This window comes from Rhyacophila brunnea, unplaced genomic scaffold, assembly GCF_057557595.1.
Source record: "Rhyacophila brunnea isolate RB1 unplaced genomic scaffold, BYU_Rbru_1.0 scaffold_4, whole genome shotgun sequence".
Lineage (NCBI taxonomy): Eukaryota > Metazoa > Arthropoda > Insecta > Trichoptera > Rhyacophilidae > Rhyacophila > Rhyacophila brunnea.
The window spans coordinates 4,771,696-4,843,784 of NW_028233068.1; the positions used below are offsets into that span (position 1 = coordinate 4,771,696).

The window sequence follows — 72,089 nt, forward strand, 5'->3', positions numbered from 1 at the left end:
GCGGAGCACGACTATACTAGACGGCAGTCAGAATCAAAAAGCCATGTTGCTGCGTTCGCACCTTGCGACCTCCGTTGCGGCCGGAAATTCCATCAGCGACATCTCTTTTAATCGCGTACGCTCCATCGACGTGACCATAGATAACCGTCGGGGTTGCCAGAGGTATGAAAGTTAGCTATGTTCATTTTGAACATAACAATAAGTTGAAGGGTTTCGAAATAAACCAACGGCGCTTCAATAAGCTCGAGAAAAATCTTGAGTGTGTAATTTAACAAGATAATTAAGAGCTAGTCGAAGAATCTAGATTCTAGGTTATCACAAGTATTGTTTTACTTTTGTTACACCAAAGAAGTATAACTTCAATTACATACACCGATTTTTTAGTCAGTCGCGGTGTTAGGACTATATGAGTTAAATAATGTTGACAGGTGGCACTGCCACTTGGTAATTTTTTCTAGTTAAATACTAGGCTGGCAGTATTGAAGATCATCATTCGCTACTGTACGTGTAGATCGTCGGCTGAATGCAGAACTATTCTAACTCACATTTGAAATATTTTGCAGAAGAGTTTTTTGAAACAGCCTACTTCAGTTATTTGTTATTTAAATAGACAAGTATATATTTTCATCAATAATCCTACTAAAATATGATGCGTACATTTATCCATAAAAATAATAAATAATTTCAGTAAGTAGTTTCAAAAAACTCTCGCCTCAAAAATGTTATGTTATGTTAGAATAGTTCTGTATAACTATATACATATAACTCTAATATATATTATGTTACACCGAATGTGTGAAATTGCGTATTACACGAAATCGGCAATATTTTGCCTAATTCACGAATAAGACAACGGGCTTGCATTATTCATGAATTAGGCAATTTATCTGCCGAGTGCGTGAATTTGGCAGGGTATGGAATTCATAAACTGTCAACATTAGACAGTAGAAAAAGTAAATTTAATACGGATGGTTTTATTAGTTATAATTGGACCTAATATAATATTATTATTATTAGGTTATGTTAGGTTAGGTTTTTTAATTCTGAATTCAACTGAATGTCCATTTTGAGGTTAGCTAACAAGTGTCAACAAATTATCAAATCATACTATCACAAACAAACAATCGACCATTGCCTGAGACCCAAGCAGGAATCAAATCGCGAAAATACCTTTTAATAAAATTCTTCCGTTATCATATTATAGTTCTAGATTTTTTTGGGCATAGCAAATGGTTATGAACGTCATTGTAGTTATTGATTGGTATATTTTTATATAAGCAATGACGTTTGACACATTTGGTTGGTTTGATTAGTTGCAAAAAACACCACCGGAGCGCGACCATCTATTTTGACCAATGCATGAGCATTTGACACATTTGGTTTAGTTGCAAAAAACACCACGCTACTAACTAATTTTCCCAATGCATGAACTAGGCAGAAAAATTACTGCAGAATTCACGCACTTGGCAGATATTTTACCTAATTCAAGAATAAAGCAACGTGGTTGCATTGTTCATGAAATAGGCAAAATTATGCCGATTTTATATAATACACAATTTCACACATTCGGCGTAACACAAATATATATACATATATCTAACTATATACATATAATATTGTGTAGTATTAATAGCTTCTCATAAATGCTGTATTATTAATTGTTTATTTGTATTGCTTATTATCGACAAAAAAGCTTCACGTAGATAACTTCGATATGTCATTGCGTCGTCTGTATTGGTAGTTCGCCGAAGAAGTTTAAGATTCGATGATAAAAGCTCAAAATTTAAAATCAAGCACACCCCAATTCAAGACAAAGTGAGCATAAAAATTGAAAGCAATCATTCAATAATATTATAATAATTATCACTTTATCCTATAACTGAGTATTATAGTAACTATTATGTGTTTTAGATTGAAAATAGGTGGCTAAGTTGTGTTTTTTCGTTTATTAACATTATAGGTACATTAATTACTTTTTTTATTCAATGAATAATTCACAAGATTTAAGAATGTAACATACTAATTATTGAACATAAATAATTTTGAAAACACTTCTGAGAAAATATATTATAACCAATAGAATTTTTTTTTTGAAAAAAGTAATACACCTCGCCGGAATCGAAACTGCATCTCTCGGGTTTCGCGCCCACGCAACATATACCACTATTCTAAAGGTACTATACTTAATTACGACAGCCATATATATGTTACGCCGAATGTGCGAAATTGACTATTACATGAAATGGGCTAAATTTTGCCTAAATCATGAAAAATTCAAGCCCGTTGCCTTATTCATGAATTAGACAAAATATCTGGTGAGTGCATGAATTCCGCAGTAATTTTTCTGCCTTGTTCATGCATTGGACAAATTAGATAGTAGCGCTACGGTGGTATTTTTTGCAACTAAACTAAATGTGTGAAATGATCGTGGATTGGTCAAAATATACGTATATTATCTATGGTCAAAATAGGTGGTCGCGCTCCGGTGGTATTTTTTGCAACTAATCAAACTAACCAAATGAAATGTGTCAGATGTCATTGATTATAATATAAAAATAAACCAATCAATAACTAAAATGAAATTCATATCCATTTACTATGCGCAAAAAAACTAGAACTATAATATGATAACGGATGAATTTTATTAAAAGGTATTTTCGCGATTTGATTCGTGCTTGGGTATCGTACATGCAATGGTCGATTGTACGTTTTTGATAGTTTGTTGACACTTGTTAGCTAACCTCAAAATGGACATTCAGTTGAATAATTCAGAATTTCAAAACCTAACCTAACCTAACCCAACCCAACCTAACCTAATAATTTTATATTATGTCCAATTATAACTAATAAAATCATCCGTATTAAATTTACTTTTTCTGCTGTCATGTTGACAGTTTAAGAATTCCATGCCCTGGCGACTTCATGTACTCGGCAGAAAATTTACCTTATTCATGAATAAGGCAACAGGCTTGACTATTACATGAATTAGCCAAAATTTAGCCCATTTCATATAATAGTCAATTTCGCACATTTGGAGTAACATATATATATTATATACCGATAGCCAATAGTAGCTCGATTTAGAAAGTGCTTCAGAGAGTATGTACTATAAGAGCCATTAGTTAAAATTTATCCTAATTAAGTAAGGTACCTTTTGCATAGTGGTACATGTGCGTGGGCGCGAAACCCGAGAGATGCAGGTCCGATTCGTGCGGTCTCTTTTTTTTTTTTTTTGACCATGTCCGATTCTGATAGGATCATATGGGCCTCCACAGAGTGGAGAGTTGTATTGACAGATTTTGTTTTTTATGAGAAATGGATGTCAGCCACTTGCTCAACCTATAAGGTCCATACCCTGCAGTGGCGAAGGGTGACTTTTGGAAAGAGGTAGGCTGTGGACATCTGATAAAAAGAGCACACTTGTCAGGTATACTATAATAAGACTATAGAGAAATAAAAAGATAATACGGTAACATACTTATGAATACACTAATAAATGACAACGACACACTAATTCAATAAAACTTCAAAAACTCACTGACGACATAAAAATGAGCGATGTGTTTAAATTACGTATTTTTCGATACATTTATACCCATCAAAAATCATTAGATAAACTTTCTTTTTATTTTAAGAAACAATCTATACGTATTTATTAAGGGGGGACATGCTCATCGAAGGTCAAAATTGAGTTTTTATTGTATATTCAAACCATGATCCTGGACACTCCTTAAACGTTGTAGATGATCTATTTATATAATTTTGAAGCCTTATTATCCTTTATAGTTATTTTAAACATTTGATGACTGCATGAAGTATTTTTGTTACATAAAATAGTATTCTTTTAAACCTCTCGCTCTAATGTTTTAGAATATAGTCATATTTCGGTACATAACTGTGCAGTGGTGTTAAGATTTTTTACATTTATTAATTTTTAAACGCATTTATAAAACCATTAGTATAATTTATTACGAGATAATTTTTGTAAAATATTCACGATAAAAAATTATATTGATAATCTCTGTGATCCCAAATTTGACAAGAATTAGGCATTTTATATTCAAAAAATCGGCAAGATTAACACATTTCAAGATAATTCTAAAGATATTTATTATAAGCTATATTTTTGACCATTTAAGTGTAATAAACATCTTATGAATAATGATTGCTTTATAATAATTATTGACCTAAGAATAAGGTAGTGGTTTTTTGAAATACGCCATTTCTTTTGTCATTCCCTAGTGGTTAAGCTACAACATACGGCCGTAGCCATAAATTGACAAACTATAATTGAAGTAGGGAGTAAAATGATATTAACGCGCGTGTTTGAACATGTACCGTTTAAAAAAAAATTAAAAAAAAATCGGTTAGGTACATGTTCAAACACGCGCGTTAACATAATTTTACTCTCTACTTTAATTATAGTTTGTCAATTTATGGCTACGGCCGTATGTTGTAGCTTAACCACTAGGGAATGACAAAAGAAATGGCGTATTTCAAAAAAACACTACCTTCTTCTTAGGTCAATAATTATTATAAAGCAATCATTATTCATAAGATGTTTATCACACTTGAATGGTCAAAAATATAGCTTATAATAAATATCTTTAAAATTATCTTCAAATGTGTTAATCTTGCCGATTTTTTGAATAATAAAATGCCTAATTCTTGTCAAATTTGGGATCACAGAGATTATCAAAATAATTTTTTATCGTGAATATTTTACAAAAATTATCTCGTATTAAATTATACTAATGGTTTTATAAATGCGTTTAAAAATTAATAAATGTAAAAAATTTTAACACCACTGCACAGTTCTGTACCGAAATATGACTATATTCTAAAACATTAGAGCGAGAGGTTTAAAAGAATACTATTTTATGTAACAAAAATACTTCATGCAGTCATCAAATGTTTAAAATAACTATAAAGGATAATAAAGCTTCAAAATTATATAAATAGATTATCTACAACGTTTAAGGAGTGACCAGGATCATGGTTTGAAAATACAATAAAAACTCAATTTTGACCTTCGACGAGCATGTCCCCCCTTAATATTCGATTAAACGCCGTAGAAATTATTTTCTTAAATTATCTTAATTATTGATTTTGGACAAAGTGCGCAGTCATGACAAAAATATTATACGCGAATGTTTTAGGCTTTGCGAGAGAAGCTTACCTTATTTCATACAATTCGACAGACTTGCGAAGGTTACGAGACGTAAAGTCCATACGAAAAAAAATCTAATTAAATCTAATACATTCCTACATATACAACATCTCTCCTTGGCAAAATAAATTATTTTTATAGAACATAAAATAATGAAGTGATTAAGTATACAAATACCTATGTCAATATGCAATTAAAAAATATTTTTCTTTAGAAGCTAGGCTTTAAATAATCGCCTAGTATGGAGTCTTCGCCACTGATACCCTGACACACACACATTGAAAAACAATATGTGTACTTGCCAGACCCAGGATTCGAACCTGGGACCTACGGCTTTATAGTCCAACGCTTATGTTTTTTTTTGTTATAGGTAATATATTAAGTGTTTTCAAAATTATGTGTATTATACATTAACATAATTCAGTTTCTTTTATTTTGTTAACTGTCAATTCATGGTGGAACTGCATTGTATTGTTCTTTAATTTAATAAAACGCATTTTTTTATAGTACTTATTCCACTTTTAATCAATACATTAGGACCGGTTTCGTCCGCCTCAGAGGGACATTTTCAACTGAAACTGAATCTGAAAAAGTCCCTCTAAGGCGGACGAAGCCGGTCTTAATTTATTGATTAAAAGTGGAATAAGTACTACAAAAAAAATGCGATTTATTAAATTAAACAACAAACATAATTCAGGTTAGCTCCTTATCGAAAGATGTTGTTTAGCCCAATTTTATATATTTTTCTCTATTATATAATTATAATTGTAGTTTTGAAAGTTCAAGCAGATTCCAATAATTGACTAGAAACTTTTACATGTTATCGTCTTTATCATATTTAGTTGTGTGATAACAATGGTTTGTATATGGATTCATAATTAATGAAATTATTCGCAAAATATAGTAGGGCTAGAGTGCTTTTGGCCGCTTGAATAATCTGTACAAAAGTGACCTCACGTTGTGCCTAAAACGCAACGTGTGCAACCAGTGTGTAGGTCCCGTAATCACATATGCATACAAAACACGAAGCCTCAGTAAAACAAAGAATCTTAGTTTGTAGTTCTATGTTTGACAGAACAAGTAAAGGCAAATCGGCATAATTGAATATGGGAAAAAATAAGGTTTGGTACACCTACGATGTAATAAAATTTGCTAAAAACATCAAATATAAACTGGCTGGAGACATATCTCGAAAAATAGATAATTAATGGACAAATAAGAATCATTTAGTGATACCCAAGAGCTAGGATACGTTCGAAATGTATTCCTTGCGGCCGCTGGATTGACGAAATAGTTAAGTTCTTAAAAACGTAGGTGGACGTTTTTAATAGTTTCGTAAAATAATGTTTACGTAGCTTATTACGATTTGTATAATTTTTCGAGTTACTCTTCTAATTATGCAGTTTTTTTAATATAAATATTATTAATGTTGTTATGTCACACCTACGATGGCCGCGCGGCTTAAGCGTCGGCCTATAACGTCGTGGGTCTCAGGTTCGAATCCTGGGTCAGGCAAATACACATATTGTTTTTCAATTTGTGTTGAATCAGGGTATGGACCTAATAAGTTGAGCAAGTGGCTGACATCCATTTCTCGTAAAAAAAACAAAATCTGTTAATACAAACCTCTACTCTGTGGAAGCCAATAATATGATCCTATGAGGATCGGACATGGTCGAAAAAAAAATATAATAAAAATAAATCAACTAGAATAAAAAAAACATGCGTACTGATAACATGTACTATCATCATTATTAGCCTGAATCTATCCACTGCTGAATGAAGGCCTCTCCAAGCTGATTCCACTTCTCTCGGTCCTGTGCGTTGGTTTGCCAAGTATTTTCGCAGAATTTAACCATTTCACTGATCCAGCGGCCTCTAGATCTACCTCGTGGACGTTTTTACTTCTTTGGTACCACTGGAAGACGTGGTTTGTGCACGGCCGCCTTCCTGACGCTATAAATGTGTCAGAATGAAAATATTTTAGAGGCACACTTTCTTGTCCCAAAGCGTTGCTGCACGGGACTGATGTAGCAACCATGCACCTTAGTGCTAAAGAGTTTTAGAAAATAAAAAGAATCTTGACTTGCTCTGCCGTCATTTATCTGTCCCCTAGAAACTCTGCCGAAACAGAGGAGTCAGGAGTTGAAAGTGAATAATCTAAGGAGGTATCGAATTATTCCGTCCTCCATATGACGCAGTAATTTTTTCAAATGCTTCATGTGTCCAGCCCATTACCATTTGAGGTTTTTAGCTCTATTACATCGCAAACCCTTGTCTGTTTCCTTATCCAATCATTCCGCTTTGTATGCTTTGGCGTTATGCCCAGCATGCACCTCTCCATACCACGCTCTGCTACTCTATGTTTCTGGATCTCTCTTTTACTTAGGGTCCATCTTTCACACGCATATGACGTGATTACGGAAAGCACACACTGGTTGAACACTTTAGGCTTTATGCACAGTGGCAGGTCATTTCAGAAGACATTATTCAGGTGGCCAAAAGCTCTCCAGCCCAGCTTTACTCTGCGAGTTAAAGAAATGTTCAAACGTATTGAAATTATGCGTAGATAATATTTTTAGAAAAGGGATTTTTATAAGAAGGTCAAGTTTTGGTTGAAAACGATGATGATATACTTATATATGAAAATGTATGAGCGTTGGTGGATGCGTATTTCAATTGCCAAATGCCTTTCTGAAACGCAAAACCAAAGCATCATTCAAGATTCAAACCTGATACCTTCACCTCGACGAGAGGATGAGAGAAGGATCCAACTATAGCTATGGCGGCAAAAGGTCAGCGATAAACTGGATGAAAGAAAAAGCTTCATAGATAGGTAGGTACATACTATATAAAATCTTTAATTGATACTATTATATACATAATTTGGAAACATCTCATGCATATACACACTAGAAATAATTACAAGATAAAAAGAACTTTTTACATATAACGTTTTTAAATTTTCTGTTGAATTATTATGCTCAATATGCTCAAACTTGTACTTGATAATATGAAGTAAATACAAACAAACAAATATAGAATACTGAAATTTCATTTTGACATTTCATTTTGATATCCATAGTAACGCACGTATATATTAATAATTTAGTTGATATGACCACCCGCTTAGCAACCAATAATAGTCTTTTACTTTTTACGGATTTTTCTGAAATAACTTTCCATACAAAACAGAATTAACTGAAAATGAATTCAATTCTGCTTAAAGATGGCTAAAAGTATTAAAAGAATGCATTGGCATCGTGTTCTGATATATTCTAAAAGTTTCAAATGTCTAGCTAGTCGGGAAGTTAGTTAAAATCGATTGCAAGATTTGTACTGGACACACAACTACCGGACAAACAAGAATACGAGCTAATAAAAAAACGTTGTAAAAAATAAAATATAATATGTTGTAGAGAAAAAAATAGGACACTGCGACATTGGTTAGTAATTGAGGAATTAATTGATACTTACTTTAATTTAATATACTAAAGCCGATAGCCAACATTATAACTCAATTCGATAACCATTAGTTAAAATCGTTGTAATTCAATAAGATGCCCGTAGCTTAATTGGAAAAGCATACTGGCGCGAATCCAGCAGATACAGGCTCATTTCCCGACAGGAGTCGTACTTTTTCTTCTTCTGAAAAATGATTTTTTCTAGTTTATGTAATATATTATATGCATGAGATGTTTTTTAAATTATGTATATTCAGTACCTATATAGAATGTATATTGTGTAGAATAAGATATTGTGTCGTTTTCGTTGAGTAAAATAAATAGTTTATTATAATACTATTATAATAATATGCACATTTACCAGTGGCGAAGTAGGTTGTTAAGATTAGACATAAATATTGCACACTAAACTTTAGTTAGTTTTACTACAATGTGTAGATACTAGATAGAGTTTTAAAATTAAATTAAACCCTGCCTAATCCAAGCCAAAGTAGATATTAGTCGAAAAATATTCTTTTATCTATAAAATATTAAAGTTATTATTAGTTCAATTAAAACAAATAAATATGAGTGACAATGTTTATTTATGTCCGATCATACCAACCTACGTCCACCACTATGGCTGAAACTGAAACTGACATTTACACTTCTTATAAGTGTAAAATTCTACCATTATGAGTGAGCTCTATATCGCTTCTGTATCACTGACATACACTCGATACTGAATGATTATTCAACGTTAAGCTTGACTCGCGTGATACTGTGTAAATCTGTAGGTAACCAGATTGGGTTAATAGCTACTAATTAATTACTTAACTTATATCCATCCTAGAAAAAATAACAATGGCAAAACTCAGGTTTCTTGAAAAGACCTGAGGAAAACTTGAATTTCAAATCACGTCGGTAATAAGTTTCCAGCGGGCAGGTAGTAACGGTGGCGATATATAGATAGACGTAGATGCGGTGAGCTCTGAAGGGAGACTACCAAAGAATGTTTGGCAAGAAACTACACCTGTCAAACTTCGGCCCGCGGGAGAGAAGAAATCGATAAATCCGCGAAGCACTTTGTACCGGATTACATAACGGTGCTTAAAACCTTTAAAGTTAATTACCAATTAAGGAATTACGTAACGGAAAACAAGCTTTAGGATTTTAGAAAAGGTTATCTACGCATGATTTGTAAGAGCTGTTTGTTTGTACATAACCTTCGCTAAAATGATAAATTAAGTGTTTAATACCTATACCGCAATGTTAGTGGTTTGTGTAAGATTTTTAATTCACTCTACTGTTGTTGATAAAGTACAATAAAGTAAGTACTGAGAACATCTAGTTATGTTAACGTTAACTTTATACAATATTAAAAAATAAACTGCTGAATTAACTAAATATAATAACTGTGTTTCAAATTTACAATTCAATTCTTAATGAAATCTTTTGGAATAATTCATAAGTAGCCCATCTGTTCGCGGTTCTTTTGGCAAAATATAAATTATTATATTACGATTATTTTACAAAGCAAATTATATTAGTTATATTATGTACTTATATGTAGCATGTCCATCACTAGATTACCATAATACATTTTATATAGGTTAGTAAAAAGTCATTGTATAAAATATTATAACAAAAAAATGTTTTTTAAATCGTTTTTTACATTTTTATAAAATTAAGGACCGATTCAAGTGGACACCACCGTTTCTGACTGATATTAAATTGTGTGGATTATATTATTTTATAATTAATATATTATTCATTGCGACTACCTCCCTCATTCTTTAGTAATGTTAATTAATATAGTGATCTACGCGTTGCAGCGTTGACATCACAAGTCGGATAGGCGGCTCTCGTGGTGCAGTGCGTAAGGCGCTTGCCTTCCACCTGAGAGTTCCTGGGTTCGATTCCCGGTCAGGACACACAATATTTATGTGTTTTTCTCAAAGCCTGGGTGTCTGTGATTGTGTAAAATTACTAACAATAACAACCACCTTGTACGAAAAAGCAAGGACATGGTTATTAATAATTCTAAAAAAAAGAGGTGTCGGATGTAGCGCTGGACCGTGAGAAATTTCGCAACCTTTGACTAGCGTTGTGATTCGAGGCTGGATCGTGATATGGTGAAGTCAGTAAGTATTTTAATATTTTAACCTTTTATTATTTAAACTGGTATTTTGACTACATATTATAACACGAAGTCAGATTTATAATTCTCTTTCAACTGAGGAGGTATAGAGTTTCCTCAACTATGGTATTGAAAAATAATATAATGAATATACTTAATGCACATTCAATTTAAATTCTAATATATGAGAATTTGATACTTAAAACGTAATAGTTAAAAAACAAAATTCTTATTAGTTACAAAAACGTTACTGGTTTTTTACTTGTATCCATTTTTAATAAACATCTGTCCTGTTACTTTCTTTACTTAACTGGTCTGAGCGAATTTCCAACAATCATTATTAAAATTCAAACACAATTATCATATCACAGCTATACTTCAGCTGAGGCATGGTCTTAAGCGATCGTGACTACGCAACGCGCAAATTGTGCAAACGACTCGTGACATAAAATTGTCATAAAAATTCAACATGCGTCCATTTAATGTTACGTTTATTGTTATTTAAGTAATAATAATAATATATTCATTGACATGTTTTGTTTTTCGAGTAAATACGTAACGTTAGTCATCTTTACACGATTTAAAAATTAATTCCTCCGACGCCATCACAAAACAAATTGATGTGCTCACAGGTCCACTATCGCTCTCTGACTGGCAACGCAAGCGAAATTACGTCCCACCTATTGCTGAAAACTATTTGCCGTTTCACTGAAGTATGCTTTTAACTATTTCTTTTATTCACCGAATAATTCACATTTTAAGAATGTACCATTCTAAGATTCACAAAAGATTTTTTTCTATTGGCTATATTTTCTCATGAGTGTTTTCAGAATTATATATGTTCGGCAATTATCTACATTATATAATAAATTGAAGGAATTATATCTAGTGTAGAATACACATACTTTCCCTTATACTACCTATCCACATCTCTACATGAACGTCGGCGTATACCGCGGCGTGACAATTTAGAAAGGCTATTAAAAGTCAAAAGCAAAGTCGTGCTGGCGGCGTCTCAGGGAGAACTTCTTTAGTCGAGCACTAGAATATACAATAGTCTTAGTACAACTTTTATTGTTACCTAAGTAGAGCCTATGTAGATGATATGAAACCTTCCTTATCGCTGTACGAAATGCGGGCGAGCACACAGCGAAAAGGTTCACAACGGTTCACAGCTAGTTTGTCGTAAATCTATCATATGCCCAAGTTTGAGAAGCGATATTTGGAAACGTGAAAACGCGGATGTGTGCATGCATGCATATTCATACTTCCAATATCTTTAGATTCGGGGGCGGAGGCCACCACCCCTAAACCCGCGAGCTTTCCGAACCTCTAATGTTCTGCGATGCGCGATCAACCTTATGAGTTACGATATTTATTCATATTATCATATTAAATTTTCTTCACGCGACCCCTAAAGTGTAAATTTCTCGACTCGGGGTATCAGAATATCTTGATCAATTACTAAAACAAGCATAATGCAATAAATTAACATCGCAGCCAAAATTTTGTATAGCCGACCTTCTCATCTGTGAATTAAATATTTTACAGCAGGCAATATTTTTTATTTAGTTTAAAAAAATACATTCGGTGTTAGCTATGGAAGGAGTTTAACCTCTTGAGATATATGTAATTAAAGAAATATCGTTGCTGCTTTTTTTTTTAAAATTATAATAAACTTCCTGTATCTACAGTAAAGGCCTAATTTCACGTTAAAGTCGCTATGATTAAAATTATGACTGTTTTCTAAAAATATTAAAAAATCACAAACTTGTCCCTAAGTAAGTAATTTTAATACAATTAAACGGCATGTTATAAATTCAGTAGGTTAAAAGTGAAAAGAATTCTTTCCGTTTTTTTAAATTCATAACATTCATTCTCTAAAATGTTTAAATTCGACTAAATAGAAAAGTTATTTGTAATCTAATTAATAGAAAAAGTAGCTCATTATAATAAAACATAACTTATAATGTACCTAAAATCCTCTACTATAGTGTCATTATTTTATGTGAATTTTCAATGTTTAAATGATGGAGAGAAGACCATTTGTGGCGTTATCAACATAATTATGGTATTGGATTCTTATGAATATGTTTTAATATTAAACTAACACGGCTTGTTCTGTCATTTATACAGAATGGGCTGAAATTAATATTGTTTATTGAGTTATTAAGACTAATATTATTCTTTCTCTTAGATCTTGTCAAGTACTTAGATCTCATGCAGTGTCCCCAAGTATCTATGTTGCTCGTCATCTTCTTGTGACTTCCCGTTTTATGCCATAATACTGAAACTGGGTGGTACTTAGCAGCCTTCCAGATTAACGGAATTATATTAGCTTGAAGAAAATGTAGGTCAGATTTAAATTTCTTGGAGGCATCCGTAGGTAGTACGTAACGAAGCCACGTCAAACATCTTCACCTGAAATTTGACGAGAGGCCATACGGTTCGTTTCTAACGAAGGCATACATTTCAAATCTCCGCTCTAAGCATTTGTTCTCAAAGTTCAGCTTAAGTTTGCTATGTCTTAGGGTAACATTATCAGAATAACAACGTTGAGATATATTGTTATTCAACGAAGACCTTCAGTTGATCATGAATGAGGTTTATCGAACATAAAGGCATACTTTACATCAGTGGTGAAGGGTGGAGATATGTTGTTAAGATCCAACATAAATAGTACATATTAAACATTGTCAGTCAAACATATTTGTTTTCATTGAAATAAACCTACAATACGTAGATAGTGTTTGTTAGTTCTGAGAATTCAATTAAACTTTGCCTAATTCAATCCATAGTATATAATAGTAAAAAAATATTCGTTTATCGACAAAACATATAAAATTATGCTATTAAACTACACATAATTTTCGATATTAAATTTCATTGATAGAAGAATATTTTTTATCGATTATAGTTTGGTATAGGCTGGGCTTAGTTAATTTTTAAAAAAACTTACTAACACCCTCTGTAATAAAATGTATTCTTAATTAAACGAAAACAAATAAGTTTGACTGAAAAAATGTGCACTATTTTGTCGGATCGCCCATTGCATACCTAATCTATTACGGTTTAGTTTAGGCAGGGTTTAATTGATTTGTAAAAACTAACCAACACCATCTGTAAGGGTCTAGGACGATTTGGCACCGGACAACTGGACGCCACGGAATTCGAAAATAGATAGACGTTAGATACTTATAGGTACTTTAAAAAAAAATATTCAATATTATTATTTATACTTCAATGATTATATTATGATTTAATAGTTGGTAAGAATGTAAATATGCAGACGTAAACAATGATTTAATCATGCATATGTTTAAGTTCCAACGAAAAAAGAGTTTTTTATGTTATATAAAGCCGTAGGCATGGTAATTCTCAATCCGCGATAAAGAATACATTATGTTAAGAGTAAATTAGTAGATAGAAACTGATTAAAATACCTCGTCTACACGTGTCTACGACAGTGCGGCGTCCAATTGTCCGGAGGCCAGTCGTCCCATTCCCATCTGTAAATGGTTCAATAAAACAAATACGTATGACTAATAAAGTTAAATGTGCACTATTTATTACTTACAGCCTACCTTCACCCTTCGCTACTGCTACATAGTGGGGAATGGGACGATTTGACACCGCGAACTGTCCTCCGCCGATTGGCCTCCGGTTATTGGCCGCCGGTACAATCGGACGCCGACCCAATTGGCCTCCGGGACGATCGGACGCCGGTACAATCGGGCGCCGACCCAATTGGACACCGGCCCAACTGGCCGCCGGGAGATTGGACGCCGCACGGCTGAATTAAATGCGCAAAGGAAAAGACCTACGTAACGACTTCGTAGAAAAAGTAGACACGACACTTTAATAAATGCTTCTATCTACTTAGTGGTTGTACCTAATACATTTTGCGCTTAATATATTTTTATTATGATAGATAATAATTATTATTCATGCTTTATGCTGTTTATAAAAGAAAAGAATTCTTTTCTCGCCAGAACTTGAAGATGTGCATAATTAAGTAATTTTTGTGTATACCTACCTATTCATATTAAAAACAACAAATATTAATGATGAATTGGTTAGTTAAAATATTGTCTTTCGGCGTTTTCTCGATTTCATGTTATTATAATTGAACTTTATATTTATTCATCATCCGTAAATAAGTATTTTGAAGTTTATGAAATTACAAACAATATAAGTAGGTAAAATACTTGAAAGGTAGCTACATATTACATTATATATTATATTATTGTTTGAAATGTGTTGGTCAATCGATCTTTAATAATTAGGTACAATTTATATGAATCAAGGCGTTTATGTAATAAATAAAATAAGTCTATAATACTTAACAAACTATACCGTATTCAGTACCTACATGTATTCTGTACCTACATTATTATATATTATGTTGACAAAGCGAATTTGTATGTAGGTGCATAATATGCATTATTATCAATAGACTATCGTTTGAAATAGGTGTTAGGTATCTTCGGCTTAAAATTGCTTATTCCATTTTTATTACTAAACGTATTTTATAAAAAACGCGCTAACTCACATTAGATAAATTTCAAGAAAAGTTGACTCAAAAAATTCAGCACGGTGCATAGGTAAATGAATATTTTTTCATAGTGTGGTATATTTTTTTACATTATTTTTAAAATAACTGGAGTAGAGTGTACTAGATATTAATTTAAGTCGAAATGTTCATATGTTAAAAATTTCACCTTTAATTTAAAATGTGTACACATATTTTTGTTGAAAGATAAATAGTATGGCTAACATTAATACATTATTATAAACAATATTATGGACGCTAAACCAAGAGATGTTACGGAGACTTGAAGCTTTCGAGATGTGGCTGTATAGATGCATCCTCAAAATTTCTTGAACTGACAGGGTGACAAATGTTGAAATTCTCAATCGAATAGGAAAGGACCAAGAAGTTCTACGTAGTATTAAAACCAGAAAACTACAGTACCTCGGCTACATTATGAGAGGACAAAAGTACAGTATTCCCCAACTTATCATTCAAGAAAAGATCAATGGTAAGCGTAGCAGAGGACGGCGCCGCATTTCGTGGCTTAGTAATAAGTAGCAGTGTAAACTTAATAATTATATATCCTCTTTGACAACAAAAGTCAATACCACCTGACCAAGGCTACTAAAAACCATCCACACATTATATATATGGTGGATACAGAATAGTGACATGACTTGGGAAGATAATAAGAAAATAAATAATCTAGGAAAAAAAATTATATTGACTGGTGAAACATTTCACCAAGCATGGATTTATATTTTATGAGTTGTATTGTTTTGTGTAACTACGTCGAAATATATAATACCTATTATATTAATCACTAGGAAGCCGATGTTTGTAATAGGGAATTATTTTTAATTTATCTGTGGAAATACCTGGGTACGTGGGAAAGCCCCAGATATTTAAAAATAATCTGATCTAACTACCTCATTAGCTCGATCTGTGGGTCTATTCTATGCTTATCGACCGCTAAAGTGATAAAGTGAAAAATATTATCAAACTTAGGGTAGGTTTGTATCAAAATATTAGCACTTATTGTAACAATTACACGAAGCCGGTTTTTATTGTTGCAATAAGTGCTATATTTTAACAGCACCTATCTTGCTGCTGTTAAAATATCGCACTTATTGCAACAATAAAAACCGGCTTCGTGTAATTGTTACAATAAGTGCTAATATTTTGATACAAACCTACCCTAAGTTTGATACTATTTATCAATTTAGTGTTCGATAAGTATAGAATAGACCCACAGGGGTTAAAAAATGATTGGCCTTTGTCATGAGAATTATACAAAATATTATAATAGCGTTAAAAATATTTTTAATAGTACAAGAATTTCGAAAAATGTCTAACTCATCGGCTAACAGTCTAAGAGCCGGCTGTCCAGTGAATTCGTCCAAAAATATCAGCAAAATATAATATAAAACATTGAAGTGATCCTGAAATCGATAATTCAATACCTACTTTGATTTAAAATACAAAAGCCGATTGCCAATAAGTAACGCAATTTAGAAAGTGCTTCAGAGAGAATTATAAAAGCATTAGCTCACTTCGATACATGTAGATAGGACTCGTATAGCTTAGTGGCCAGAGCACGCATCTGGGCGAGAATCCTGTTGGATGTCGTATTTTTTTAGTTAGGTTAAATAATACTGGGTAATTATTGAGTTTGGAAGAAAAAAATCATTAAATCGACATTGACTGATTTTACTGAAGATTACTGAAGATTTAGACAATAGATGCCCTATTATGCTGTGTATTCGTATGAATACACCATGCATTTAAGGGTTAAGTCCTACTCGATCCAAGATTTTTAGTTATTGCTAGGTATATTTTTCCAATTCTGTATTTACAGTGGTACTTTCTTACAACTGATTTATAGTCTGTATTGATTTAAAAGGGATATGATGTCATAGATAGTTAATAAATAAAATTGACTTCCTTATTTGTGCAATAACTTGATTACTTATTAAGTATATCATTGTGGTATTAAAATTGTATATTTGTAATTAGCTTCAAAGGAAAACAACCATTTATTGTTATCCAATTAATTTATTTTAAATAATATTGCTAATGTAAAAATGAAGGTAGTCTAAATCTATACATGCAATTGTTACGTCAACTAAATTAAAAAATACATTAAAATTGCATCTAAGTTATTATATTATGTTCTTTTAGAACCAAACCGGCTTTGAAAACACAATTCATTATTCGTAAAAAAATGTATAAGACAACTTCCATCATTCACTATGTGCAGGCATATTATATCTCAACTTGTATTATGTACCTATTTTTCTATTATTAAAATTATTTTGTGTCATACGCTTTTTCCTATAGTGTGGTTCTGTTGTTAGTAATATTACGAGTACATAGGACAGATAATATTATTTCTTTGATTCTGCAATAAACTTAAGTCGATAATTCTGAGATTTGAACTTTAGTTTTGTTTGATTCATTTGTTATTCAAGATTAATCTTTGTACTTTATCTCTTTATAATATTATTACTATCGATCGAAGGTACATATCAAGGGAGTCGTTTTTGCGACCCTAGTTTCACCTTTCGGCATCTTCAAGCACTATGCGCACTCACCAATGGTAAACACACACTGACAACGAATGCAGTCAATTTTAACTTATATAACAAATTCATACAATAAAGTAGGTAAAAACTTTATCACCTACCTATTAAGTCAATGATCACAATAAAAAATATAACAATAAATAATAATAAAAAATTAACAAATAAATTATGATTAGTTGAAGTATTTGAAGTGAAGTGGAAAAAAGTAGCATGTAAGAATAATATCGAATATTTGTTTCACAAGATTGATATCATTGATATAGGTATCTCATTAGTAACCTCCGTTAAATTCCCAATACGTTGCAATGTTCCCAGAATTGACAATTTTACACCTCTTGAGTGTAGTAAGTATTTTTATTGATTACATTTACTAATGATCTATTATTATGTTTTGACGATTAATACTCGTATCGAATGTATTATTAGTGAGAAGGTAGGGTTTTTTTACAAACACTTCAACTATTCATAATTTGTTTGTGATATTTTTATTGTGAACTTATGGTAGGTGATAAAGTTTCACCTAATTTATTATATTACTTTATTATATAAGTTAGAATTATTAACTGTATTCATCGACAGTGTGTATTTATCTTTTGGTAAATGCACACAGTGCCCGAAGGTGCCGAAAGGCGAAAATCGGGTCTCAAAAAACGACTCAAATGGAAAAGTACAAAACTTCAATCCATTAAAATTTATTCGTTTAGTTTACTTACGTTCAAATATATAGGTATGTTGAATTTTTGAGAGGTTATTAAGAAAAGTAGTAAAATATTCGGTTAGGTAGAATATATTAAAAGTGTATTTACATTACAAGTTTTAGGTAGATAGGTAGGAAGGTACCTAATATTGTATTATTAGGTTCCTCCATTTATTCCTTTATTTTTATGGAAAGTAATAAATATTTTGTGTAGTTTTCGTATGTTATTTTGTTATGAGGTTTTTTGAGATGAATATGTACGTATATTATGTTATTAAAATATCATAAGTAGGATTATAAAATACCCATACGATGTGTATTTATGAACTGCATTTTGTTTTTATATTATTAAAATGTATTGTCTAAAATAGGTTGTCATTGAAAATAAATGTACTATTATAATTGTCGTTTTATTTATCAATTTTGCTTAGCACTGCATAATATTGTGTTTTATTTTATTTTATTATTTAATATAGGTACTGTCTTTTCATCAAGGCTTCACTGTGAGTTAATACCGTTAAATAAATTCATATGTAAGTATTATTATAAAAATATGACTTAGCAAATAGTGAATATTATTAATTACTATAAGGTTACTTTACATATTTATCCATCAACCTACTGAAATATTTACAGCAGATTATTTTCTTAAATATTTAAAGATATTTTTATTTACTCTAAAACACACTTTAAATGTATTGTTTTAATTTAAGAAAAGTCTGAAAGAATATTATTTTCATTCAAACTGGCTCAATTTAACTAATAAAACTAGAAACAGGCAAAAAAATAAAAAACACACGACGAAATAAATAACAATAGCTTTAGTGTTTTATGGTTGTATTTTAAATCTTATACATTTAATAAACTTAAAAAAAATACCATATACGAATACATATATTTTGGTTACTTACTGTTTTTATTTGGTGTTTTTCTTCGCTTTCTGTAAAGTTGAGTTTCGCATAACATATACTTAATTATCCCCTTTATAGGGACACCTACAGATTCGTAAATATAAATAAAAATACGTAAATTTAATAAATTGTGCACATCTTTAAAAGACAAGGAAAGAATTCCATTATTTTTATAAACATCATATATATACTATACTTAAATAAAAATGACTAAAACTTCCAATAAAGTTACAAATTCGCTTTGTCAACATAATATCTAATGTAATATGTATATACCTTTCAAGTAGTTTACCTACTTATATTGTTTGTAATTTCATAATCTTCAAAATACTTATTTACGGGTGATATACACATATAAAGTTCAATTATAATAACATGAAATCGAGAAAACGCCGAAAGACAATATTTTAACTAACCAATTCATCATTAATATTTGTTGTTTTTAATATGAATAGGTAGGTATACACAAAAATTACTTAATTATGCACATCTTCAAGTTCTGGCGAGAAAAGAATTCTTTTCTTTTATAAACAGCATAAAGCATGAATAATAATTATTATCTATCATAATAAAAATATATTAAGCGCAAAATGTATTAGGTACAACCACTAAGTAGATAGAAGCATTTATTAAAGTGTCGTGTCTACTTTTTCTACGAAGTCGTTACGTAGGTCTTTTCCTTTGCGCATTTTATTCAGCGGTGCGGCGTCCAATCTCCCGGCGGCCAGTTGGGCCGGTGTCAAATTGGGCCGGCGCCCGATTGTACCGGCGTCCGATCGTCCCGGAGGCCAATTGGGTCGGTGTCCGATTGTACCGGCGGCCAATAACCGGAGGCCAATCGGCGGAGGCCAGTTCGCGGTGCCAAATCGTCCTAGACCCTACGTAGTGAGAATGATTTATTAAGGTTATTTCTAAAATTACCATTAAAATTAGCTGGATATTTCAGCTGATATTAAAATTATTAAATTAATCATATGCACTGCAACATGACGTCATATAAATAAAATAATATTAGGATTAATTTTTGAATAATATTTACTTAGGCCAAGCTCGCACTCAGAATTTTCCATAAATTTATTGCTCCGAAGTTATTTTGGGAAATTTTAATATTTATTATTTAATGTTTGTTTGCTCCTGTTTGTGTATTTAAGACAAATTCAGAACGAAGTCAATAAAATGAAACGATGAAAATTCTTCTAAAACCTTAGAGGATTTTCATTTTATTTAAAAAAAAATACGGTATTTTACTCCTACTGAGTTTAGAACTTCAAGCAAATGAAGAAGTCCTATAATATATATTCATCTAAAATAAAGCTCCACCTATATATACTCTTCTCTTCCATCTTTTATTTACTGTTGTACCTATATTATGTGTTATTAATTTTATTGTTTTTGTGAAATAGTTAGAGAAGTCTTATAATAAATTTCCAACATTCAACCAAATTAATCTTAATTAACATTAATCTATAAAACACACTACTAAGGATTGGAATCCAGCGATTTTGCCAATTTTTTAAAATACGAAATTCCTGGATTGTAAATACTAGAATAATTCAGAATAAAACTTGTTTGATATTCGTTAAAAATAGTATATTTTGTTAACTAAAGAAGTGTAATTTAGAGAAAATAAATCAATTTTTTTTTTATCTATAAATTCATCTTTTATTTTTATTGAAATTAAAAAATCGGAAAAAATATACACGGGTAACCATGAAATTTCCGTGTATGAAAATTTATACGTATGCAGTTCGCCGTATCACACTTCACCTGTTGTATCGGATAAAATATTATATTGTCGTATATTAAAGACCGTACAACCTCTTTGGATCGTGGACCTACTGAGATAAAATTCAAATCTAAATAAAACACCGTTTTTGTCGGTTTACAGGAAGCCAGCGGCAAAGAAATTTTTAAAATAGCCGATACACTAGATTATTAATTGTTAGGTTAAGGTAGGTTACGTTAGGTTAAATTAGGCTAGGTTTTCATTCTTGAACTCATGACTTCACCAGGTAATGATATATTACTCCATTTACAGTCTTCGTACTTTTTTTTCGCATGGAGCACCCCAGATCTGCGGACTTTCAAATCCGCAGACCAGGCTCGTTGGATTTAAAACATGTTTGATATTTTACTCTCCGACTCTACGTAAATTCGATTTGACATTATTTCGCAATCATTTGGACCGAAATAATCTGGAAATAATTAATCTAAATATTTTTATTGTATAATTTTTTAATTTATACATTATAAAATCATTATTTATAAATTATTTTTTTATTTTTATTTATGAAATTCATAAAATAAAACGTAAAACTTGTGTTGTTTTCATTGCTATATTATTTTATGCAAGTCTACATATAAATAACACAAAATTGTAGGGTTATCGGAAGACATTACGATAATCGCAACTTTTTACTTTTGACAGATCGATTTTTTTATTCGTTCGTTGATCAGTAGCAGAGCATAGACAAATCGGACGATTTATTGTCCTCGGACTTTTGGCTCGCCAATGGAGCGCCGGCATTAAATACAAAAATAGATGGCAGTAATACTACCAAATATGTTATACTGGTATTATTACTGCCATCTGTTTTATGGTGTTAGAATTAGATAATTAAAAATTTTAATAATATAAATATGTATAATAAATTAAATCTCATTATACTTCCAAATTATGTATAAATAAATAAAATAATTTTGGCGGATCGACCAACAATCATTGACCGATAGATGACGATTGACACCCTTGTTTCATAGTATCACCTATCGAAATAAAATATAACTATATATCGCAATCGATAATGTACTCATCAAAAAACAGTTGACATAAACTGATATTAGCTGAACTTATCATTCATTATAATTAATTATTAGAATATAATGTGTAGTCAATATTAAACCATTCAATCAAGCAGTTCACAAAAAATCTCTCAATTGAATAATTGTTCCTCGCATATTGTGTTAGTCCGAAATATACATAAAACTACAAAAATAATAAAGCAATAGGTACTGTAGATCCACCACTATAGTTTGACATATAATACAATATTTTTATACTGTGATGACCTTAGCTCTAAATTCGAACACCGGACGATTTATGATGGTGTATATATATAATGTAATATATATATTGTTATTATTAATAACCATGTTTTCGTGTAAGGTGATTGTTAGTAATTTTGAATAATCACAAACACCCAGGCTTTGCAAAAATCACATAAATATATTGTTTCCTCTCCGGGAATCGAATCCACAGCTCCCGGATGGAAGAACAGCGATTTACGCACTGCACCACAAGAGCCGCCATCATGTAATATTCAAATAGACATAAAACATTAAACAACCACAAAAATTAGTTATGTGTTTAATCAAATATGTATCCATATAAAAAATAAATAAACTTTGCAGTTGGGCATTAAAGTATAATTTGAATAACGAACAACTTTACTTTTCACTTCGACTGTTTGGCAGTTTTATAATATATAGCGTTTTATTTATACTTTATTATTATTTTTTTACTTTCTTACATTGGCAATCATACCTTAAAGTCTTGTAAAGTCTGATAAAGTACACTCGAATGCGTGGTGGCCTCTGTTTTTGGTAACTGCTCTTGAGACATTCCCAGGCGTAAACAACTGCTAATGCTTTACATCCAAACGCATGGCCTCGTGACATATCTAATTAATACGGGTATATGTTTGTGTTGTCTATCAACTCTATCTCAGTAGCGAAGGGTGGAGGTAGGCTGTTAAGATCCGCCATAAATAGTGCGCACTAAACTTTGTCAGTTAAACGTATTTGTTTTCGTTGAACTAAGACTACAATGTGTAGATACTAGAAACTGTTTGTTATTTTTTATTAATTCATTCATTAAGTCAGTAATTATTTTATTAAATCATTAAGTCCTGTCAAAGCCAAATAATAATAGAAAAAAAATATTATTCTATCTATAAAATATCCAAATTTATGTACTATGATTTAATTGCATAATTTTAGATACTTGATAGATACACGAGTATTTTTTTACTATTATGTATTATGTCATGGTTTTAGCAGGTTAATTTAAAGGGTAATAAACAGGAGAATTTAAAAAAACTAACAAGCACCATCGCTAAATTATTGTAGTCTTATTTCAAATTTCAATGAAAACAAATACGTATGACTGACAAAGTTTAATGCGCACTATTTGTGGCGGAACTTAAGAGCCTACCTCCACCGTTCGCCACTGCTCTATCGGTATATGTGTTTTAATCGATCATCTTCTTTGGGAATAGTAAATCATTCACCCATCACCTGTATCCAACCCATTACAGTCAGAGCTTTCTTATATTGATTGTTTTGGAAAAAAAAATCATAAAATCATAATTCTAATAATTGTAAAGCGCTATTTTATTTTTACATTTTGCTCACATACATATTATATAATAATATATACAATGCAAATAATTATTAATAGAACATATTTATTCTTACATTATTTGTTGATAACATTACTCACAAAATATTTTGTTGTACCATTTAAAATAATAAACATGTTTTCCTTCTTTTTATTGGGATGCATGGAGACTTTAATAGAATTCATACATAATCATTGTTTCTTTAGTATATTTAAATATAATATAGGTAAGTATATGACCTATACATTAAAATATATTTTACATTTAAAAAATATAAGAATATTAAGTAATTTGCTGAAAAGCCGGTAACGTTTTTTTTATGATACTATGGCTATTTTACAATATTATACATTATGTTATTATCATCTACCGTTTGTTGTACGAAAAATACTTTCTCAAATCAATACTATCAGGGGGTGCATAGTATCTGCCTAAACCGATTCCTTGGGGATTTTTCCTAACATCGTTGGCGTCTTGTCGCAGGAAATGCGTCGGCGTAACGGCCCCGTCGCGAAGCGCGCTATTCACCACCGGCGCAACAGTGGTATAACGACGCTGCCCACTGTACACAGTTTCCGGTTTAACGCGATACCTCGCTACTTCCGGCGTATCCAGGTGATCGTAACCGTCAATGCCGGGCGCCGGGGTGCTTGCGGTTGAGTAATACCCCGAATTAGGACTGGCCGACGTCACATATCCACCACCTGTTGAGATTGAGTTATCGTCAATCGTGGCATATTTCGGTGTAGTACTGACGAATTTCACGGACTCTGCGTTGTAAAAATGTAAGTATTTTCTACTGACATCTTGCCCGGAATCTGTCGAAGTCCTGAAACCACTTTGAGGAGATTCACTTACAAGATGTCCACCATTATTCGGCTGCACGTAAACAATAGAAGTTGGAGTTACAACATAATTTAAAACACCTTGTTCATTATCGCCATGGTATACCAGTTGTTTATATAACAAATTTGAAGGCGTTGGAGAAGCAGTTTGTAAATATCCAGGCTTACTTGTAATTAAAACCTCTTTCACATCATTTGTTACCAAGCGATGACTTGGAACTATATTTCTATCAGAAGTCTTCACATTATCATCGTAGAAATAATCAACGTCTTGGTAATCTTTTTCTTCTCTGCTCGGTACCACAATTCGTCCTAATTTATTCTGCTGTTGATGTTGCAGGACGAAAGTAGCTGCACTGCTTCCAGGGTTAAGTCCTACTGGACTACTTCTGTAAGGATTGTAATCTGGTATTGTACTGATGTAGCCTTGGGTGGGAAGTGTAGGTCTTGGAGGAGGACCCGAAGATTGTTGTTCATCGTTTTCTGGGTCGTTTTCGTATCGGACATTTGCATTGTAGCCTCCGTTATCAGCAGTATATGATACAATCTGAACTCTGCCATCTGGTAATTTTACTCTGTATTCCCCGTTTGTTCCTGAGCCGCTTTTTCGTTGTGAGTGGGAGAAATCGTCTCCAGTATGATGGTCTTTGACTGAGTATGAGAATGCGTAATGTTTAGCTTCCTGAAATTAAAAAAAATATATATCAAATAAACACCTAAATAACACTGTAAATTTTAAATTCTTTAAAATATTTTACAAATTTTGGTATCAATTGACGAAGCGAGCAAAATTATATAATAACATCGTTTCGATAGATTGTATGACGTGTCCGGAAATTTGTACGTATGCACTTCACCGTGAAATGTTGTATCGGAAATATAAGGTCGTATATTAAAGACCGTCTAACCTCTTTAAGTCGTATAGTACTGAGATAAAATTCATGTCTAAATAAAACACGATTCTTGTCAGTTTACATTTACAAGAAGCCAGCGGCAAACATATTTTGAAAATAGTCGATATACTAGATTATTTGTTAGGTTAGGTTAGGTTAGGTTTTCATGAATTTTGCCAAATTCGGCTATGAAAATAGAGATGGCCGTATAGTATATGGTCATCTTTTTCAGATAAAAAAGCTCACGGCGAACTGTACTACGGTGAAATGTAATACGTACAATTTACATGTACCTAGCCGTTAATATTAAATTCTTTAAAATGTTGTACTAATTTTGGAATCAATTGACGAAGCGAACAAAATTACTAATTAAAAAAATATATAATAATATCATGGTTTCTATATGTTGTATAATCGATTCCAAAGATCGATTTCCCCCCCGAGAATCGGACATCCCTAATGGCAATTTATTATAGTATATTGTATTGTGTTCACAGCCTTCTGTATGCGTGTTGCGTAAAAAAACTTTTTTGTGCTTTTAACGTTTTCGTAAATTATTAAGTGAGATTAAGTTTTGAATGTCAAAGCTCTCGCCTTTCTACCGACGTTTTTAAAAGGTTTAGAATGAATAGATTCAATAGAAAAATCAATACGTCTCACAAAAACCATACAAGTTTGAATAATCGTTTCGAAACTTTCAACTTGATAAGAAATAAAACGAAAGCTTCGAAAGAATTTAGTTTTCACCGAAAGTACCAATATCATATTTTTTGTATGGTTACCTACTTTATTATTAAAGTAAAAAACATCGTCTTAAACTTTTAGGTGATTTTTTGGAGAGAAGTTCTCAACCTTTATAATAAAGTATTTACCTGGGACCTGCTAAATAAAATAAGTAATCTTACAAATAATATAGAGTGATAAAGATTTGAAAAGATTTATTGACCCATTAATGATAAGTCTGGATAACTAGATAAATTAATATACTAACATTGTTTCAAAAATATTTTAAATTCACTATCACTACTATCGTCCTTAACATAATGTGAATCATTCCCGCCACTACGTAAACCCACACATTCCAACTACCTACATACTGAACTCTTCTCTTCGTGCTTAACCTTCCCTTTATCATGCTAATATATTACGTCCGTTCCGGTGATGTCACGTTGGGTTACCATACAAAATCGACAATATCACAGTAGTTAAAAATAATAGAAATGCCTATTTTGGCAACATAAATAAGTCTAATGACGGTTCATCATCAATATTTGCTATTTGTTTTTAAATTATTATTAAAATGACCATTTTGATTAAAGCTTACATAACCATACGAGTATTTCTATACATTAAGCGATTCATCCTACAAAACTTTATAATACTAATCTTGATTTCACAACATATTTTCATATCTCTTTCTCACAACTGATTTTTATTATACTACCTACATAATATTTTATATTGCATTAAATTGTAGTTTAAAAGTTCTTTCGCAGATTATAGTAAGATTAGTTGTAATATATTGTATGTTTAATAAGAAAAAATGATTTTTCTAAAAAATATAAGTTGTTTAACATAAAATCTTTTTAATTTATATCAAACCGAGTTTCATTATGACTTCGAAGATCGATTTGATAAAACTAAAAAGAATTTAAGTTATACAGATCTAATTTATTCAAAAAGCACCATGGATCTTTTATTATTACAACGTTTTTCTTATCTCGTATTCTTATTTGTCCGATGGTTGTTTGTCCGGTACACATCTTGCAATCGATTTTTAACTAACTTCCCGACTAGTTAGACATTTGAAACGTTTAGAATATATCAGAACACGATGCCAATGCATTTTTTTAATACTTTTAGCCATCTTTAAGTAGAATTGATTTCATCCAATCATAAAATCAAATGACATTTCAGTATTATTTCTATCAAGTACAAATTTTTTTGATCGTTTAAGCTAGTCGAGTCAAGTTTATATGATTCAACAGAAAATTTGAAAACGTTGTATATAAAAAGTTCTTTTTATCTTGTTATTATTAAAAATATAAACTCCATCAAATGGAGGTCCATATTACGCTTCGATTATGATTCGATTTTAATTTTGCTTCATTTAGTGAATTTTTCTTGTCTTTATTCATTTAAGACTTAAGTAAATACTGACAAAGATATTAAAGATTTAATGCTCGTAAGAGTTTATTTTAATATTATTATTATCACTGGTAAATATCTTTTACGCATCTAGGTTGTGAGATCTTTCCAGTCCTCTTATTATTAGGGCACGTGGTGACTTTGAACATATTTGAAGGTTGTAGGATACGTAGGTCGAATATATTAAATTTAATTAGCCTTGTAGAGCATATCTAAACCCACGATATGCCCGCATCTGACAAAAAGTATGTAATTATGTGTAATTCAGAGTAATGAAAATAATTACAAGATAAAAAGAACTTTTTATATACAACGTTTTTAAATTTTCTGTTGAATTATATAAACTTGACTTGACTAGCTTAAACGATCAAAAAAATTTGTACTTGATAGAAATACTGAATAATGAAATCTCATTTCATATTGATTTCCATGATAACGCAGGTATATATTATTTAATAATTTAGTTTCTAGGACCCCCTAGCAACCAATAATGGTATCGAAATAACTTTTCATACAAAACAGAATTGATTAACAATGAATTAAATTCTACTTCAAGATGGCTAAAAGTATTAAAAATATGCATTGGCATCGTGTTATGGTATATTATAAAAGTTTCAAATGTCTAGCTAGTCGGGAAGTCAGTTAAAAATCGATTGCAATATTTGTATCGGACAAACAACCACTGGACAAATAAGAATACGACCTAAGAAAAACGCTGTAAAAATACCAACAATTATTCCTCGCATAAAATGGCTGTTTATGACTGATAACCTATTTTTTTTTCAATAAAAAGAAAGTGGTATGAATTTTTAAACAAAGCATAATATTAAAGATATGTTGACATAAAAAGGTTTTGAATGACTATATTATTAAGGCGTTTCTATTGGTAGTCTTAAGGGATTTTCACACCGGCGGACCATTTAAAAAGCAATCAAACCTGTCACAATCCAAAAACTTTCGATGAATTTATTCAACTGTCATCTTTTCAAGTACCCGCCATTTTATTCAAATGACAAGATGATCTGTCTTATCACAGACGTGGCAAACTTTTTTTTATTTTTTCCCCCGATTATCTAGACCGATTGCATTTATTTAAAAATAAATAGGTTCATTTAAATGTTATTTTACTAATTCAATTATTTCGAGAATATACGATCCAATACTCAACTAATGCAGACTGACTAACAATGGCTTAGATTGCAAAGAATACCAATAACGAAAAAGAAAACAATAAAATACATAGTCATCATACAAATTATTATAAAATTATAATTTATTATCGGTGAAATATTAAATATATCGGTAGGTGGATATTACTGACATTGAAATTAATTTCCGATTGTAACACAATTAATTATACGCGTGGAAGGATCAGGATATGATAATTACCAAATTATTAACAAATAATAAAAAAAAATATGGGCGACTGATTTTGTAACTAATTCCCTTATTTATTTAAATAAATCAAGGGACAGAGGTTTTTAAATAAGCTTTAGTTGAATATTATTTTTGTATCTATCTTATGAACAAAGAAATACTTTTTAACGTGTAAACATTTTTCATAAATGTTTTTAGTTTTAATATTTCAACCCGATTGTAGTGTAAATTACCATTTTGGTTTGGGATTATAATTGTATCAAAATAAATTATTTATAGTTTTTTTAATAATCCCATCTCTTTAATGCTTGAGAGTTATATTCTCTAAAAGCTTAAGTAATCTTTTGAGCAAATATATAAATTATTTCAAAGTTCCAAATATTTACAATATTATTTATTAAATTACATGTATTCTATTGTACAATAAATAAGCCATTTCACTGGACACCAGATTACACTGAAAGCATTTTAAAGGGACATACTTTTGTTTAGAATTTTTGGAACATAACTAACAAGCTCGACAAGGTTACTTGAATCTTGCCTAGAATCTATCAATTATTCAGTAGACATTCTTACACCAATGACTAATGCAAACATTTTAAAAATAGAACATCGAATTGTGTTAAATTATAAAAACTTGCCAGATATAATATAGTAAATAGAAATAACCACAAATTACAATAAATAATGCAAAACTAAAGAGCCAGTCAATAGAGTGTAATATAAACCGGTTTTAATTTATATTTAACCGATTTGATGAGGAACCACTCACATTGCCACGTGCCGTTGGCTATGAAGAAATGCACCAATAAAACAAAATATATCATGAATGATATTGCAATGACTTAGTACGTAGGTTCCATATATTGATGGGTGCCGGTCACATCAACGATATGATTGTATACACCGAGTGGATGGAATTTAGCAGTCTTCCGGGTTATCGGAATACGGATGACTTTAAGAAAAAGACAAACCAGGCTGGGACTCCTATTCATCCGTAGTATGTGGCTGAGCTAGGTTCAACGTCGGGAATAGGACAACTGGACGCCAGGACAATTGGATGCCGTACTGTCGTAGACACGTAAACAGAACGTAGACGATGAATTTTAATCAGTGTCTATCTACTACTTAGTAGTTTTAATTAATTTTACTCTTAACCTAATGTTTTTTTTTATTGCGGATTGAGAATTACCATGCCTAAGGCTTTAGATAAAAATAAAATCTCTTTTTTCGTTTGAACTTAAACATATGCACGATTAATGTGTGTAATTAACATGTGCATATTTAAATTCTCACCAACTATTAAATCATAATATAATAATTTAAATATAAATAATAATATAAAATATATTTTTTTTAAGTACGTATATGTACCTAACGTCAATTTATTTTTGAATTGCGTGGCGTCCAGTTGTCCCGGCGCCAAATTGTCTTAGACCCACTGTCCTGCTTTACGGTAGTGAGTCATGGAAACTTACGACAGCTCAAAAACCCGAATAGATCCTTGTAGAGGATACTGAATGTGTAACGATGTCAGTGTGGTGTCACGGTATCTGTTTAAAGTTACAAGAAGGCGGAATAAAATCTCCCGTCATACTAAAGGTAAAAATGCGACGTTGGAGGGTCTAGGACAATTTGCACTAACTAATCACAAACTCACAAACTAAAGGGTGGTGCGAACAAGCCTCGTTTTTTTTAACTTAATAATAATCATTATCGACTGTCTAATTGTCGCAGCGCAGAAGATCACCTTATTTTGGCCATCGAAAAACTACCATAATCAATAAATTCAGCAGATATAATCATTGGTTTCTCTTTGACCTAACGATTATAGGTATATTGCTTGAATAAGGCAATTATTAAAAAAAATAGCCTACATTCATATAAATCGGAATATGTTAGAAACACACGTATTTGATAATATTTTCTAATAGGTATGTATCTATGTCTCTGAGTTAGGTATTTCAAATTATTCATGTTCAATGAACGAAACGAAAATACATTTTTAAATATTGTGAACAAAAATCTAGTTTAACCAAAAAAATACATAACAATAAAAGTAAATAATTTGCTCATAAACGGAGCATTTATTATGGACATTCACTGAGTGCAAACATGGCGTCACATTAAACGAGTTAAAATTAAAAAGATTTGATCGACTATGTATGTATTTTTAGTACTTAGTGCCTACATAAGGCCCGTTACAGACGGGACACCGGTGTCGCGCTCGATATAATATAGCAGGCCTTTGTATTATGTCTATGAACGCCCCAGAGCTAATGAGTCAACGCATAGTTTTGCGTTATAAATTAGAACATAAAACTGGCTACTGTAATAAAAACAAGTGTATCGGCGGAAAAGTGTACCGCACACGCGTTGACTCATTAGCTCTGGGGCGTTCTTAAACATAACACAAAGGCCTCCTTATTATATACAACCGCGACACCGGTGTCCCGTCTGAAACGAGTCTAATTCATGTTACTAGTTATAATAATAACATCTTAATTCATTTATATTTACAAATTATAATTTATAATTAATTGGAATTCATAGTGTAATTATCTATATATCTCAAATACTAATTTAAAACTGTCACGTCTCGGCGTTGGGATTGCAGACTCGTAGACGGCCAGAATATGGCACTCTGTAATAATTACTATATTATTATTTTACGAGTTGCATAAAGTTCATTAATCATTTGTACGAAAAAAGGTTCAGGACCGCATCGTTCGTAGGGCGCTTAGTCATTGAAGATTATTTATTTCTTCGCGTCAATCAAAAGACCGGCGAAGGTGTCAGATTTATCAAAATTTATGAGGGGAAAAAATCAATTGTTACCCAAAATGAGGCTTTATGGAAATGCCTTTTTACATCGTTTTTAAATCGCGAACATTATTGCCGCCGTCATATTATTATGCTCCATTGATTTTTTATTATCAATATTCATTTCCAATTCTGAATATTTTTTTTTACCGTTCACAATAATAATATTATGTAGGACAACCTCACAGAAGTAAGCAAGAAAGTAGGCTTGAAAATTAATATAACAATTACAAAAGTCATGTTCAACTGTTTTGCGGGCCAATAAAGATAATCAGCTCGAACAGGAGAAAAACTACTTCTATCTCGGACAACAAGTCTCTATATACCTATGGATGTATATTTGATGAAATTTTTCTCAGAGTAAAGCTGGACTGGCATGCATGGCCGCCTGAATAATGTCTTCAAAAGTGACCTCTCACTGTGCCTAAAGCGCTAAAAGTCTAAGGATCTTAAGTAAAAGAGAGTTACAGAAACTTAAAGTAGCACAACGTGGTATGGAGAGGTACATGCTGGGCATAACGCGAAAAGACAAAAAGAGGAATGAGCTGATAAGGAAACAGACAAGGGTTTGCGATGTAATACAGCTCGCTAATAACCTCAAGTGGAAATGGGCTGGGCACATAGCTCGAAGAAGGTATAATTGTTGGACAAATCTAGTCATCCAATGCTACCCAAGAGGTAAAAAACGTCCGCAAGATAGACCTAGAGGCCAGTGGATCGATGAAATGATAAAGTTCTGCGGAAGTACGTGGCAACGCAGCGCACAGGATCGAGAAAAGCTTGGAGAAGCCTTCATCCCGCAGTGGATAGATTCAGGCTGATGATGATGACCACATATTTTTTTTCCTAAGGTTTATAACATATTGCAGACATTGAACCGGAAACAATCGACCTCCACTTCAACCTCTATCATGTCCTTATAGTTTTTTTTTACTTTCAGCTTTCCTAGATCTTCCTCCAGTCCAGGCTATCGTTATTGAGGCTCTACATCAGGGGTAGTAAACCTGATCTCTACCGCCCACTTGTGGGTGTTCCGGCTTTCATGGTGGCCGGTAGGGGTTTTAAAAACATTTTCATTATGTTTTTATAAATTTCCCCGTAACAATTTAAATTTTAGAAAATATACTATTTGTATCGCCCTCGCATAAGTTAAGTTCACGTTACGTAATTAACTAAATGTAATTTCATCAAACTTCATGCTTATATGTATGCAAAGTATAAATAAAAAGATAGATTTAATTACAGTAAGTGGTTTTATAAAGATTTATTCTGCCAAACTAAGCGAAAGTCTGACATAAAGTATTTGGTAAGTTATTAATTATTATTATATGCTTTAACTTGCTGTAACTCTGCTTTATAAATTTTATAAAGTAAAGTTACTTCCCTACTTTATAAATTACCATTACTGTGGAACCGGTGGGTGGTTGGAAAATTTCACTACTAACGGAGATACAAAGTTGGGCGGTAGGTATAAAAAGGTTTACTACCCCTGCTCTACACACTTGCATTTTTTTCTACAAGGCCTGCCCATTCATAATTATGTATGATTTATAAAAGCTGGTTATTTTACACTTCCAACTTTTACAACTACATAATTATTCTAATCTTGTTGGATACGTACACGTCGTTGTTTTTGATATTCCGTTAGAATGATTCTAAATAATGGGTTTCTTCTTTTCTAGTCAGGCTTCAGTTTTAGCATTCGTATGATGGTTTGTAAATAATTATTTTTATTACTTGATTACTATCTTTGATCCACGACGGACTTGTGCAAAGGATATGCTTCCGGCTAAGATCTGTCCGATATTAATTTTATGAATAGGATAAAGCTTATAGTATTCAATCAATGGATCGTTCTCAGTTCTCACGTGTGTGTAGGAATATCTCTCTGATCTAAGAGTGATTCAAAAATTAAGAGCAGAACTACGTGAAATGGAAAATTGCATGTTTACAATAATACGGAAAGACCATACATTAAATGAAACACTCAAGAATACGCGATGCATGACCCCCACATTCTGAAACGGTCCCTTAAGCCACGATGTTTCGCGGCCCCCCCTATCTATCTCTAAGGTTAAGGGCAGTATCGAGGGCTTAGTGTCAAACAACACTATCTACAAAAGTGCAACTTTACAGTAGAGCCAAAAATCGTTATTTTAGATTCTTGTAACTCAACAAGGGAAATGTTTATTAAATACCTAATGTTAATATTTTATAATTTATTGTGTATTGTACATTTATCTTGCTTATGATGATGTTAACATTTATAGGGATAGTTTTTAAAAAAATATGAAAACAAGGGTAACTTATGTAGTTAGCGTTAAACTTTACTGACGATTTAATAAGAAATTAGAAAAGATTGACATAACGTTGTTTGACTATCATGTAGCCGTAAATGTAAAATAACGTTATCTCAAAAAAAAAAAACACTTTTTTGTATATAACGTTGTCTGACTTTAAGCACTCGAATAGTGTTCCCATAATGGTATTCCGCGGAACCTCATGGATGCACGAGGTAAAATGAAGAGTATTTGTAGCATCTTTTTATATTTTTAAATAAATTCACTTGAGTTATTGAGTGGTCGGCATTCGTCATCATACTATTATGAAGCACTGATCGCGACCCCTTTTGTGATATCAATCATCACATCACTTCAAGTTGCATCGCATAGCAACATATTTTAAAATGTTAATTATGTAGAGATGTTATACTACGGTGGATTTACTAGTCATCTACCGATAAAATATAAAAATATTGAATTGAATACATTTTTTGATAATAATTGACATTATCAAGTTGTTTAATAATTAATTAATGCGTATGTAAAAATAAATATTTTTCATTTTATACTCATGCATATAGGTAGGTACACACTAGAAAAACGACACCCGGCGGGACTTGATCATGTATCTGCTGGATTACCGCCAGTATGCTTTTCTATTACAACGCTATTCGATAAGTATTTCATGTAACAACTACTAGTAAAAATCGTCGTAATTTAATAAGATGCCCGTAGCTTAATATTGGAAAAGCTTACTGGCGCGAATCTAGCAGATACAGGTTGAAGTCTCTCCGGGTGTCGTATTTTTTCTACAAAATGATTTTTTCTAGTGTGTATATGCATGAGATGTTTTAAAATTATGTTTATTCAATATATAGAATGTTGCATGTGTCTTAAGGTTCAAATATACTATATGACGATCGGGCACATATGCTATGAGCGATTTAGTGTCTATGATCATATCTATGCCATTCCGACATATTATTATACATACATATTGTATGACAGCTATGACATCTTATTTACACTCTGTGACACCCTGTGACACATGACGCCAACATAAGAAACGGGGTTTTCGGCATTTATATGACCGATCGTCATAGAGTCTATTTGAACAATTACTCGTTGAATTAAAAAAATAGTTTATTAAAAACCTATTTTTAAATTCATAGATAAATTACAAAAATATAAAATATACCTACATCGTATTTTACGGTTATTTTATGATTTAAAAAAGATTTTTTTAAATAATTAATGGTTTGCAATGTATTTTATATTTAATATAAAAAGGTTTTAACTTGGAATCGTATTTTATTAATATCGTGTCAATCTTTAGTACTGTGATGATACTGGAGGGTAGTTTGATCGTCTTTTCGGGCGTTATCTGACACAGGGCTGGAGCAGAAGTGACCACTGCTGAGGATTATCGAAAACAGATTATATCTAGACACTCCTCACAGCACACATTTACAAAAAAGCTAGATCATCGGATTATCAATTTCTACGGTGCGATGGATTTTAGTCAAGAATCTCTGGACAAAATTTTTCAACATGAAGTAGCGTTTAATTGATAAAAATAATATGAAAAAAATATTGAAATATAATGAATATTATTGCTCCCTGTTGAGCATCAAGGCACATTGTATGGTATAGTTTTCATCGCAATACACATTAGAGGGATTCGCTCTACCGCGCGTAAAAAGTTTCAGTTTCAGTTCAAATTCAAAGTTTTTTTATTAAATTTAAATTATAATTAATTCTTAAACATACCACAAAACCAATTTACAGTAGGTAATGTAATAATCAGAATCGCATACATGGGGGGTTTCCGTGTCCGGACCCACCCCCCAGAAACGGAAATCGGAAAAAACACAAATCATTTAGGTAGACGTAATATTACATCTTATTATTTATCATCACCTCGGGAACCTCATGACTGAGGATCGTAACTCAGGTGAATTGGCTGTTGAACAGCCTGCTGAACGGGTTGGGTCCACTCCTCTTGGCATTCTACGACACGCAAGACCTGTGGCCACTGGAGGACTCGTGGCACTCATAAATTGGTGCAACTGGGGCATCCGATATTTGCTTTAATATTCCGATGCGGTATATTTAAAAACAAGACAATTCGGACGACACAAATGGACACTAACGAATCTAATAATTATGACCGTTAAACCAAGCGCATTCGATAACCACTTGTGGATGCGATAGCTCGCAATAACTCGTAGGTAGGCACCCGTAGTTGTAGGTGTTTATTGCTAGATTCAAGAGTGGAGTGTTTGGGTATGGTGAATATAATCTATAATAGAAAGCAAGGGTAGGCGATTGAAATGAGTGGCACGCCCTGCTAGATTTTATTAACCCCGCTCCCTCGCGCAGCTTTAAAATCATTAATAAATTATTATGGATATTTTTTCGTTTCAAAACCATATTTCTGTGTATGCGCTTTGTAATAGTGTAGTAAAATAGTCACAGAATCACATAAGCTTACTTAAACATATAGGGAATCGAACTCAGTACCCCGATATCAGAATTTAATGCATTAGGGTTGCAATATATTCAAAAGTCTCGAATTTCGATAATGGAAGATCGAAGTAGGATTTTAATAGTAGCGCATATAAAATTATATATACATATATTTAAAATGTGCAAAATTCTGAACTCCCTAATTAAAATTACTTTCTTTAATTCGTACTCAATGATGTTATGATAATAGCGCTGATAAAAATTTTAAGTATAAAAATTCCAGTTATTCGTTTGTATTGCAGTAGTGCGATAATAGATAGCACGCGGGTAGAATGTCCTCGGAACCAATTTGGCAAAGTGGACAAGAATAATATTACTGCCATAACTTTGGTCGTTTTGCATACGGCCGTTCTACATCTGCTAACTACCGCTGGAGTAGGCGGAGCCATCGGAAAATATTCACGTTTCATTGCTGATATTAAGTTCTACGATATTATTATGCGCTTTTTTAAGTTTTTAATACGTATATTTTATTCATCAAACTGATACCATCGACTTTAACATTCTTGATTAAATCTACAGTCAGAAGAAAACGTATAAAAATATATTTTTTAAATAACATTAAAAATATATTTTCAAGATCAAATATTGATATACTTAATATTAAATTTGATCTTGAAAACGAAAAAAAAACTAACGTCTTTAATCAGGGTAAAAATTAAGAAAACCAAAAAGTTTATAAGCTCATTGCAGCAGTCTCGAGTCTCGACCAAATATGGTTGTGACTAGGGATTCCAATCCCGGGATCCCGAGCTATTTTCGATATCTATGAATCCCGGGACTAATAAACATAATCCCGGGATTTCAGTATTGATTTTTTTATCAATTTTTATGGAAAATAAAATAAAAGCGAAAAAATACTTTTAATAAAAAATAACTACATTAGAAATCAACTGAGTTTGAATAAAGTTTGATTTATACCCATGTGTAGGTAGCCGATTCATTTAATTTTTTCACATAAATTATTAAAAATGAGAAAGATTGGAAAAAAACAATGCTTTGCACTTTTAACAAAGTAATTCCACCATGATATCATACGTTTTACGGCAGTAATTAGATTTATGAAGCGGAAAGGCCATAAGTACGCCATGATTATTTGCTTTACTATTTTAAATCTCGCTAATCCATTCATTATGTCTTTACTATCAGAAACAGCAATCTCATATTAAATTCACATTATTATTTATATTAAAATATTATTTACTTCATTAAACTTGTGTATTTCCAAGATTGAATGTATCTCCTATATATTATTATACAATATAAATGTCTTAAATATAATAAATTATACTAGATTTATTTTTGACCGATTTTATCAATGTTATTTGTAAATATAAAATTTTTATTTTAACAATGGTAAAAAATGCCAATGCCGGGATTGTCAAATTGTAATCCCGAAATCCCGGGATCAGAATTTTGGCTCGAGATTGTATTCCTTAGTAGTGACATATTAATATTAAGTAATTATTGATTAATTTAATAAAATGCAATTTTTTTTTGTACTTATTCCACTTTTTTATTTAATAAATTTGGACCGGTTTCGTCCGCCTCCAAGGGACATTTTCAACTGAATAATGAATAATACAACAGGTTTACCAAAACTAAATCATAAAGGTGACACAAATAATCTACCAATACATCGCATTATCCGTGCAATAGTACCTTTATCCAGCAGTGGATCAACCCCGGCTGATGATGATGATGATTGCCGTCCCAATCGGCATCATCAATGGCAGGTTAGTTATACACTTCGGGGGAACAAACAACTTATGCTCCCTGTTTTGTAATATAATATATTATATAAAGGATACACAGATTAACCCCAGCAAGAGTTACATTTTTCATTTATATGATACGTTGGGCCAGTAATAATATCACTAGAACCTTATTACTTAAATGTAAAATTTGATACTATAAAATTGATGGAGCTACAAAACCAACAAATAATAATGTACATATTATAAAATGCTGAATAGTTAAATTTAATGTAATTAACCCAGAATTCCATAACATGAAAAACATGAAAAAAAAATATCTCCAATTGAAGGAAGAAAAACACACAAATAGGCATTTCACTTCTACAAACATATTGCAAAAATTTATATCATACTTACATTAGCAGAATTGTCAGTGTAATATTCGTCGTCATCGCCATCTTTCGATTTGCGAATGTCGACTGTGTTTGTATCGTGGACGGAATATCTGTTTGGTGAGTTTTGCTTGTGCTTGCGCTTGTTCTTGAGCACTTTTGTTTTAGCGTAGTTTCCCAGTGCGTTGTAAATTGGAGGGGCTGCAGTTCGCTCCTGAAAAAACAAAGAAAAAAACGATTTTATATTAAATTGAACATAAATGAGGAATAGCATTTGTATTCAAACTAAATTAACAAGTTGGATATTCATTCTATATTATTCAAAACAGTAACAAAAAGTTAATATTACCTAATTTAAATAAGTATTATTTGATATGTCTATGTACATATTATTTTTTCTGACTGTTTTGTGAATAATATAATCAACAATATATATAGACTCAAAAGATAATCTGGTTAAAACTAAAAAATAAACTTTTTGAGCTGAGAGAAAAACAAATTCTGTTTTTATTTATTTAGTGATGAATATTTGGTACCTCTACATAATTTTTTACAGTATCAAAGTTTACGGCACACATTAAATTAGATGATTTCATATTATGTGTACCGACTAAAATTGTTCTGTTTGTCAAATAACTCTCTTTACCCATCCTAATGTACTATGTGAAAACATGTTTTTCGTTTTGAAATTCTGTAGGTATTTTCTTTGTGTATAATTTCAAAAAAAGAAGTAAATAAATGTGTGAGAGTGGTTATGTATTAGATAATAAAGATAATTTTCAAATAGGGTTAAACTCCTCGATTCAGTTTTTACTGGTCAGTATCATTTATCTCAATCTATATCTTCAGATCGATTCCTAAAAAATAATGTCTGGTACAATATTATTAATATTAACAATAAATGGTCGATACTCTTCAAAAACATTTTTTTACAAAAAGTAACATACCCACTTTAAGTAGATATTATAATATTGGATCATAACTTATTTAATATAATATCCATATTATCAGCACTACAAATTATTGATGTGTGTTTCTACACCCCTTAATGTTGACAATAGCCAGAAAAAAAATCATAAAAACATAAATAAGAAACAAATACACTAGAAAACAAAATGACAGAACTGGTCATATAAAAAGTCATACAGAAACTACCTAATCCAGTCAACAACCTGCAGTTAGGCTTGGTGAATGGCTGAAACTCATCCAGCGAATACATACATCTTGCAGGACTTCATAATCACTGTACAAAATTGCAAATAATCGTTGCTGTAACTTCCTCTGTATGGGCTATATCGATTTTTTGTATTTTGGTAATATACCGAGAAGCGGAAGATCGAGAAGGATGGAAAGTCTTGGTCGCTCAAAGGATGACAAAATTTAAATGTGGTCACGATCCTCAGCCATGAGTGCACGACCAAGAAGAGAGAATATACCCAACATGTTAACCGGTGTGTCGGTGTTAACCAGGTGAGTGTTAAAGTTTTTTAGAGCATTCTTCGTATTAATTTTTGGCCCTTTTAATTCCTGTTTTAATATTCCAATAATTATATTTTTGTTTTGTTTTAAATTATAATTATTTTAAAAGTTCTATCTCAGTGTTTATTTTTTTTGTTTTGAAATTATTCTTTGGTTTGTATTTATATTACATCTCGATTTACCTGTTCTTGTTATTCTAAATGTTTTGCCGTGAACATTTTGAAATAATAATTGTGTTATTTAGGTACGAAATATGTTTTTTTTAATAAATTAAAAACAGTATAATATCTATTTATATTCTCTCTAGTTATATTCGCAAGCCTGGATTTTCTGTGATGTATTTTACTACTGTAATCGGGCCTTATGGCGTGTTATATTACGTGTTCGGAAATTTGTACGTATGCAGTTCGCCGTATCACATTTCACCATGAACTATTGTATCCTAAATATGGTAATAAATATGGTCGTATATGAAAGACCGTCCAACCTCTTTGGGACGTATAGTACTGAGATAAAACTCATATCTAAATAAAACACGGTTTTTGTCGGTTTACAGGAACCCAGCGTCAAATAAATTTTGAAAATAGCCGATATATTAGATTATTTGGTAGGTTAAGTTAGGTTTTAGTTTTTGAATTCATGAATTTTGTCAAAATCGGCCATGAAAATTGACACGATTCCCGCCGGGCTACCTGTAAACCGACTTATATCTAAAACACTTACAAAATATATAATAAAAACTACCGAAATACAAGGGAAAGACAGTAGAAAATAGGTATGTAATTAAATTGTAAATACAGAACAACGCGTATTTTTTTCATATCGGTATTATAGAGATGACCGTATACTATACGGTCATCTCTTTCCAACAAAAAAGCTCACGGCAAACTGTGCTATGGTGAGATGTAATACATACGTACAATTTAATGTAACTATTATATTATGCAAGGCGATATTTTGGATTAGAAATTCTACATACAAATATGACCAAATGCAGGCAAATTATTGTATAGTTTTATAATATTACAATCCAATATAGATATTTAAAATCTTTTCCATACAAACCATAACAAACAAAATAGGTAGGTACCTATTGATATTTTAATATATTATTGTGAATATGATATTCAAGTCATCGTTGCTGTAGGATTGGTTTGTCGAATAGACCAAATGTCAAATGTTCAGGAGACGAAAAACAAACGTTATTATCTTATATTTAAATATATGGAGGTATTTATTTTTTTGTTTTTACAGCGTATGAATGCTGTATTCATTACAAAGCAATTTAAAGAAAAGGATGGTTCCGGTCCATTTAGATACAAAAAAAATATTCTGCATTAATAGGTCGATTTCGACAAAAACGGATATTGGACAAACCAATCTATGGCGACGATATACTATTGATATATTTTAAAGTTTTGAATCGAAAATTTATATTGCCGATAGCTTTTTAACTTTTAGTGCGTTTATTTTTAAAATTCAACAGGTCCCCATGTGATGATAAAAGTGATAGTACTTACCACTGTACGGCTTCAAGTAGTGTTAACAATATTTCACTCGTACAGGCAGTTGTAACTGCAAGTGTACACTGCACTTTACAAGGCGGCGGAGACGTTATTTGCATATAAAATTGTGCGAAAATGCATTTCACAAATTCAATTTGCAGCCCGCAAAGTTGGACGGACACATTTTGCACCGCCGCCGCTCCCACCGGAGCAATGCTCTCCTGTTTTTTCCGCACGCCACTGTTAACCAAGTTGGGTGCACTCGCAGAATTACAGAGCCGGTGCAGTTAGAGAAGATACTTGGGGAGAGGGGGTTCATGAGGGTGTGTGGCAGACTTTGGTCTCATAATTGTCATGTTTATTTTTAGAACTATTGCATATTTGATAGAAAAAATATTTCGTGTTGTACAATATTCTCCTACTCATTAAGAACTATTCAATGAATATTATAGCGGCAACTATTACATTCCAAAACCTTATGTGTGAAAAGCATGGCCCCCACATCTTGAAGCGGGCCCCCAGGCCAGGATCTTTGGCGGGCCCCCCTACCCATCGCTAGGGTTAAAGGCAATGGGACTTTTTACATAATCATTTTCTAAATGTTGTTTCAGGTAAAATTAAGGGTATCTGGTGTATTTTTAGTGATTTTTTTGTATAGTTGAATTTTTGAATTATGGAGTTGTAGAATATCGACACACAGTAATCAAAAATTACATCACACAACTAAACATTTTAAAATGTTATGACTTTACAAATAAAATAGTGCCACAGGCGACTTTTCTCCCCATTAGGGCAAATTTGTGATGTATGTTTATATCACTTATCAGATCGACCCGCCACGCCGGACCCCCCCCCAGAGCTCGGCCCCCCAGGCCATGGTGAAAAATATTTTATTTCCACTAGCTAGGTCAAACTGTCATTTTATTTTTTATTCTGTACACGTATTTCTATCCATCGCAGGCACGCACGAAATGGGCGTTCGGGTCCGGACCCCTCCCCAGAAACGGGAAAAATCTACCTGAAAATTATTTAAGAAAATGGAATGTGACTTTTTATTATTTTTCGGTAGGACCTCATGAGTAAGGATCGTGATCCGGATGATTTGGCTGTCCAACAGCCTATGAACGGATTGGTCCCACATCTCTTGGTATTCTACGACGAAATGCAGCCACTGGATAACTCCTGGCAATAATACATAATTGAAATAAATAATGGGGAATCCAATGTTGCTTTAATATCCCTAAGCGGCATGTCTAAAAGACAAGACAGCGCCGATGACACCAACGGACACTAACGATCCTAATAATAATGACCGTTAAGTTGCCTACACGCTTTCGATAACCACTTTTTAATAACTCATAGGTAAACAACACCCTTAGTTATACTTTCATGGCCGTTGTTTATCGCTAGTCTAAAAAGCGAAGTATCTAGGTATGGAAAATGTGGAAGTCAGTTGCACCTGCTATTTTCTTATTTCTTAACCGCTTCCCTTCCCGCCGCTTTAAAAATCATTAAAAAATAAAAGTATGTTTTTTTTCAAAATGCCCCCCCCCCACTATACCATTTTTCTGTGTGCTCGCCTGATCCATCGCATGGATGAAATTATGGTATCAGCAAACGGCTAACAAACAATCTTTCAAAAAAATATCTTTTAATATACCTAGTTAGTATGTAAGTCCATTATTCGGTCCATGCCGGTGTCCGAATTCTAATACATACTCATTCTCATTTACAATAAAATTAATATCTTAAATTTAATAATAATATTACTAGCATGTGATTTTTTCCAGACCCGGAATCTAACCCATACTCACGTCTTGAGAAAGGCGCTTAAGTTACTACGCCACCGTGGGTCAGGATTATTTAATTAAACACATTACTGAAAAGTTCTGAATTGTTATTATTTTACCACGTTTTTATTAGCTCGTATTCTTGTTTGTACGGTACAGATTTTTTCTTGTGTGTCCAGTATAAATCTTTTCTTGTTTGTCCAAGATTTTTATTGGACGATTGAAGATTTTTATCTAACTTCCCGACTAGCTAGACATTCGAAACTTTTAGAATATATCAGAACACGACGACAATGCATTCTTTTAATACTTTTAGCAATTTTTAAGCAGAATTGAATTCATTTTCAGTTAATTCCATTTTGTATGGAAAGTTATTATTGTTGGTTGCTAAGAGGGTCCTAGCAATTAAATTATTAATATATACGTAGGTTACTATGGAAATCAATATGAAATGTCAAAACGACATTTAAGTATTTCTATCAAGTACAATAAAAAGTTTTTATTAATACATAGAATTGTCAAGTTTATATTATGATCCAACAGAAAATTTAAAAACGTGGTATATAAAAAGTTCTTTTTATCTTGTAATTTTATTACCTCAAATGCACTCGATCCTTGCCTGCCACCATTTCCTTTAAGGAATTTTGACTTCTTGGCGACTGCAGCGTAAGGGTGTCTATCCAATAATGTATTATTAGATTGTCTGTCATGTGTTAAGTATCCATTACTATTCACTAATTGCTCTTCTCCTCCCTGGTTCACTACCTGAAGAACAATTAAATTATTATGCTACAAATTAAACTTTAAAGTAGGTATCTAAATAAGAAGTTAAAGTGCCACAAACTTATCTGAAGAATTGATGGGGAGCCACAGTCGAAAATTACCCAATTAAGACTCGCAACTGGACAGAATCTGACATTCGAATGACGTTTTCAAAATGGCGCCCATATGGCTTCATAGTAGTTCCATTTTTGACCGTTTTTCAGATAAGTTTGTGGGACTGTTCAGTGATTATTATTTCATATAGATATCAAATATCAAGAGGATTTTATCTATTGGTTATAAATATAATATATTTTCTCAAAGTGTTTTCAAAATTATTTATGTTCAATAATAAGAATGTTATATTCATAAATCTTGTGAATTATTCGTTGAATAAAAAACAGTTACTTAATTAAAAATTATTAGCAAGTTCAAGTAAGTTATAACAAAAAATCTTGGAGAGAACCGTGACGTCGGTTAGTCATTAAAGTAATACCTACTTTGATTTAAAATACAAAAGCCGATCGTCAATGTAGTAGCTCAATTTAGAAAGCGCTTCAGTGAGTATTAAAAAGGCCAATAGTTAAAGTTTTTCGTAATTAAGTATGACTCCTTTAGCATAGTGGACTATGTGCGTGGGCGCGATACCCGAGAGATGCAGGCTCGATTTCTACGGTTTTTCAAAAAGATTTTTTCTATTGGTTATAATATATTTTCTCAGAAGTGTTTACAAAATTATGTATGTTCAATAATGAGAATGTTACATTCTTAAATCATGTGAATAATTATTCGTTGATTAAAAAAAAAATAGTTAAATGTTAATTATCTCGTATAATTATTATGAAAGCTTGATGACCTAAGTAGGCCATTTCCTAAGGGCGGGGGAAACTTAACCATTCAAAAGTCTCCTTTATAACATACCGAAAGAATTATAATATATTACTACGGTGCAATAATGAGATCATAAAGAGAGAAGGTATACGTGTATATTCTATTACTGCGATCCTTGGGCATTGAAGCTAGTTATTATTAAGGTTGAAAATAGAGAATTGAGAATATTAAACAATATCTATTCGAACGGATAAAAATATGGTTACGACAATTCAAAATAAAACATCCCTTACTTTCAACTAGTTTCACAATCACACTCGACAGTCGACATTCATTAATTGCCTTCTTATCATTTTGTTACAATAAAAGAAATATTTCTCAGTTACTGTGGAAAAAGAATGGAGCGTTTCCTATATAAATAAATGAATCAAAAATCATAATGAATTGCGTATCGGTAGGCTATGAATCAAAATAATATGGAATAACTTCAAAAGCCTAAAATGTATTTTCAATAAAGAATTCTACATTATCAATTAGTATTTTGGTTGTCCATTAGTGTAAATAAATCAATAGAAATATTTAAAATTAATATCATCATCATCAGCCTGAATCTATCCACTGCTGGATGAAGGCTTCTCCAAGCTGATTCCACTTCTCTCGGTCCTGTCGTTGCGTTGTCACGTACTTCCGCAGAACTTTATCATTTCATCGATCCAGCGGTATCTAAGTCTATCTTGCGGAAGTTTTTTACCTCTTGGATACCACTGGATGACTAAATTTGTTCAACGATTGTCCCTTCTTCGAGCTATATGTCCAGACTATTACCATTTGATTTTTTTTAGTTACATTAGAGTTACATTGCAAACCCTTGTCTGTCTTCTTATCCACTCATTCCTCTTTTTGTCCGTTCGCGTTATGCCCAGCATGTACCTCTCCATACCACGTTGTGCTTCTCTATGTTTCTGGATCTATATTTTACTTAGGGTCCATACGGATATATGATTACGGGAAGCACACATTGGTTGAACACTTTGCGCTTTAGGCATAGTGGAAGGTCACTTTTGAAGACATTATTCAGGCGGCCAAAAGCACTCCAGCCTAGCTTTATTATGCGAACAATTTCATACACCTTTCATATACCTACTTACAAATAAGTGTTAGCCAAAAGACATAAAATTATAAGGGTTTATATTATCCGCATTTGCTAAATTATCATTTTCACTCCTATTCGGAGCATATGGATCCTCACAAAGTGGTACCTAGTTATATGTATTGACAAACGTTTTACGAGGAATATGAATACGGTTGCATTCTCTGTCTCAAACCCCATTTAATTAATGATATTTTGTATCTGCCAGACGTGGTATTCAAACCCGCGAACACGGCTTTAAGAAACGGAAGCACTGCATTCCACCGTGGGTATTAAAATTGGCCTATTGCTGATATTGTATACAACATTGTTTAGAAAATAATGAACAATGTTTTCAAATTTTTGATATATGTATAAATTGTTAAGAACAAGATGAAAACAATACATTTTACTTAAACACCGTCGATCTTCTTTAGAGATTATTTTTTTTTAGATTTCACACATGATTGTATTCTTAATTATTGAGAAAAATGAGAATCGTTCATTGTTGTTTCCGAATTTCTGATTTATTAGTAATACATCTAATATTTCAACACGCCCAAACCATTCTAATTGTTGAATTATTAATAGCATAGATTAATAATATCTAGTAGAAAAATAAAATTGACCGCTATTTTTTTGGAAATTAATGCAATGTGTGAAAAACTTCTACTACTCATATTGACGGAAAATGTTCACAATATAACTCGATACAATTGGCATAACCACTAAGTACCAGTGTTGTCATTCACAATATTTTGCCAGATATGGTTAGAAAATAAACTAGACGACAGAAAAAAAATGCTAGATTTTCTCAATAATAAAAAATAGGAGAAATTATCATTTAAAAACAATAATTTATCGATATTTTAATGAATACATTGCTAGATTTGCCACCATATGCTAGATGCTAGATTTGGGAAGAAAAACACTAAGTTGGCAAAGCTGCTACGTACGTCCCGAATCACTGAAGATGGGATTTAAATTTAAATTCCAAATTTTCGCCCACGTTATCCAAAACTGTGGAGCGACTGTCCACAAAGCCGCAGGTGGACAACGAATGCATTTTGCTTTTTAACATATTGCGTTTCATTCAATGTAAGGGCCTCAGTAACTGAAAAAAACTATTCTTTGTAAAACTGTTCTACTATAATCTCCCCTCCGTGGATATACCCATATTCTCAGATGATTACATTAAAAAAAATATATTTCTTGATTGTTTAAACATTACAAATTACAAGTCAACAACTCATGATATTGAATAAAATAAAACCAACACAATGAACATAGGTATATTTAAAATATAAAAAATAGTGTAATGAAATATAATATAGATACGAGTTAAAATATTGTATATAAGTAAAAGCAAATACACCGAGTCTAAAAATATACCATAGCATAACAATATGTTATAAAATGATGTCTACCTATATCCAACCTCACGAATGTATCGATTCGCGAAGGATTTTGGTTGACCACAGCTATTAATTTTATTGTTATCATCAATGAAAGGTCAGCTCTGTATTTCGAGAGAACATAATAACTGTGCTACTGATTTCTTAGTAAGTTATCAGACGCACTCATATCAACACTGTGGCATGATTGGCAGTTCTCGTGTACACCGTGTATTTAATCAGAAAGAATACTCTTCTAACTTGTATCCTACATTATGTTAGCTTGCCCAAGAAAAGTTCAGTTGGATAAAATCGCAGTTATGACCAATACAACATCACGTCTTAAAATATTCTTCTGAACCGTCTCAAACAGGATATACCTAGAAATATCGAAGAAATAAAAGCTATAATCGTCTGGTTATTTGTAACAACTAGGTATAGTATTAATATTTAACTACACATTGATAAACTATTTTTATTATTAAGTATTCAATTATTATCCATGATAGAACTATTTACAATAATTAGAATATTACTTCTCGAAATGTATATTATACGTTATTTTAAACACAAAACTATTCAAATACGACTTAAAAAGTTTATTCTTGCCCTTGTAAAATATATCAATTAAATTATTGTTTACCCCAGCACAAAAATAGTAACAGACAACCACAATACGAAACTATATACATTTTTACAACACATACGTTTACATCGCTGAATGACCTAGCCATTAATAAATATACACCAATACAGCCTACATATTAAGTGGCATATCTAAAATTTTGAATGTGTCGTAATCATTCTTATGATTCTTATGAGTTGTGTGACTTAAACTGAAATTAGTATAATCTATTATTATTATAAGATTATTTAATTACTTACCCCTTGATAGACATTGGTTAATCTCTGATTACCATTTGCGCCGAATTGCCGGAAATTATTATCGCCCCCAACGTCTTGATAATCGTTAAAAACTATCCCCAGCCTCTGCGCGCCGTTAGAATCAACGATCCTTCCAAGAAAACCATTAGAATTAACAACATATCCGTTAGAATTCTCTAACGCATCGTTGTTTTGAATTTGGAACGCTCCGTTTTGATTGGTCACTCTTTGTCGATATCCATTCGAAACAATGTAGTCGTTCGGATCTGACACTCCAATAGGATAGCCGTCTTGATCGACATTCTGATTTTGCGCCCGGGGAGGTCCTGGAGTCAGATTAACGTCACTCAGTTCGCTCCTGGCGATCTGCTCTGATATTGGCCGTGACGTCACCACAAGCGGCGGTCGCGGGGGCGGAGGGGCATCATTTGGAAACAGGACAGGACCATTTCTGAAATAAAACAAATTTAAATTGCACGAAGGTGTTATTTATCAGAGTATTTTACATATTGCATTACTTTCAATACTGGGTCTATTATTTTTTAACCAATGTGTGTATGGACACTGGGAGTTAAAAAATTGCAAGCATTGCCATGTTTCATAAGAATTTTCAAACCCACAACGGTGTGAAAGTTAAATTATTCCACCTTCTACCGGAATTGATGATTTCGCTCAGGAGAAAACAATACCTCGTATGCCACAAATCACGAGAAAAAGAAAACTCTCCGTATTTTAATAAGATAATAAAATATTTTAATAATATTTCCGTAATTTTTTGTATTTCACTATTAAGAATAAAAGTAAAATACGAGAAATATATGATAAATTTGATGGAATCATAGAGATTATATATAGATTTTTTTCATCTCACGTACAAATGATGTCATGTGGCATACGAGGTATTGTTTTCTCATGTGCGATTTATTTATAGTCGATAAGAATGTTTCCAGAGCCAGATTTACAATAGGGCTAAAGTGGCTATAGCCTAAGGGTTCCAAATTCGTAGAGGCCCTCACTAGGGTATGAAAAAAAAAATTATAAAAAAAAAATTTGAAATTAGACCCAAACGAATCAGCGACCCTCAAATAAATGAATTTAAAGGGTCGAAAAAGTTTTACAAACGTACATAGCTACTGCCAATAAATATTATATGTACTACTATTGAATTTGATTCAAAAAAGTATACCACCAAAGAAAGTGTTTATTGTTGACAATTATTACTACAATTACATTATCAGTATAATAGTTTTGGTCCACGTACTATGCATTATGTTGGGTATGTATGTATACTACCTACGTCAAAAATAATATAATTTGACACTTCCGGAAATGCCTAAATTTTCGATTGGCAGGTCAGTTGACAAAAAAAGCTGTTTGAAAAAGGGATACACCCGTAAAAATATATGTCTATAAAGGGGTAGGTACTAATATATAGTATTAGTTTGGGAATTACTAGTATACACCATCACAAACAATTTTAACATTAAATAAAATAAATTAAGTCTTAATTAATTATTTCAACAATTATAATTCCACTTGCATCGAAAATATCTTATTTTTTATCAAATATAATCTCGAAACTAGTTTTGATATACATGTATGACCTACATAGATACCTAGGTACAACCTATCAGATTACCTTATAATGGAGATATTTTCTAAATATTAAAAAAAAACCTAATTATAATTAATCTTCGGCAGTGTTTTCTCCCTTATTTTTAGTGACAGTTCGTAATTATTTTTTTTTCGACCATGTCCGATTCTAATAGGATCATATATGGGCCTCCACAGAGTAAAGGTTTGTATTAACAGATTTTTTTTTACGAGAAATGGATGTTAGCCACTTGATCAACCTATTAGGACCATACCCTGACTCACACACAAATTGAAAAACAATATGTCGTGTACTTGCGAGACCCAGGATTCGAACCTGTGACACACGGCGTTATAGTCCAGCGCTTAAGCCACGCGGCTACCGTATTTATTATTATTAGTGTCAAATTATCATTCAATTTAATAGTTATTTTTTGTTTCTGATACATTGATGTATTCGATTAATGAATATTGTATAAATAATAAGGCACTCGTAAATTATCTGACCTATAGACACATCAGTGGTGTGTTGAGTTGTTTTTAAATATTCAATTCTAAGTAGATTATAATATGGGCATCCACAGGATCCACATTCTATTAACAGATTTTTGTTTTTATGAAAAATGGATGTTAGACACTTGCTCAACCTATTAGTACCTACTACACTCTGGGTTCAATCACACATGAAAAATAATGTGAATTTAAAATGAAAATGTAAACCCGTGACCCACGACATTATAAGCTGATACATTACCGCTCGATCATTGTCGGCGTCAAAAAGTATTTACGAACTACTAATCATAAGTAACTAGATACAGTACAGTTAAGAAAAAAATATTTTTAAAAATTACTAGTTTGAAAGTGCTTTGTCGATTATGTCTGGGGATGCTGCGCATTTAAATACCGCACGCCACTGAGCCACATATTATATTACCTACTATGACCTGTTCATACAAAAGGTATTTCTTCGTATACCTACTGAAATTCATCACTTTCAACTCCTGAATCCTCTGTTTCAGTACACGGGTACAGAGGACACTTCATGTTATTAATTAAAGATATATGACGGCAGAGCAAGTCAAGATACTTTTTATTTTCTAAAACTCTTTCGTTAAGCACTGACGTTGCTATATGCTTCGTTTCGGGACAAGGAAGTGTGGCACTAAAATATTTTCATTCTGAAAAGTTTAAAGCGTCATGGAAGGCAGCCGGGCACAAATCGCAGCTGCATATACATGGTGGGTGGAGATAGGGTAACTCAAATCATGTTAATAATACAGATATGAACGTGGTTAAAAATGAATTTTCTTATTTTTTAATAAGTAAATAAATAATATAATATATAATATTCCACTAAAACGTCTGTAGCTATTCACTAAAATATTATCGTAAAAATACATATTATTATAATGTGTAGCTAAAAATTAACTATATATACATTGCAATGGGAGTTAAGTACTTGTTGTACATTTTCTTCAGATATTTAATGAAATTTAATTCTTCGTCGTAAGTATTGAAAAAAAATAGTTAATGTGCTATAATATACCTTGCAGCTGATGCTTGAACTTGTTGTTGGACATTGTCCGCTAGCCGTTCCCTGATCCTTCCTTGACTGAATCCTGTACTGCTTTGCTGATTTCCTGTGTATGGATGAGGGTTGAAATCTCTCGGTCGAAGATATTTCTCAGGAGATGTCGACTCCAGAGACGAAACGCTTTGGTTTAACAACACTACTGCCACTGTGATTATCAGGACACTCGGTGAAATCTCCATAATAGCGTTTATTTTAAACTCTAATTTGTTATTTTTATACAATATCTTACAATTTATTAATTTTCGATTAAAATTTAATAATTATAAAAAACACACATTGAAATAAATAAAAACTTAATTTTTGCATAATTGAATATAATAATATAAATAATAAATCGTAATGATGACAATTTGGTTATATACGATTATAATTATCTTTGGTTTTAAACTTATTAGCAATCAATAATAAAAAAATATTGTTTTTAATGTATATCACAGATAGAGAATATCATATAGACATGTTTTGTATACCAATTAAATCATCATATACTTATGGCTATCGAGCGCATCGTATGCATTTTAAAATTGGAATATCCGGCCCAATGGAAGTGGTTACCAATATATTATAATATCAGAAAATTGATTATGATATTATATTAATACGATCTTCATAGTGTAGTGAACAAAACCTCCTCCTTGAGAGGGTTGTCATCCTAAAACACATGCCAATGATTTTTTTTATAATATAAAGATTATTATTAGACTCTGAGTTTCAACAAATCCGTAGCGGCCCATATGGAGTAATAATTACAAGATAAAAAGAACTTTTTATACACAACGTTTTTAAATTTTCTGTTGAATCATATAAACTTGACTTGACTAGCTTAAACGATCAAAAAAAATGTACTTGACATGTCATATTGATTTCCATAGTAACGCACATATATATTAATAATTTAGTTGCCAGGACCCCAGACCCCTAGCAACCAATAATGGTGTCGAAATAACTTTTCATACAAAACAGAATTAACTAAAAATGAATTCAATTTTACTTAAAGATGGCTAAAAGTATTAAAAGAATGCATTGGCATCGTGTTCTGATATATTCTAAAAGTTTCAAATGTCTGTGACTGAAGGAGCTTCGATAATAATTTGTCGACAATATTTTGACTATATTTGATGTGTGCATACATCGTTTATAAATACATAAATAAATATTTCAAGTGTCTATTGTTAAAAAAAGTTTACATTTCATAAAAAGCAGTGACGTGGTACTTACGTACATTCCGGAACTGACAAAAGTTTATCCGGAATTATAGAAAAATGTACCACGGCCTTATGACATAATTATTGTAATAACTGACTGAACGCGCAATATTTGTATTCAAACATGTCACTCATAAAAAACTCAAAACACTGTTGCTACTACATAAGAAAATTACGCTTGGGAGATATTTTATTCACTACTTTGATTGCACACTGTGTAAAAGAACATTGGCGTACTAAATAACGATAATTGAATACACGAAATAAAATAGGTACTAAGTGCCCGAAAATCGAAAAAAAGTGAGTTGGTATGCAGAAATTTTCTATGTGCCATTGCCAATATCCTAAATATATGTCCAAGTCTCAAAAAATATGGGGGGAAAGGCCAGCGTTATTATTTAAAAAAAAAAAGGCACAAAGTGCCGTTTGGTTAATATGTGTCATGAGACTTAGTTCTTCATTTTCGATATAAAGCGTGGCGTTAAGAAATTAGTGTTGATTATATTTTTTCTAAGGACATTAAGATTGTATATTAAATGTATTGAGATGCCAATAAAGCAGTAGATACATTTATTAAAAATAAAAGATTATTCATTAAATCCCCTATACCTAAGATTCAGCTTTTTGGTACTTAATGCCTATTTTATTTAATATATTCAATTATATAACTATCGCATTATTTAGTTTAGTGTTGTGACTTGTAATGTACTTTCAAATACTGGCTTAGTTGTATAAAATAAAATAAAGTTTAAAAAAGAAAAGAATGATTCTAAGTCGAGAGAATTCTTGATCGTCGTATCACTAAGTACAATTATTACTATATCAGAATAAGGTTAGATGCATGATTAAATTAGTGAAATAAATCCACGACGAGCTTTGTTTATTTTTGTATATTACAAGAGTGTCTGCTCTGTATTTTTATTATGGTTTAGTTACTTTATGTGTTCTTTTTTAATTTATATGTCATTTTGTGAATATTTTTTTTATGTATGTACACAATATGTTTCAATTAAATAAACGTAGTAATATCGTCGTTGTAATTAAAATTCCAATGAACTATTTTTTTGTCTTGTATTCTGTTGAAAATAACAAGACACGTAGATAGTTGTATTGAATTTTTAGAATTCACTAATAGTTTTCTTGTTATCGATTTTAATAATTAATACCGAGTAAAAAACGGCGTATAAACCATACCGTGAATAACCGCGTATAAAGCGTACAAACTTAACATTTCAATAAAGTTCATTATTGCAAATTCACGTACATGTCTTTACGAACAACATTGTTGTCCTAGCACTTATACATTATTCGTTGCGTGGTCTAAGTAACAACACATAATAATCCACGTTCGCACTTGTTTATAACATAAATATGCACTATAACTCGAATCTGGTATCTGTTTAAATATTGCCGCGTACACAATATATGATGTAGTAATATTATGTTCAATCAGTGAAAAATGAACTCTACCTGCATTGCAATAAAGGCCACAATTGCATATGTTATGTGTTTACGTATATTCTGCTGAATAGCTAAAGTAGCTAAAAATGTACTCCTACATTGCAATACATCCAATTAAAGTGTGCACTTTATAAATGAGATAGTAGGTATATGAAGCGGGCGCCCTGGTATAAAGTCATTGAAATCACTCAACAAATCTTGGTACTCCACTGCAGACACTGTAAGTTTTCCTACCCGATCCATTGTTTTCTTTTTGTTTCTCACGTTTTCAATTTCATTGCAGTGTGTATGCTATGTTATGCCCGGTTCACACGCCACGCTGCGCCGGGTTAATACTTTGCGATCGCGCAAACATTGCTTTACAAAATGATTTCGATGCAAATCTTAGACGTAAATCCCCTAGGTAAATCACTTTAAACTTTTATTTTTCAAATAATTCTGGTAATTGGGTATAATTTCAAATGCAAATTAAACAATCGCTTCTTTATGGTATTGAGATTTGAACCATAAAAAATACGTGGGATTTATAGTTTTTGATAATATATTTTATTGGAGGCGCATGAAAACGATACTATGGGTTGCGAACATAACGAATAACCACGATATACCATCATAAATCGTCCGGTGTTAAAATTTAGAACTAAGCTTATCACAGTATACAAATTATCGAACGCTATGTCAAATGATTACATGTGGCGCCCTCACTCAGCGGACAACTTATACTGCTGGATCTATACATTCTGAAAAAAATAAACACGAATTACCGGCTATCTGTAATAAATCTCGAGAAACATTTGTAGCTCTTAAGCCTAAAGGGGAAAAAATGATTTGGAAAGATTTTTCGCCGGCGAAAACATCAAGGCTCGATGCGGAAGAAGGAGGGTCGCCTATACAGTGGTCCGAACAAGTGAAGGGGTTTACAGGCCTCTCAACACCTTCATCTATGTAGATAGCAAAACGTATGGGTCTCCGAGAAACCATCATCGGAACATTTAAAAAGAGTCACGATTAGAAGTTGTTGAAGAAATTGTGAATATTTTGGATTTTTGTTTCTCGAGATAATCTTATAGGGAAATTTCGAAATTTGAGAATATTACAAAATTTCCACCACACGCTGATTCCCAGATGGTTACTATTTATTTATATTTGATGATTAAATGAATGGTGTTTTTAATGTTGGTAACTTATTAAGAAACTTAATTTTGTTGTCGTAATTACTACTGTCTTTCAGTTTGAGTCACTGTCTAGGCTTATGAAAAATCAAAAATTCTGCAAGCGTTTTATATAATATGTTTATCAATATATACAAATTTAAGTGATGGGCAAAACTAATAATACTTATTTTGTCGTAACTGGGCAATAATGTAATATGTCCCTTTTAATTTAAAACCAGTAATATGATTGTAGGTGTTAATGTATTTTCGTCTTCTCCTTAAAGTGAGACGACTGACAAATACAAGACATTTGCATTACATTGAGTAATAAAAGTAAACACTATCAATATAACCAGCATTTTATTCCCGATTATTGGTAAGTGATAGTTTCTGATGTTTTTAAAAGTATTTTTTATTGTTATTTGTTATAATATTACACACACTAAAACTTACACATCTGCGAAAAAATATTGTACATACTTTGAAGTTATTATAACTACGGTTGATTATAAAAAAAAATATATTTCTCGAGAATTCGCGAAATTCTCGAAAAATAATAAACCAATCTCGAATTCTTGAGAAAAAATATTCTTGAATTCAAGAATTCTCGAATCTTAAGAAATGAAAAAAAATCGTAAAATCACAAGCTTTAGTCACGATTCTCAATAGTGAGGAATACGAAAGCGACGAATCGTAAATAAATAATTTTGGAAAGCTTACTATATACTAAAATCTCAGAAATAATCTTTGATAACAGAGTATTGATCACAAGTGTGGAAAAATTGGGATAAATTACTTCAACACGCGTTACAGAATTTTATGTTATTTTCAACAGTTACGCCTGTCTCATAATATGCATTTACGTTTGTCACGTAAACGAAATGCGCATTCAATATTTGAGGAGAGTCAGGACGCTTTGTGAATGTGATTAAACCCTGCTTAACGTATTTATTGCTAACACCGCGACTGGTGCGTTTGGAGTCGTTGACCATTAGATATAATTAACGTGTTATTTAAAAGGTAATTAAAAGGTTAACATTGATTATGTTAAAAAAACTTTGGTCCATAGCGACCGGATTTTACATTTATATTTCATTAATCTGTTCTGTGGTATCGTAAATACAAATGTCCAAAAAAGACAGCCGCCTTGCTTCTAAAAATTCTATGGCAGAATAAATTTACACGTTTTGAGAAGAAATAACTGTTAAGAAGAAGTCATATTAGACCCCCTTTTATCAGAAATACCGTATAAGTATCACATAAACCAGATAAAAGTAACTAGTTTAAAAATCGTAATTTGTCTACTTATTTATTATTGACCACCCCTTTGATATAATTTTCGTCAGGATGAAAAGCTCCTTTCACAGCAACATGTCGTCTTTCCAACATGGCCGACATAACACGTGGCGACACGCGCGAGAAAACACCGCATCACGCGAGAACAACATTAACATCCAGTGGAAGAGTATTTTCCTTTCTACTGATGTATTGAAGAATAATCCGCGGACGTGATTGAAAAATACTATACCGACATATGAGTAGTTCACAATCATAGTGAACCAAGTCCATTCTGGTTATTTTTGAGTAAGCTAGGTTTAAATATAATATTTGAGTATTTTTTATTCTGTAAAAGTAGGATTTCCATTACATAATAACTTAAATGTACTCAAAATAACATTTTAGAATTGCAATCCTTACACAATTAGAAATACTCAAATATTATGTTTGAACCTAGCTTACTCAAAAAAATCCAGAATGGACTTGGTTCACTATGCTTGTGAACCACTCATATTATATGTCTATGAGACATATCCCAGTCGGAGTATTCAGCTATCAATATTCGTTGAGAAAGAAAACATGCATCTTAAATTACATGGATTAGGTATTATTCTAGTTTATCTTGTACTATAATATAAATATGAATACTTATTTTTATGTATAAATGAAATAAAATAAGTGGTACACAACCCACCGTTCCCGCAATTTATTGCAGCCCACGCATATGCAAAAAAATCTTGGCATATCTTAATAATAATTTTCGTCCGTTTTATACAATTGTACTATTAATTGATATATGAAGGGGTTATTGCAAGACTATGATATGCCACAGAAACATAGTTTGGAGATATAAGCAATTTAATGTTATTATTCGTTGTTCACATGTTCTTGATCAACATCACTATTGTAACAGGAAAAATCACTATCCTCATTTAAAATGTTCGATATATCGGATAAATAATTATTTTGTTTGGGGCAAGAAGGCAGGATGACTGACCGGTATCCATTTTGACTGGTTTTACATTGACATTTTTAGAGCAAAATTTGAATCATATTGAGACATCTGTGTATTTTTTTAAAAGTGTCTTTAGTAAAATGTGAGTGTGTGCCCTGGAAATTGGTTTTATTCAAAATCAGCAAAATCAGCAAATTCATAATTATGTCTCATATGATTTCTTGCGATAACACCTTCATATGTGCAATGGCAAACAATGCGAATATGATGGTGTTTCTCCTCGAAAAACAACTCAGTAAAGAAAACCATAAATATAATACTATACTGCATTGAACACCAGGAAAATTTAGTTGGAATAGGTCTGACTCCTCACTTTTAGAGAAAATCAAAAATTATTTACTAACGATAAATAAAATTATACCGAAGCTACTTTATTAGCGATGTCACTAGCGCTGACATTGAGTTTCAATTTGAAATTATGCACGTAATCAACGCCCGAAATGGACAATTTTGCGAAACGGAGTGCTCGGTAATTTTTCTAAACGTTAACGTATTTATGTAATAATTGTATGTGTTATATAAAAATAAGTGTGTTCGATATTTTGTTATATAAAACTCATACTATCAAATGGAATAGCAGTTTTGCGGCATACAAGATAAGGGTATAGTATAAGTAATGTTGTCGGCGACGAAAATGGAAATTCAGGTATACGTCATGTCATAAACATTATTTTTAATATGACTCCAATAATTATCGTATAAACTTAAAAAAATGTATTTATAGTATATAATTTATTACTTTTCAATAATTCACGAATCGAAATGCAATACTTTATTTTTCCAGAGCGAAAATCTCAACTGCGCTCCGGTATATTCCAGTCCATTTCGAACGCTGCACGTAATACAGGGTGGAGAGTGATTAAATCCTCTGATAAGTGATATCCACACAAAATTTAAAAAATCTTTTTTTGATCATGTCCAATCCTAATAAAATCATATGGGGCTCCACAGGGTGGAAAAATAAAATAGTTATTATGTCTAAACTCGCATGAGACTACAATATTATTATAGCGACACTTATTCATAGCATGGATAAATTGACAGTATTGACCTATTGGTAAAATGTTGTGCATTACAATTTTGGAGTGAAGGTTTTTGATGAAAATTTAATATAAATTAAAATTTATTCAAACTTTGTAGCCTTTCCAATAAATATATTTATAGAAAAGTACAAAGTTTTATTAAAATAAATTATTCGAGTTGAATCGTACCGACGAGTATAATAATATAACTGATAAATTTTCAATGAAAATTTGAGAGAAATTGGTTTTGAGCTATAAATATTTTTTTCTTTTCTTTCGACCATGTCCGATCCTAATAGGATCATATGGACCTCCAAAGAGTAGAGGTTTGTATTAACAGATTTTGTTTTTTACTAGAATTATATGTCAACCACTTGCTCAACCTATTAGGTCCATACCCTGATTCGAATCCTGGGTCTGGCTATAAATAATATCACATGCTTACTCCACGCTACACTTCCCAGAATCATGGACTTGAACGGCGTGTGTAGGATTCTTTGTATACTTTGTATTATTACTAGTTCTATCTAACATAATGTAGATGGGAAGAGATTTTCTCTCTTGACGTATGACATGAAATTAGTATTTTGACGTACGGAAACTATTAAATTTGAAATCTAAAGTGTGACGGAAAACGAAAATCCAGTTATACAGAACACTGCTGAGGCCAGCCCTCACAAATGAATCAGATTCTTGGATCACAAATGAAAACTCTCCGCTGATATCTGAAAGAAAGATTCTGATAGCGATATTTGGAGTCAAGAATTTAAATGGAGTGTGGAAATGCGCCCACGATGGCCGATTTATAATGTCTTGGGTCCCAGGTCCGAATCCTGAGTCTGGCAATTATATATATTGTTTTTCAATTTGTGTTTGTAGCTAGAGAATAGACCTAGGGGCGGCAGGTTATAAATGAAAGTATGGTGAAGCCGGCTAGTATGGCGAAAAAGTATGGTGGGGCGGGCTGGTAATCAATTTGTGGAAAAATTTGAATGTTAAAATTATATTATATGGGTACATTATAATGGTCAAAGTAAATCCTCTGTGATGCCCTGATTTTTTTATATCGCGTCGCTATTTTTCGTAAGTTATCGGCTATTGTTGGCCTGCTTCATTCAGCTGTATGAGAAAGCCGATTCTTTGCCCTCTTTAAATTTAATGCCTCTTGAGCAAGTGGGTAACATACAAAAATCTAATATTACAAACCTCCATTATGTAGAGGCCCATATGATCCTATTAGAATCGGATATAGTCAAGAGAAGAACAAAAGAAATTGCGAACATTTTGGGAAATACAACATTATCCAAAACATCACAGATTATTTTAGTTTTAGGAGTTGCGCTAATTGTGTAGAGAGATCCATAATGTGCGTCTTCTTCTCAAATTGGAGAAGGATATACGAAAATAAGGACGTCGACTGTAGGAGCTCAGAAGTAGTATTGTAAAATACCATTGACAAAATATGGCAGATAGGATAAGAAAATAAACTAGTTGGCAGAAAAGAAACGCTAGATTTTCTTAAAAAATATCTAGAAACTAGCACATCAAACAGATAAGTCATACTTTTGAACACTTCTTTGTGAGAATAAAATAATATATTGAAGAAGAATATTAAATTGTTTCGAAACTAATCCTATATTCGAAAAATAGCCAGTTTTAAGAAACTTGAGAATCACTTAAATATTGTATGTTACATTTAGTTTATTGGTCACATATTATAATGTACAATAAATAGGCCAGCATGCTAATTTTCAAGGAAATTGATTAAGCTTAGCTGATATTAAATTAATCTGATTGTGGTGTCAAAAAACGCTAGATTTAATGCCGTTTGCCAGATATGCATTTTGCAAGCTATATGTCTATTAAAAATGCTAGATCTGGCAAGATACGCCATACGTGATTATGACGGTGTAACTTTTTCAAATACATGTATGTAAAAGTGTTTTTGACTGTGACCAAAAAGGCTCTATCGCTAATAACTTAATAATAATAGTTCTAGGGTAGGGTGCGTGGATTATAAAAATCAAGATTTTTATGCTAATTGTATTTCAGCGTAGATTGACAAAGTTAGAATGATTTTTCGAATAAATATATAAATGTTAATTAACTATTTTTTTATTCGTTGAATAAGTGTTTAGAAGTGTTTTCAAAAGTATGTATCTTATATACATGTTAAATAGGCGTCAAAAATATTAATTTTGAAATCTCTCCGCATTTGCAAAAATGAAGTAGTCGTGCTGATAATATGTTTATTTTTGTTTCAACGGATGAAGTTCTCGACTGTAAATTCTGTAAGTGCTATGAAAAGTTTCCTTTTATGTCAAAGCAAAACTGCAACCGATGGGAAAGCATTTGCAAACTAATAAAGCGAAGACAAAATCAAAATGAATGTTTTCTCTGAATACTTACATCTCAGCAGTTTTTGACATTTTAAAGGGAGTCTACCCCTTTGTTTGTGGGTAGGTAAATACTTAAGTTATTTGCAATAGTACATGCGTTATATAAGGCCAGTGATCTCCAACCCCCGTTCCGTGGATCAAATGGTACCGGGCCGCCCAAGGAACATTAAAATATTTCCATTTTATTTACTTTGGTGTATTTCTCTCTGGTTTGTGTGACTTTCCTGGTAAGGAATAGATCCGCGACCCATTTGTCAACAAACCAGCCGAATCTAGCACGTCTGTGCAAGAAGAAGATCGACTGCTGGAGATTGCAGATGATGGCGGCCTTAAAACTACGTTCGAGACAACAACTCTGCCGGTGTTCTGGATTAAAGTCATGGCGGAATACCCTGAGATTGCCGCCACAGCACTTAAATCCCTATTGCGATTTCCGACATCCTATCTGTGTGAAGCGGGGTTTTCTGCAATTACAGCAACCAAAACAAAACAACGGAATAAACTTGACATAAGCAATATATACTTCGGGTGTCATTGTATCCTATTACCCCCAGATGGAACCGTCTCGTTGCAATGAAACAAGCTCAGGGTTCTCATTGATTTAGCGTTCTAGTGAGTGAAAATGTTAAATCACTTGATATTCATTTTTGATGTAACTGTATTTTATTTTGAAGGGATGTTTAAATACAATTAATTATAAAGGCGATAAAAAGGTTGGGGACCACTTATATTATAAGCAACATGTTCTGTTTACATACTCTTTTCCTCTCGTATTACCCAGTGTTCCGTAATTACACAGAAACCAGTGATAAATTCCCCCTTTTACTGGGTATCGAAATAATATTACGAACACATCATAAACCAAGAAAAATTAAATTTAGTACCTAGCACTTTCGTTATTGATAATAATTGAGAACGTACCTACATTAAATACGAATGGAGGTTGTGATCGAGAATCCTCGAGAAGTAATCACAAAAGGTGAATCTATGATCTTGAGAAATAAATTTAACGAAATTTCGTAAATTCATATACATGTCTCGAGAAATCTCGTCTATGAGAATCTTGAGAATTTGAGAAAGTACTACTAGGAAAAAATAACAAAAGGAATTTGAAACAGAAAAATCTGAAATTTCCTGGAGGAAAAAATCACTTTGAACAAGAACAGAATTTATTGTTTGCCCTAAAAAATATTGAGCATCTCTTCTATAAGTAAATCATTATACAATGGCACCATATACGATTTGTTAGAGTATTGGAATAATTGTTTGCTGCAATGCCTGTTGCAATACTATCAAACAACGCCCGTGCTACTGCACTGCAAGTCGTTTTTTCTGTATCCATGATGCCACTGTATAATGATTTACCTATAGCTTTGGGGAAGAGCAACAAACAAAAACAAAAAACGTTTGGCTTTGAACTGGGACGATATTTTTAAAATTCGCTATTACCTGTTAAACCAATCTCGAATATGTATTTTTTTAAAATTGATACAAAGTATTTATTATAATACGCAGTCGAAAAAGTTAGGTTAAAATATCCTATTAAATATTACAACTATAAAATTTTATTACGTGACTATACCAGTATCTGAATGTAGATAAATTAAGATTATTTTCTACATAATAATATTTATGTGAAACATATTATTAATATGCATGGATGGGGTGGACTGGGTCTCCATCCACTCATATATATTTTATTACCCACGAAGAAGATTATGTATATCACTCATTCATTGGTGTATTGTTTAAATTACCATTTTTTTTAAATTGTCATTAATATATAGGTATATTAAATATTTATTATATAATAATATGTATATCAACTGAATAATCCCGCAATTAGATGAACATAAAACATTAAATTGAAATGTGAATTTGTCGTTCGGTTATATATTATTTGAATTCAGAAAATAAGGTTATAAGGTTAGTGAACAGGGATTAAATATCAGTTTTTACCAAAAATGAGATATTGCATACGACACGCCCGTCTGCGTCTACCTTTATGCAGTAAATGAATTGGTAAGTACCCAAATTCGAATCTTTCAAATTAGATTTTCTCGAAATATAAAAAATGGACATACCTTCTACATATTATGTACATTAACCCATTGATATATATTTATAAAATTCATTATTTTTCTAATCGTTCGTATATTGACATGTGCTATACTTCCGTTCAGGCACTCACACACTACAGTAAATGATCTTATTGTGTCGTTTACTCAACTTGTCATTTGATATCCTTTATATATTTAATTATCATTGAAATCGCTTATGACCGATTTGTTTTATTATAATATTAAATTTTATGTTATTATACTCTTTTATTTAACGTCTATGTAATATTATAATTATTGTTAATAAAATTTTCATTAATTTATATCTAAAGGCTATAGAATTTTTTTCTAAGGTTCATGCGCCATTTATAAATAAATAATATGATAGGTAGGTAAATTATAATATTCACAAATAGTAAAATGCACTTTGCCAACACAATCGCGCGCAACTTTTGTCGGAGTTGTTTATATCGCGGCGGTTAAAAACACAATGAAATGTATCTCAAGTAGGAAAACGATATTAATTTGCTACCAACCCGGTAAGAGATTGACGACGTCAAAATTACGGTCGCCTGTGCTGGTGAAAAATATTGATGTCACTTATCAATCCGTTCTAAATATGAAATGATTCGATCAGGGGTCGGTTAGGTTTTTAGACTTATGGGCCACATTCAACTTTTAGTTTTAATAATAAAATATCGAAGATAAGAGGCGTAAAAATATATATTTTTTTAAATATACATGTTGGTATTGTAATTTTAAAAAATACGGAAATATAATATGAAAGAATTTATAAAAATTAAGCTGAATGAAGAAGATATCCGAAAGGTAATTAAGTAGATTAAAAACAGATTTCGGTTTAAGGATGCATGCAATATAGGGTCCACTTAGCTTATTCTCCAGTTTTCTTTTAATGATGTTTTTGTTTACTGTTGTTTGCATTATGATAATTATATGATTCAAATAAATTTAAATTTAATTTGTTCTAATACTTATTTCAGATGACGTATTCGTTCACAAACGTATTTCGAACACAAACGAACTTCACGCTGATGTGGTATGTTTATAGTTTCAAGATAATAATTGAGGTTTTATGTTTGTTTCATTCAAATAAAATACATAGTTAACTTTACGTTAATTTTTTTTTTTTTTACAACAAAATAACAATATTTTTTCTTAATACAAACTCCACTGTGTGGTGACACATTTGCTCCCCTTAGGATCAGAAATGCTGCTGTGATGTATTGCAATAACGAATCACAGTGCAGTTATGCAAGTTTAAGGTTGGTCGACTTAAAGTTTTATTGTGGAGACAATAATCTTAACAGATGTAAATTGAACGTAAAACATTTCAACGTGGCACAGTTCGCCGTGAGCTTTCTTATTGGTAGGAGATTACCGTATACTATTCGGTCTCCAATTTTATTAAATTCAATAGGAACATTAATTCAATTTTCATACTTAGCTGATTTTGGCAAAATTCATGATTTCAAGAATGAAAACCTAACCTAACCTAACAAATAATCCAGTATATCGGCTATTTTCAAAATTTGTTTGCATCTGGCTTCCTGTAAAGTATAAACCGACAAGAACCGTGTTTTATTTAGACATGAATTTTATGTCAGTACTATACGACCCAAAGAGGTTTGAAGGTCTTTAATATACGGCCATATATTTCCGATATAACATTTCACGATGAAGTGTGATACGGCGAACTGCATACGCAGAAGTTTCTGGACACGCATATAGATACTGTTATTTTCTGAGGTTATCGTCCAGGATGGGTCTTGACACTTTCACTCTGCCCAGTCCTCCATTCTCCTTCTCCAGTCAAATAAGTCATATTATTATTTGAATACATATTTTATACTACTCCATAAAAGTACGATTTTAAAACAAAGGACAAAGTGTTTGGTTTGGATTTATCATTCCGTAGCTGAGTGGTTGTCATTTTTAGGTGTTATATCTAGAATTACGCCTTTAACTTATATAAATCCATATTACGGGAAGCCGCGTGTTGGCTAGAGATAGGCTTGGCTTGTTGGCTTTCATTTAGATGACCTCTCAAGAATTAACGAGATATATATGTACACATAAATAATATAAGACCTACTAAGTATCGCGCGGCTTAATTAGGTCTATATTCTATTATGTGACCAATATAACTATTATGTCATAATGAAACCCGAGGAAGCCCGCAGACTCCGAAGGAAACCGAAGTGTCAAATGTTTTAGACTGCGGCTTTGTGGTGAACTGGATATACTTTTCCCAACAGGGCTTCGCAAACTCGACACCGCGGGCAAAATTGTTTATACCGGCTAAATATATAGGTATATAAATTACTAAATTGTATCTGCAATAACAGATTGTTATAAATTCAAGCCACTCGTGCGTGGTGAATTTGGTTCTAATCGCTTGCCCTTATATTTAGCCGGGAGCTGTTAAAACTAAATACTTCACTTCATAATTTGAAATTTGAAAATCGCTTTCATTAATATTCAAAAATAAATAAACTGTACGTAGTCCAATTTATTTACATACATACAGTATTATATAGATTAAAATTTGTAGGTATTTTCTAAAGTAACTTAAAGTTTTAATTTTGCATTTGTATTAATATAGAAAATATTTTAAAACTAATAATTTGAATTGGCACAGCCTCAAGGGTTCCGACGTCGTGGCGGGCCCTCCCTTACCCTGCAGCAGTGCTACAAAAGCGATCTACGCACTGCAGGCTTAGAATGGCGGGAGGTGCAAAAGTTGGTGATGGATCGAGGGAAGTGGCGCGAACTTGTGCTTTCCGTATGCCCCAACGCTGGGTCGTGATAGGGTGAAAGAAGACGAAGAATTTGAATTGGTAATATTTTCATGTATACGAGGCCCATTAATTATTATTTTAAAGTATTTATTGCTTATTTTTGAGATAGTCCCCTCACAGTTAAACCCTTTTTTCTGAACTAATTTTGAAAGACGTTAACCGTTTTGAAATGAAAATAATATATCTCTTGTTATAAAAACTAGACCTTCTTGATTTCCTTAGCTTTTGAAAAATGTTGTTTTCAAACAATCTTTCCAAATATTCGAAACAAAAAATAATCTGAGGGAGCCAGAGCAAGCCTGTAAGATGAGAGCTGTATCTGCTGAGATTCTAAACCTCGGATAGGAGATTTTGCATTTGTTGACGAGCTCGAGTGGCGCTCCTTAGAGAGCATAGAATGGTACATGTTTGATATAAGGTTTCAATGACTTTTCTTATTGATTATACTTCTACAGAGAAATTATTATATTAACTAACTAGTAACTCCCTTCTGTTATAATACATGGACGCCAGGAGCAAGCGTCATTCTTTCTAGTAGAAGACAGTTTCCATAACTTGTTCACAGATTTTTCCACCGTGAACTTAGGTGGGAGAAGTATTATGCTTCTACTGCATATACTCAATTTTTACTCAAAATATCTATAATACACCCCTAATTTTCAATTTCCAAATGATGAATAGAATTTCCGTTTCCTCACCCAAGAGCTCCAAGTTTCCCCTGCACTATTGGCACCTAGCGGCCTTCTGAATTAGTTTCAGCATTCAAGGATACATCTTCCACTAACCTTGGACATGTAAAATATTTTACGTGCAATTTTCCAAACTATACAATTACAGAACCCTGCAGTTGTCTGTCTGCTAAAATTATATTTTTAATTTTCATCCACATTTATTCGAATGTCGTCTTTAATGGACTCTCCACCATTATTAGGTATACTTCTTGCACAATAAATTAACTTTAGAATTTGACGGAACAGACTCTTATAAATTACTACCATGCATTAATTGATGTGCATCGGCTTCTTCCATGCCTTGGTGAGAAATTCTATCATTCAAAAGTACTACAAATTGAGCAATTTAATACTAAGGTTATACGGGGGGGACACTTGTTATGTTGTTGCTTCAAATATCAGAATATTTTCATATAGAGGTAATGGTAGACAATATTATGAACGCCCTACGTGTTTTCAGATTATAATAAAGTTTTTGTAATGTTTGTAAAACCCTTATCATAATATCCATATTAAAATACATATGCTAATCATTTTGCTGTATATCTCCTGATATATTAATAATTTACATATACTTACAAAGCAATGTATCTAATAATTTATACATAAATTTAATATATTATTTATTCAGTTTTATTAGAAATCTTGGATATGGTGAATTTTTTAAATGATTACTGCTTAGGTACCTATCTTTTGTACTCTTACATTATGTAGACATAAAATTTGATATAAAATACAGTCTTTCTAATCACCGGGTTTCTTATAGTAAATAATAATCCTCATACAAACATTTAAATTTAAAAGGTACCTTTCATAATCTTGACTGATTTTGAGATTGTAAATTAAATATCAATTGAAAAGTTTCATATTAAGTTAGTTCGTTTTCATTTATTTGTTTTATCAATAACCTATAATTTGGCAAGAATTTTGAACATTAAAAAGAACAGCATCTTAATTTCATACAACAAAAAAAATAGCCTCATATATTTGTCCCCTACAGCCGAGCTTTAACAGAAATTATTTTAATGTTTTATTTTAGGTATTAACGGCTTAAGCGTCGGCCTATAATGTCGTAAATCCCAGGTTCGAATCCTGGGTCTGGCAAGTAGACATATTGTTTTTCAATTTGCGTATGAGTCAGAGTATGGACCTAATTGGTTGAGCAAGTGGCTGACATCTATTTCTCGTAAAAACAAAATCTATTAATTCAAACATCCACTCTGTGGTGGCCCATATAATCTTATAAGGATCGGACATGGTCGAAAAAAAAATCATGACTTATTTTGAGATTGTAAATTAATTAATATCAATTCAAATAGAAAAGATTTTTTCTGACCATATTAAGTTAGTTTGTTTCCATTTATTTTTTTGGTCAATAACTTCTAAATTTTCAAGAATTTTGAACATTAGATAAAAATAATAAGTATATTAATTTCATTCAACAACGAATTTAGCCCCGCAGCGTAGGTATATATTAAATTTGTCTCATACATTCGAGCTTTTACTGGAGGCATGTCACTATTCAACATAAATTATTTTAATGTTTTATATTAGGAATTAATTTTAAGGTTTTTGGTATGCCAGCCACGCGAAATTAAACAGAAAAACATAACCGTTACCAAGGAACTATTAATATCACACAATTTTCTCTTTGCGAACATGCGGGCGTGTTTTTATAGTGTGATCCTTCTCTGAGATAGATACGTAGGTACCACTTAGCTGAATTATGTAGGTATGTCAGGTATGCAAAACGCATCGATCGCTTTATATGACCGAAGGAATTGAGACGTGAACATCTAAAAAACGTGTTAGATAGTGAAGTAGGTAGGTATATGGCCGAAATTGGTTTTGTTAGTCAGGAGTTAGTAAAAATATTCGAGACTTTCAAAAAAATAATCATATCCATAAATCCGATTTGGACACGTAATAAATTGCAGTCACTTACAGTGAAAATTACTCATTTAGTAAACTATTTCTTAAAAGTGAGATTAAAGACATTTTTCTGTGTGCGTAGGAGAATAATCATTTCAGAAGTTCGAGTCTAGACAAAAAAATCCATTTCTGATAAGATGCAAATAAATTCAACGGTTATGTTTTGGTTCAACTTATTTGTGTTGATACATATCTAAAAATGACGAAAAGTCAGTAACGTTCCAATGTGACAGATGAACATCTTCAGGTTTCCCTGAAGCTGGCCCTCACCCTCACCAGCAAATTGTTATGCAGACCCAGGCGTCAAACTATCGATGGAGGTAAGAATGTATTTTCAAATACAAATAATACTTTTCTCTCTTGTGGAAAAAACTATCATTTTGTTACTATTTTTACCATTTTAGCCAAAAAATGTCAGTGGCACGGTCAGTGATGCAGAGGTCCGACGCGCTGTTTGGTTTTGAGGCCTAGCGGCCATAAAAATGATAAAAAAATAACAATCAATGATATATAATTTTCCAAATAAATCCATGCATTTGTACGATTTATTTTTTGTATTTTGTATAATTTATACATGGTTTAGTCGCATTTAATTATAGTTATTCCCCTTAACAGACTTATACTCTAAAAAAAATCACGTCCACAGAATCTACTTTAAAAATTGTGGGCATATAGTATTTGCAACTTCCGTCTTAATTTTACGTCTCTTAGCAACGCATGTTTTGCCTACTCACATGAAACCTCACTAATTTAAACATTGTTTAATGATAATGACTTTCCTATGAAATCTAACTCGATAGTATTAATAAAAAATATACATTTGTGAGGAATACACATTTTTGAAAATTTTGTATAATTTAATAATTATATGACTGGTTTGGAGGCCCTCTTTAAATTCTCTGACGATTCGGTTGCATTATTTGCATCAAATAAATTCGCCACTACCAAATACAATATTATGTTTGTTTAAGTTGAAGAATGACAATGCCAGAGTGTGGTATCCACCAGTTTTGATACTGGATAGTAGAACACTGCATACATAAAGTTGCACATGCCTGATGTGCCTAGGTACAGTATATACTTCATAACTTTGCACTCCGGTTCTAGGATGAAAATGATGTAATATATTCTAAAAATATTTTTTCACATGTATTATCTATTTATTTATTTATTACTACAGTATATTAATACAAATGAATATCATTTGATTTAATTTTATGCGAAGTAATCAGGCAAAGAGGCGTAGCAGTATAGTACAAAGTGCAAAAAAAGTGCAAAGTTATAAAACGTATACTTACTCTACTTGATAACCTAGCCTCTGATGTTCTCGAAGACGAGGGCAATTTCGACGGGATCCTACAAGCCCAGGAAAATAGTGTTGCATTCGCCAACTTCTGGAGCGACACATTGTAGCTATTGAAGACCCGACACGACGAAGAAGAAGAAAAAGAAGACTTGATAATTTGTCTTCTTAATACTCCTCTTTTATCAAAGGTTGGCCACCATCTTCATCACTTCTTCCCTCGAAGTAACTACTATGAATAATAACCCTGTATAACTGAATCATTCTTGAAGATGTTCAAACAGGATTTTTTTCTTTAACCGGTTCCTCGGCGGTTTCGATTTGAAAACAATACATAAAATTTAATTACATAAAATATTGCATTTATATTTGGTCGCTGAGTACCAGGATATTAGGTAAACCAAAATTTCAGGTATTTTCTGTTATAAACCCATCATCATAATATTCAATTCATATCTGTCAATTATTAGTTTTAGATATTAGATGTTAGGTTGATGAAAACATTGAATGTGTTGAATAACATCGTTTAAATCTTTATTATAAATCAGTTTGGCATTCATAATTGGGTCAGCAATTAATGGAAAAACTATTTTGCGGGCTAAAGGGTTACGCAGTGGACATAGCAAACTCTATTATAATGGTTTTAAAATAGTTATATTTTGTTAATTCTGCTTTAATTGAGCCATTGTAGGAACGATTGACTTATATTCGACCCTTCCGAAAATGGTTTATTACCCGAAACAGCCATCAACGTAAATGACTCAATTAATTAAATAATAATGAAATACTCTCACGTAAAATTCCAATTCAATTTATAATACAAGTCTACTACATTGGATTGAATTGAATTAAATACGATTCCTATGTTAATTCGGGTGGTTTGATGATTATAATTATCCAATACACCTACATATAATAATAGAAAATACAAGGTGGTATATAAATAGCCAGCAGTAGATTAAAACTAATACCAATCACTAAACACTTTCATATGGTGGCGCGTTCAGTGACGTAGAGGCCCGAAGCACTGATTTTGAAGCTCCTACAATAAAAATGAACAAACTAATTTTAATTTTCCAAAACAATCCTTACATTCAAACATTTTTTTTAAATTTAGATTTTGTATAAATTATGCAAACATGGTTTAATTGAAACAGTCTCCATTCTTACAGATCATAATACTTCAGCACATACGTACAACCATGGCCCCCACATCCTGAAGCGGGCCCCCAGGCTAGGATCTTTGGCGGGCCTCCCTACCTATCGCTAAAGATAAAGCCAGTGTGACGCTCTACAGTAGGTGTACAAATGGTGTACGCGATAAAATTAATGTCTATATTTAGTATTTTTTGTATACTTTATAATACATCCATTTGAACTATGGAGTTGTCAAATTAAATCGTACAACCACATAATTTTAAATAATAACAATATCGAAGAACAAGAGTGCCGCAGCAGGCGACTTTGTTTTCCTATTAGAGAGAATTTGTGATGTGTGTTTATATCACTTATCTAGTTGACTCGCCACGCTGGGCCCGTCCTGATCCTGGGCTCCCAGGCTAGAGCCCTGCCAGTCCCCCCCCTTTGTGGGGGCCATGCTTACAACAGAATGCCTACCAATTTAGTATTTGGAAAATAGTGTTCATGAATTTATATTTACAATCGAATAGAACGGAAGTACTCTCTAGGTTCCCACCACCACCCGTCATGTATGTATAGGTGTAGATATATACGGCCACCTTTCATGACGCTATAAACGTGTCTGAAAGAACTGATTTCAAGTGGAAAAAAATATTAAAATATGAAGGCATAAATCTCTATGACTTCACGACCTTCAAAGGTGTATGTCTGGTTTTAACTCACCGTAGACCCCTTTTAAATT

At 32.0% G+C, this 72,089-nt stretch overlaps 1 protein-coding gene across 1 annotated transcript; it reads right to left on the bottom strand.

The window, feature by feature from the left end:
• Window positions 1–24,032: 24,032 nt before the first annotated feature.
• LOC147066736 (uncharacterized) lies at window positions 24,033–52,034 on the bottom strand. The gene is made up of 5 exons (XM_085954375.1): window positions 51,781–52,034; window positions 48,642–49,092; window positions 44,238–44,405; window positions 38,892–39,080; window positions 24,033–25,407 (listed from the first exon to the last, which is right to left on the bottom strand). Exons 1-5 carry the CDS (start codon window positions 52,005–52,007, stop codon window positions 24,247–24,249), a joined length of 2,196 nt encoding a protein of 731 aa, XP_085810501.1. The 5' UTR covers window positions 52,008–52,034; the 3' UTR covers window positions 24,033–24,246.
• Between the last annotated feature and the right edge of the window lie 20,055 nt (window positions 52,035–72,089).

What these genes read in the sequence shown, in the direction of transcription:
- LOC147066736 (XM_085954375.1), bottom strand. Translation starts at nt 52,007, where the DNA reads ATGGAGATTTCACCGAGTGTCCTGATAATCACAGTGGCAGTAGTGTTG. An exon ending in TAACCAATGTCTATCAAGGG is followed by an intron (nt 44,406 to 48,641) that starts GTAAGTAATTAA and finishes ATTGTTCTTCAG; the next exon opens with GTAGTGAACCAGGGAGGAGA. An exon ending in ACACTGACAATTCTGCTAAT is followed by an intron (nt 25,408 to 38,891) that starts GTAAGTATGATA and finishes TTTTAATTTCAG; the next exon opens with GAAGCTAAACATTACGCATT.